A 72,089-nucleotide genomic window follows, 5' to 3' on the forward strand; every position below is an offset into this window, starting at 1 on the left:
AGCCACTCCTCCTGATGATCATTCATTGTCTTCCACACCCCTAGCAAGGAAGAGATCAAGGGTGGTGTCTACATCTTCTTCAAGCACACCTCCTTCTGATGATACGGATCATAATTGGGAACCAGCACCACTGCCGTCTGAGAGTGAGGCACACCATGATCTGACAAAGGTAGTTAAGCGTAAAAGGAAGCTCGTCCAAAGTCTCATAGTTATTGAGTGTGATGAGGCTCAACAAGAAGTGGCGGATACTGCTGCTGATGAAGACTCTCACGACGACGACCCAGTCATCATAAAGGTCACTGCAGCTCCAGCGGGCATGCAGCAAACAGACATTTTGACCCTAGCCCGAGAAGCTGCTGAGCGTGATGATGTTGTCGACGAGGAGGCAATGGAAACACCACAATCATTGGAGTTAACTAGTACACCAACACGTACCGCTTCCATATTTCTTCCTCGCCAGAAGGGACCTCCATCCACCTCGACCTCAATTAGTGGTGGTGAAAGTGCACAACGTACTAAAGTTCGGCAATCCACATCCTCCACTTCTTCTGGCATTAGCAGCATGACCACCACCACCAGTATCGCCGCCTCCTCCGGCCCCCACAGACATTTCAAGTCCACAGTTTGGGACTTCTTTAGTGTTTGCCCAAAAAAGGAAAACTTCGCCATTTGTAGCATTTGTAAGCATGCAGTTAGTCGTGGTAAGTTTGGTACCAACTATAGTACCGGAGGCCAGAGAGGTCATCTTAAAAGACAGCACGTTGTCCAATGGTTTGCGCACCTAAAGGAGATCTAGGAAGCCCGAATTGCAAGTCAAGAAAACGCTGATGTTTCATCTGATGATGACGAGGAGGAAGAAGACGTGTTAAGCACTTCACTTACACCCAGTACCCCTGTCAGTGGCACACCCCATGTGAGCCACACTAAGAGCGTGGGAGAGAGTGAGACACCAATGCGAAAAAGTTCATCAGCGAGCGTAACTGGGTCGAAGAAATCATCATCGTCTTGTAAATGCTTGGTCCAGGGCAACATTAGAACCATGTTGTTTTCAGACGCGTCATATGATCGTAACCACCCACTGACGCGTCTGTATAACACTAAGCTGGCTAAAATGCTAGCTCTGGACCTTCTTCCTTTTTCTTTTGTAGAAGGGGTTGGTTTTATAGAATTAGTGGCAGCGCTCTGCCCTAAATGGAAGGTTCCTAGCCGGTTCTATTTTTCCAGAGTTGCGGTTCCAGCACTACATGAAGATGTGCTGGAGGTGATTGTTGCAGCTTTCCAGAAGAGTGCTGTTCACACTATACATCTGACAACAGACATGTGGACCAGTGGCGCAGGTGCTGATTACATGTGCATCACTGCACACTGGGTCTCTTTTTCAGGGGTTAAAGCAAAGCTAAACGCAGGTGTTGACCCGGACCAAGTTTTTAAAGCTGCTCGGAAACATGCAACACTAGCCATGTTTGGCTTGGAGAAACGTCATACAGCAGAAAACATTTTGAATGAGTTTAACACAAAGGTCTTTCACTGGCTGTCCCCCAAAAAACGCCAGATTGATTATGTTTCCACGGATAATGGCGCCAATGTAGTTAAGGCCATGGAGCTGGGTCAATATTTCAGAGTGCCGTGTTTGGCGCACTGTATAAACCTGGTTGTTAAAAAATTCTTGAGTGATGAAGACAGTCCAGCGTGTGAGTTAGTGGCCACCTGCCGAAGAATGTGCAGCCATTTCAGCCATTGTTTTAAGGCCCGGAAGCATCTGAGGAGCCTGCTACATGAACGTCGAATGCCAGTGAAAGCATTCATCCAGGAGGTGGCAACACGTTGGAACTCAACCTTCTACATGCTTTAGCGTCTGTATGAGCAGTGTACGGTACTCGATCACTATTTCTTAACACTGGGTACAGCTCAGAAGGACCTGAGGCTAGATGCGGCGCAATGGAACCTAGCTAAAAGCCTGACAGACATGCTTCGTCCTTTTGAGGTCTTCACGCGTGCAGTCAGCAAGGAAGACTGTAATTTGGGAAAAGCAATCCCATTGTTGCGCATGCTGGAGCACCAACTGAAGGCGGTGTCTTCTATGTTTCAAAAAGATGAAAAAAAGCAAGACGCTTTTGTTTCGGCTGAGAAATTATCAGAGCGCGTACTTGGTTTTGAACGTATTAAAATGATCCACTCAGAACAGCATTACATTTGTGCTACTATTCTGGATCCACGCTACAAAAAGGCGCTGGCAGGCAGAGCATTCTTTCCTTTTGGTGATGAAGATGTTACAAAGTACAAACGTTGGCTAGCCTTGTCAGCCGAGAGGTTTGAAAGAGAAAGGCAGCAAATTGAAGGAAAAGGCAGTACATCAGCATCAGCAGGCCATCCCCAGTCAAAAGAATCCACTTCTGCACCTGTGGCTGTGGCACAAGTGACCTCTCAGCCGTTAAAGACGCCGGCAACCGGATCATCTGCACCAGACACAACAGTAACATTGGATGCAGAAGAGGATTGGCTAACTCGGCTTGGGTTTGGTTCTCAAAAGGTCACAGCAAAAAGTAAGCAAAGTGGAGGAACATTAGAGAACCTTGAGTCGATGGTGCAGGACTATCTGAATGACTCAACAGAGGTCTATGTTAATGCTGATCCATTGGCGTATTGGCATGGGAAAAAAGAATTGTGGGCACAGATCTCCAACCTGGCTATAAACTACTTATCTTGCCTACTTGCAAGCGTGTCTTCTGAACGTGTTTTCAGTGCTGCTGGTGGCATTGTAACTTCCAAACAGTCCCGCCTCTCGCCCAAAAATGTGGAGAGGTTAACAATGATCAAGATGGATCAGCACCTCATACCACCAGATTACAACGTACGAGAACAAACGCCGGATAAAGACGAGGAGGACAGCAACTTAGATGAGGGAATTTGTTCTCTGTTAGGTGACACTGACCTACTCCTGCCTAAATTCGCAGAGTATGAGGACGAATTCTTATTCTTATTCCGTGTCACCGAACCCTAAAAATGAGCCAATGAATCAATAACTTTCTTTTTCGTCCTTTTTCACTTTTATTCCTGTGTGTCTGTCTTTCTTTGTTTTGCACAGTTAATATAATTAAAACTTTAATTGTCAGGTCCCACTCTGCAGGATCCGGTTGCAGAAATAGGGCTCCACCTCCCGACCTCACCAACACACTGTTGTGTATAACACTGTGCGTTCGAGTGATAGGGTGAGGGAAAATAAAGAAACCAGGGAGGGGACGGAAAGGGACTGCAGGGAAGGGATAGCTGCAAGAGAAAACACACCAGGTTAAAAACATCCACAGTATAATGCTACACTCATTTTATTCTTGCTAAATAGAACCTTAAGAATCACCTTTCTTAAGTGTGTGTGTTCCACCTCTGCCCTGTCGCAAGATATAGAAGATATCAGAACCTCTGGTCCCTAAATAATACAAAAGTCAGGTTATACTCTTGAAACACATTATAAACACAAATATGTAATAAACCTATCTAATGTAACGCACCCCTCCTTGTTTATGGTAGTAATCAAAACAGGATAGCAGAAACTCTCTCTCTGCAAATAGAGTTCCAAAGTGAATCCAAAAGAAATGAAAAGTGCACCGTGTTTCCTTTACCCTAAAGAAACTAAATTGTCACAATCCAGAAACGGCAAGACGTAGCTTCCTACTACTGTCTTCCACTCTTAAGGCAATAACCAAAGTTCCAATATATAAAACTCCAAACACGGCAAGATGTAGAGCCCCACAACCTTCCGCTTTGGCACTTGACTATCCTGGGTTAATAATAACCTTCGTAACGATAACCTGTAGGAGTTCCCCCACTACGCTCCGCTCTCTATGGAACAAAACACGATATCCCCAAGCAAAGTTTCTCACATACAAAGTTATACTGTCACGTAATATTGGAAAGAAATGCAGTACACTGAGTCAGCGCGATTACTCACGCACTAACTAAACTCACAGATACGCAGAAAGGTCCCGGTTGAGTCAGCTCTCATGTGAAGCCACATGAGCTTCTTCTCTGGATAAACAGCCGGCCGCTCTGCCTAGCCGCTTCAGAATAGACACGCTGCAAGAGCCGCGACCCGGAAGCACCCGAGGTCGCGTGCACAATTGTCCTAGCAACCAAATGCGCTTCGGAAAAGCGCTGCTCCCTCCGGACCTCAGACACGCCGGAAACTCAACTAGCACCAGTCAGCGCTTAGCCTTGAATCACCATTTCACAGCGCTTCGGCAAACAAAGTGAAGAAGTTCATAAATCCCTGAAGTTTTCAAAATCACGAACAGGGAAATTAAGCCCCACCCTTCTTTTATAGTATCACTCCCCCAGCCCTGGAATTCTGGGAGATGTAGTTTATTTACAGTTTAGGTAGGCACCCAGATGTAAATCCTGACATTAATCACCTAATCACTAAAACAAGCCCATCAGCAGAACTGTCTTCACTTGTTTGCTTATTGATTTGAAGGTGCCGCAGTCTGCATTCCTCAGGTTCACAAGTTCACAAGAACATGCTCCTCTATCCTCCTCCTCCAGTCTCCTATTTCCTTCAAAGCAGAGGGCTGGATTACGCCCAATGAAGAAAGACTCTGCACTTGTGGGGGTGTTCTACTTCTTTGCGGGTGAGTTGGTGGGTCTTGGGGCATTGCTGGGAAGGTCTAATACCGGATAGAAGTGGTTTGGACAAAATCCATGCTGAATTTTTTTTTGCTATTTCTGACATTTTGCTCATTGTAGCGTTTTCGGGGGCCTGTTTGGGGGGCTTCCTGGTGTTTGTGGGTGGGTTTTGGGGTCTGGGAGCACTGCTGGGTATGGATAGTTTTGATTGCAAGAGGTTTGAAGCAAATCCATGGTGGCAGAGGGGAGTTAGGGCCTAGCTGCAGAGCGCGCGCGGAGTGATTTTGGAAATTGCCAGGAAAATGACTAAGTCCCCATTTTTGTACTTTTGCTTTTTGGCTGTTTGGGGGTCTTCTACTAGTTTTCGCCTGGGTTGACGGCTCTGGGGCCATTGCTGGGAAGCTCTAATACTGGATAAAAGTGGTTTGGACCAAATCGGAGGTGACATATTATTTTTGCGTTTTTGCTGACTTGCTTGCCTTTGAGGTGCTCTTTGGGGGGGTTCTGGGTGTTTGTGGGTGAGTTTTGGGGTCTGGGAGCACTACTGGGACAGTCTAATCTTGATTGCATTTGCTTTTCAGGAAATCCGTAGTGGAAAACGGGAGTTATGACCTAGCTGCACAGCGCGTTTGGTCCGAAGGCCGATAAATATTGTAAGTATGAGATTTTCCTTTTTGGCTGTTTGGGGGTGTTGTGCTTTCTTGCGGGTGGGTTGGCGGGTCTCGGGGCATTGCTGGGAAGGTCTAATACCGGATAGAAGTGGTTTGGACAAAATCCATGCTGATTTTTTTTTGCTATTTCTGACATTTTGCTCAATGTAGCGTTTTCGGGGGCCTGTTTGGGAGGCTTCCTGGTGTTTGTGGGTGGGTTTCGGGGTCTGGGAGCACTGCTGGGTATGGTGGCAGAGGGGAGTTAGGGCCTAGCTGCAGAGCGCGCACTGAGTGATTTTGGAAATTGCCAGGAAAATTACTAAGTCCCCATTTTTTAACTTTTGCTTTTTGGCTGTTTGGGGGTCTTCTACTAGTTTTCGCCTGGGTTGACGGCTCTGGGGCCATTGCTGGGAAGCTCTAATACCAGATAAAAGTGGTTTGGACCAAATCGGAGGTGAACATTTTTTTGCGTTTTTGCTGACTTGCTTGCCTTTGAGGTGCTCCTTGGGGGGGTTCCGGGTGTTTGTGGGTGAGTTTTGGGGTCTGGGAGCACTGCTGGGACAGTCTAATCTTGATTGCATTTGCTTTTCAGGAAATCCGTGGTGGAAAACGGGAGTTATGACCTAGCTGCACAGCGCGTTTGGACCGAAGGCCGATAAATATTGTAAGAATGAGATTTTCCTTTTTGGCTGTTTGGGGGTGTTGTGCTTTCTTGCGGGTGGGTTGGCGGGTCTCGGGGCATTGCTGGGAAGGTCTAATACCGGATAGAAGTGGTTTGGACAAAATCCATGCTGATTTTTTTTTGCTATTTCTGACATTTTGCTCAATGTAGCGTTTTCGGGGGCCTGTTTGGGAGGCTTCCTGGTGTTTGTGGGTGGGTTTCGTGGTCTGGGAGCAATGCTGGGTATGGTGGTAGAGGGGAGTAAGGGCCTAGCTGCAGAGCGCGCACGGAGTGATTTTGGAAATTGCCAGGAAAATTACTAAGTCCCCATTTTTTAACTTTTGCTTTTTGGCTGTTTGGGGGTCTTCTACTAGTTTTCGCCTGGGTTGATGCCTCTGGGGCCATTGCTGGGAAGCTCTAATACCGGATAAAAGTGGTTTGGACCAAATCGGAGGTGAACATTTTTTTGCGTTTTTGCTGACTTGCTTGCCTTTGAGGTGCTCTTTGGGGGGGTTCCGGGTGTTTGTGGGTGAGTTTTGGGGTCTGGGAGCACTGCTGGGACAGTCTAATCTTGATTGCATTTGCTTTTCAGGAAATCCGTGGTGGAAAACGGTAGTTATGACCTAGCTGCACAGCGCGCTTGGACCGAAGGCCGATAAATATTGTAAGTATGAGATTTTCCTGTTTTGGCTGTTTGGGGGTGTTTTGCTTTTTTGCGGGTGGGTTGGCAGGTCTTGGGGCATTGCTGGGAAGGTCTAATACCGGATAGAAGTTGTTTGGACAAAATCCATGCTGAATTTTTTTTTGCTATTTCTGACATTTTGCTCAATGTAGCGTTTTCGGGGGCCTGTTTGGGGGGCTTCCTGGTGTTTGTGGGTGGGTTTCGGGGTCTGGGAGCACTGCTGGGTATGGATAGTTTTGATTACAAGAGGTTTGAAGCAAATCCATGGTGGCAGAGGGGAGTTAGGGCCTAGCTGCAGAGCGCGCGCAGAGTGATTTTAGAAATTGCCAGGAAAATGACTAAGTCCCCATTTTTGTACTTTTGCTTTTTGGCTGTTTGGGGGTCTTCTACTAGTTTTCGCCTGGGTTGACGGCTCTGGGGCCATTGCTGGGAAGCTCTAATACTGGATAAAAGTGGTTTGGACCAAATCGGAGGTGACATATTATTTTTGCGTTTTTGCTGACTTGCTTGCCTTTGAGGTGCTCTTTGGGGGGGTTCTGGGTGTTTGTGGGTGAGTTTTGGGGTCTGGGAGCACTACTGGGACAGTCTAATCTTGATTGCATTTGCTTTTCAGGAAATCCGTAGTGGAAAACGGGAGTTATGACCTAGCTGCACAGCGCGTTTGGTCCGAAGGCCGATAAATATTGTAAGTATGAGATTTTCCTTTTTGGCTGTTTGGGGGTGTTGTGCTTTTTTGCGGGTGTGTTGGCGGGATTTGGGGCATTACTGGGAAGGTCTAATACCGGATAGAAGTGGTTTGGACAAAATCCATGCCGAAAAGCCTTTTGGCACTTTTTGTAACTTAGGGTTCGTTAGGGTTAGCCCTAGCAGCAGGATTGTATGTGTTTCGGGGTGTTCTAGATTTTTGCAACTGAGTTCTGGGGTTTTCTTAGAGCACTCGTGGGAATGTGTAATTTTGGTTGCAAGTGATTTGAAGAAAGTCCATGGTGGGAAAGGGGGGATTTGGCATAGTTAAAGAAAGCGTTTTCCACTATTCTTAACTTAGGGTTCATTAGGGTTAGCAGTATTTGTATTGCATGTGTTTGGGTGGGTGGCTGTTTCTGGGGGGGTTTGCGAGTCTTGGAGCGATGCTGGGTATGGATACTTTTGCTTGCTTGCAAGTGGTTTGAATACAATCCACGGTGGGTAAGGGGGTATTTGGGCCTACTTTTACTTTCAAAGTACGTTTTCTCACCAGTTTTCTACTAGGCCTTGTTTATTGAGATCTGATTGGGGGTCTTCTACATTTTTGCGACTGGCTTTAGTAAGGGTCTGTGTGGGAGCACTGCTGGGAAGGTCTAATTTTGTTCTAAACACAGTTTACACTACACCTAGCTTGAGGGGAAAGATCCGCTAAATTAATTTGCCCATACTTATTTATCCTTCAAAAGGAGACTTAGACAGAGTACGCACTTTCAAAAATATTTCACTGCCTATTAGGAAACTCAAGGTGTGACTTTTTGCACTATACAGCGTACATACCTTATATTTATTTGTCAGTGGTGTTCTAATATCACTTCCTGTCTTTCCATCAAATATTACAGGCCAGGTTTCAGTCTGTGCAATGGGAAAAAAAGGATGAAGTCAGGCTTCACATTAGCGAGCCGCAATTCAGCATCCGCCAGGCAGGCAGTGAACAGGTTGTCTTCGGGTCACCAACATTGATGGACGGAGCGTCAGCTGGAATGGAGGAGTGCCGCTAATAAGAGGAATGGTTTGATGCATGCAACTTACTTACCAAATTCAACAGGACAACTACAACAACATACAGATACAGTATCCATTCTTTTGTAATGTTTTTTTAAGTAATGTTATTGCTGTGAACTTCTATGAGTGTGACTCTGCATTTCTTGGATCTCTCTCTGCTTCAAAATTGATCCCTACAACCATTTTATAGGTTTTACTTCGGCTATGTTTTAAACCTAATTTAATGTAACAAGTGTTTCTCTGAGTGCAGAGATAGGCAAGTAAAAACGCTGCAGCCCTGTACTGTCGCATTCTGTCATTCACGGTTGTCGAAAGTACTACTTACTTTTCAGTAACAATGCATGCAGTAGTGCATGCACTTCCTTTATGTCACTTAAAAGATTTATGGTTAGCTTTGTACCCAAAGATTTCCTTATCTTCAATTATTGTTTGTCCATGCTGTGCTTTTTTTTTCTTCTCTCAACAAAATCTACCCAAAAAGAAACCCCCATTCCCATCCATTTTCCAAACCCTAACCCTCTTCCTGTGTGGTTTTGATTGATGTGTGACTAAATGACACCAATAATTCCACACACTTGCTGGGGAGGATAAGGTCATAGCAACAGGCTGGTGAAGGAATCCAAGGATATATTCTAGACTTACTCAGCTTCAGTACTATTTCTTGTAGTAGTAGCCAATGTCAAAGAAATTCAACGCAAGTACTAGTTATACTTTCAATACTTTACCATTTGTTAGGCTACATTGTGGCACTGTTCTAGTGTACTGTCACCTGCTATATTCTCTATCGTACCGCTGTAATGCTCCAGTAAAGAGACAAACCAGGTTTCATTTTCTTTTTTTCCATAGGCATGCAACTGCCACTGTGTCACACCACTAGTACCACCGCAATGAGGACATTTCATCCACCCAGGATTGCCAACCTTAATCACCATTTCCCGTGGAGCCAGCCCTGGGCCTAGCCCTACTTTCAAACACAAATTACAGGTAAGATAAGCGTTTGGTGGGAGGTAGTATAATGGAGTATTAGGAGGGACGAGAGATTGACGGTAGTACTACTAAAGTCCTAGGACTCTTGAATGCACTTACTCTGTGAGAGGCACTTAGTGTTGAAAACATTTAGCCATTTACACTTAACCTCTTGGCTGCTAATGACAAGGGTAACTCGTCATGCACTTTTCATTGATTTCAATGGAAATTAAATGAGCAGTAAAATATTGCCTTAGCAGTAAAGGGGTTAAAGGAAGAAAATGACACAGACTTAAGTTTCAGGAAAACAAACTTACTGTTAGACCCCCACCCACCAGACTCAAAAGCAGTAAAAAACAGGTATGCTCAGATAAAGTTTCAAAAAGTATATCTGTGTAGCCCTAACAAAATAATTTCCCGCTAGACCCTCCCTAACCCCAACGATTGTCCTTCAAAAGTCCCCAAAACAACCCAACTCCCAATTCCCACCCCCCAAAAGTCTCTAAAAAGGGGCAAGGGACACTAAGGCAGGCTGCTGTTCACTTTAGCGGCCAGGGCATCATACTCCTTGCGGAGGGTGGCATGGTCGGAGCAGAGGCCCTCCACCAAGGTCTTATAAGTTAGGACCTCCTGCTCCAGGTAGGACACTCTGAGGCATAAGCAGTGCTGGCGTGCCTTGCAACTCCTGTGGGGGGCAGCTGCTGTCTTTGCTGTTCAGCAGTGGCGGTTGGCTTTGGTAGCCCGGCTCCATACCGCTGGAGCACTGCGCTGGCTGGCAGCCCGTAGGGGCCCGGAGGAGGATGCAGCTGTCCCAGTGGATGTTGTACCAGTAGACTGCGTGTCCTCCTCCTCCAGGGCCACCAGCCGCCGATATTCGGTGACAGTGGCATCCAGCCTCCGTTGCCGAGCCATTCGAGCCCGCTCCTTCCTTGTTGGTGTTGTTTATTTGGAAGGAGCAACTATATGAAGAAAGAAAGACATAGTCTGTAACCAATGCTCCTTAAGATTAACACAAAATGATTGAGAAGAAAGTTGTGTCACAGTACAACTAGCAACTTGAAAGCACAGTACATAACTATTGAGGACAGTATGTATCTAACCTCCCACTTTTTCATCCTTGCTCTAACATTAGTGGGAGTTTAAGGAATAAATTCTACGAGCACTATGGACTTCCATTACAGTCAACTATGACAGTACACCAGTCTTATTCTTCTTCTTCTCTCTTGTTTAGGAAAATTGGTACGTTATCTTATGCAAGCCGGCATAATGCCAGCGCAGTGAACTTGCACCCAAGAAAAACAGACGCACGCCATGATGAGTGAGACAGACTTGCGTTACTGTACCGGTCCAGTACATGCAGGTGGTGAAGCTCTTACTTTTCTATTATGGGTGGCACTGAGAATACTCTGTTAAAAGGGCTACTGCTTAATTAATTTAACTTTCACCCTACAGTGCAAATGAGTACTAGAAAAGGAAAATGAAGAAGCTAAATAATATGATTATCTATCACTTCACATGGGATGTAATTGATTACATATGGGATGACTTTAGGTGCTTTGCTTTTTATTGAGTGAACAGTGATACACCCACACATGAATGACGAACTACTACTAAACTAAAGTTATTAAGAGAGGTAGGGAGTGTCCACCGTAATAACCGGATATATGCTGTGCTTGCAGTTGCAATACAAACTACTGCTACTATTCATGGTAGTATTTAGACAAAATTACAACTTCTTTTCCTTGCCTTTCCTACACTGGAATGGACGTGCGGGTGCGGTGTTACATGCTCTTCAAAGTAACACTTAGTTCATCCAATGACAATCTACTCTCTCTAAATACACATATGCTATCTAAGAGTCAGATAGTACCATGATCCAGGTATCCATCCATTCAAAGTATATGCACACATACAGTTTCTGTTTCACCCACCCGGGCTGTTCTCCTTCCACCCAACCTTGCTTCATCATTCACCCAGCCATGCACCATACCATATTCTTTCCTTCCCAGCCACCTCGGAGACCAAGCAAACACATATCATTCTTCTTTGCCAGTCATCATTACATTTCTCGTCCTTCCACACTTACTTACACCCTTCTTTCACTTTTCGTTCATCCCATCCATCAAATTCATCTCAGATCTGATTGGGATTCTTCTCGCCAAAAACTTCACAGCTAAGTCGAAGTACATTTAGAGGAGGCTACTACCTGGTTGATTTATAATACACCCGTGCAGATAGCGGGCGCAGGCTCCTTGCACTTGCTGGTGCGCCCCCTCCCCCTCCCCCTCCCAGAGCCCCAGATAGCACACTCTGCAGTCTTCAATCTCAATAAGTAAGGAATATATAGCTTACCTCTGCCCGCCACCACCGTGTGAACCCTCACAGGCACATTGGTGTCATCCGGCCCTTGCACTGCATCCTCCCCAGAAGTGTTCCCCTCATCCACCAGCACCACCACCTCCGCGCTTTCCCCGCCACCAGATGTTACACCTACAAAGTACATTTAAGAATGTTAGAATACACCACTCACTACTATCTAATATTTGGTCTAGGAATAAAGAAATGTGAAAAAAACAGAAAACAATGTAATAATTTGTGACTGTCTACTCTAAAGTAAAAATGTCCCTTTTTCCAGGGAAGGCTGTTGTCTTGCTGCACTTTTTGGCACAACTGATGAATGATTGCTTTTTATTTTTAACACGCACCACTTTTTCTCCTAACAGACAGAAGCTTGACTTCTAAGAACACGAGCAAGATCAAGTTCAAACCAGGTGAGAGCTCGGCTCGACCACAAGAAATGTGTTCAATTAATCGTCAGCACTAAGCACTTTTCCATTTTTAGTTAAACATTTAGTTTTATGACAAACTTGATTTTAATAAATGTGTTTACTTTTAATAAAGCTTTTACATTTAAACAGACTCTGTGGTTTTTTGTCCTCAAGACTAGAGTGGCTGAGCTAAAGGATTTGCAATTCTTGCAAGCATGAGTCCGTGCCTCTGACACTTCTTGACTCTGACTCCGTACTCTTGTCCTGCATTGGATAATCATCATTGGGGATCAATCATTGGTGACTGTGGGAGCTAAATGACTCTGCCACACTATCTAGTCAGTAAAGAGATTGGGGGTTCAACTACAAAGTCTGTTATCACTGAGGTATGTGGAAAGTCTAACAGCGCCTATTATAATTGATAAGCTAAGCAATGCATTATTTAGTGTCCATAGTTCTGTTTGTGCAGATTTGTCCTAGTAGAATGGATTGTCCTCCTATCCAAACCAAAAGTAAAGTAGTATCCTATTCTTTCTTGATGGTCATTCTCCTTTTTAGGGCTCGGGCCTCCCCTACACGTAGTGTAGGCGGAGCTTGCGAGCTCTTTAGTATTTAGAAAAAAAAGTTTCAGAAAGGACTCCAGCTGGGACATTCCTTAGATTTTTATGGCATCTGCCTAGTGATTCGTCTTCGCTGTGCTGTGTATTCAGTAGCGTTGACGTGATAGGCTGTATGCAATGTACGCGTGCCCGAGTTGGCATTTTCTGTGCGCGAACGAGCACGGGAGAGTGATTAATCGTAATTAGGAGCTGTCAGAGTGCCCGTGTAATGCAATCCAGATGATGCGAGCGCACAGCGGTGAGCGCGTTCAATGTAAAATGACGAGAGGCAGCAGGCGAGGCTCACAGAAAATGACTCATACATGCTCGTCCACACTGTAGTTAAATAAAACAATCACCTTTGAGCACGTCGTGGGCACTGCCAGTGAGACGGGCACAGCGGCGACTACTGAAGTTAAAACAAGCGGTTGTTGCATGAGTACAAGGAACGGACGCCAAGGTTCACGCCCCGGTCACTAGCATCTCCCCGGGCGCTGCCCTCCCTCACTGCCGTCTTCTAAGCACAGAGTGATGTGGCCTGTGCATTGCACTTCGTGGGGCCCAGCTTAATCTATAAATAGAAGAATACCAGAAAGGCAACCCGTGCCAAAGCGCTTTGTCGTAGCGGGTTCCTGTAAGGTCAAACATTGATATGTCACTTTGTCTCTGCCTGGTTTGCAGGGCCACGAGATAGTGAGGACTACATAAAGCACTATAAAAACACATTGACACATAAACGTTATTTTGCTACTGTCCAACGGTGATTGACTATTCCGATAATGAGGAGTTGCTTTAAGAAAATCATCGGGGTTTTGGAGAGCCAGTATACGTATAAGGTTAGTTCTGCTGGAAGGCTGTTCGAAAGGGGTAGAGTCAGTCACTATTTGTACGAGGCCCTCTGAACAGCTCAGGGGACTGGGGACACGTCAGCCAGTTGTTAATGTAGTGCCTCAAAACGTCTGACAAGATATGGAAGACACATGCGGCTTTGGTAGAGTCGGTCGCGTGCTTGGCAGTGACTTAAATGCCAGTGAACCCGGGGCAGTAGCACGTGAGACCGTCTCTGGGAAAAGTGGTGACTTTGGGTAGTTGAGTAGTCAGTCCCATGCCAAGAGAATGCGTCTGGGTAAGATTCAGTCACATGTCAGACAAGTACCTCTGTAAATAATGTCGGAAGGGTTGGAGCAGAGAACGTCACATGGCAGATACGTTATTCAACAGGGCTTTCAGGGCTGGGGAGAGCCAGTCACACACGGAGCACCACGTGGCTGACACTTCCAAGCACATCATGTTTTAAGAGACAGGGGCACCCCCAGTTTTAATCCTATGCTATTTACAGGCACTAATCAGTGTTGAATTAGCGCCTCGGCGTTAGGCGAATCCTTCGGAAATGAGAGGCCTTGTGATCAATGCAAGTGTCTGAGTTTGGAGAACAGCAGGGGTTGAGGGCGTAACTGGAGAATTTAATTATTTAATTAGACACAAGCTTCTAAAGACCAGGATAATGCACATAGATTAGGGGTCGGCGCCCCCGACGAGAACACGTGTATTGCGAAGACCCTGCGCCCCTCCTCCGCGTGCATCCTTAATACCTCTCTAATTGCACTATCTACACTATCTACCCGTCCCTCTCTGTTAGAGGAATCACAGATCAGCACCCAGCTGCAAAAGGGTTGCATTACAACATCCTTGCAGCAGAGGGCGCAGAGGCGACGCCCTTTTGTGGCTTGCGTAACGTTCCATACATGCTCATGTCACTGTATTTGAGTGTTAGCACTCGACTAACAGACTGCCCCAACTCACACTCAAACACTATACCAAGGAACCCCTGCACAACGATTATGTGGGAGTTACCCAGTTCTAGTCAGACGGGGGCTCGCGAGCACTATGTTCTCCTTGGCCGGAAACAGCCACCCCCCACAGGCCTTCGCCCACCGCACCGAATGCCATCATCGGACTATCGAACACCTCGACTTCCCTCGATCAGAGAACAATAGCGGCCCAATACACACTCGAGAAGCCCACCCAGGGGAGACTGAGCCGAGTCACCCACCCGCAGGGCCCTGTAGGCTGGTCGAGTGCGAACAATGCTAACCTCCACCTGCTCTCTGTCAGAGATGTCTGAAAACTGCACAGCAAATACGAGAAGCTTGACAGCAATGGAAAGTCTGCTACTGATGATTTTTCACATTCTTTGTGGGGAAATGCGTTGATTGCTAAGGCCCATAGTGCCTGATAAAGTCAGCTGCCAGGGCAACAAGTATTGGCAAAGCCAATAGGGCTCGCATAGGTGAGAGCTATTGGCTTTGCTGGTGACGGAACCACTACGTCACCAGCCACGAGTGCAGAGTGAGTGTGAGTGCAGAGTTACTGTGAGTGCAGAGTGAGTGCAGAGTGAGAGTGAGAGTGAGTGCAGTGTGAATGCAGTGTGAGTGTGAGTGCAGAGTGAGTGTGAGTGCAGTGTGAGTGCAGAGTGAGTGCAGAGTGCAGAGTGAGTGCAGAGTGCAGAGTGAGTGCAGAGTGAGAGTGAGTGCAGAGAGTGAGAGTGAGTGCAGAGTGAGTGCAGAGTGAGTGCGGAGTGAGTGCAGAGTGAGTGCAGAGTGAGAGCGAGTGCAGAGTGAGAGCGAGTGCAGAGTGAGAGTGAGTGTGAGTGCAGAGTGAGTGTGAGTGCAGAGTGAGTGCAGAGTGCAGAGTGAGAGTGAGTGCAGAGAGTGAGAGTGAGTGCAGAGTGGTAGTGCAGAGTGCAGAGTGGTAGTGCAGAGTGGTAGTGCAGAGTGCGGAGTGGTAGTGCAGAGTGGTAGTGCAGAGTGCAGAGTGCAGATTGAGAGTGCGAGTGGTAGTGCAGAGTGGTAGTGCAGAGTGCAGATTGTGAGTGCGGAGTGCAGAGTGGTAGTGCAGAGTGGTAGTGCAGAGTGCAGAGTGGTAGTGCAGAGTGGTAGTGCAGAGTGCAGAGTGGTAGTGCAGAGTGCAGTTTGGTAGTGCAGAGTGCAGATTGGTAGTGCAGAGTGCAGATTGGTAGTGCAGAGTGCAGAGTGGTAGTGCAGAGTGCAGAGTGGTAGTGCAGAGTGCAGAGTGGTAGTGCAGAGTGCAGAGTGGTAGTGCAGAGTGGTAGTGCAGAGTGCAGAGTGCAGATTGAGAGTGCGAGTGGTAGTGCAGAGTGGTAGTGCAGAGTGCAGATTGTGAGTGCAGAGTGGTAGTGCAGAGTGGTAGTGCAGAGTGCAGAGTGGTAGTGCAGAGTGGTAGTGCAGAGTGCAGAGTGGTAGTGCAGAGTGCAGAGTGGTAGTGCAGAGTGGTAGTGCAGAGTGCAGAGTGGTATTGCAGAGTGCAGAGTGGTAGTGCAGAGTGCAGAGTGGTAGTGCAGAGTGGTAGTGCAGAGTGCAGATTGGTAGTGCAGAGTGCAGAGTGGTAGTGCAGAGTGCAGAGTGGTAGTGCAGAGTGCAGAGTGGTAGTGCAGAGTGCAGATTGAGAGTGCAGAGTGCAGATTGAGAGTACAGAGTGCAGATTAAGAGTGCAGAGTGCAGAGTGGTAATGCAGAGTGCAGAGTGGTAGTGCAGAGTGGTAGTGCAGAGTAGTGCAATTTGCAGAGTGAGAGTGAGTGCAAGTGCAGAGTGAGTGCAGAGTGAGAGTGAGTGCAGAGTGAGTGCATAGTGAGAGTGAGTGCAGAGTGAGAGTGGGTGCAGAGTGCAGAGTGCAGAGTGAGTGCAGAGTGAGTGTGAGTGCAGAGTGAGTGTGAGTGCAGAGTGAGAGTGAGTGCAGAGTGAGAGTGCAGAGTGGTAGTGCAGAGTGGTAGTGCAGAGTGCAGAGTGGTAGTGCAGAGTGCAGAGTGGTAGTGCAGAGTGCAGAGTGGTAGTGCAGAGTGCAGTTTGGTAGTGCAGAGTGCAGAGTGGTAAAGAAATAGCTACTACTACTCACCAAGCCCGGGGATCTCAAGGCCGAGCAGGTTGAGCAGATCTCGTTCCCGGTCCAGGAGATCCGTCCAACGGTGGGTGGCCTGGTTGTAGGTGCGCCGGACCCGAGAGTGTTGGTACATGGCCCGGCACACCTTCTCCCACCGCTTCCGGTGCTCCTGGATCCCGTACCCTCGAGCGATCTTGCCGCCTGCCATGATGCTCCTGGGGAGGCGGCGCTGAACATAATAAACTAGTGAGGCCACCTCCTCCGGGCTGCGACCTGGTCCCCCCTCAAACGCCTGCACGGGAGCTGGGCACGGGGTGCGGGACCCTTCCCCTTCTCGGGATGCTTCCCGGCTCCCTTTACCATGGTCTGGGCAGAAAGGAAGCTAAATAATATTGAAAATAGAATAGGGAAGAAGAAAAGAGTTTAAAAAAGTAGTTTAAAATTAACCAAAAGTAGCAGAAAACACAAAAATATAGAGCTAGAAAAATAGAGGGATAGATAATAAGTAAAATAGATCAAAAAAAACTTCAAACAAGCAAAGGATGGCAGAGATTCAGAGAGGATAGAAGCAGCATGCCCAGAACCATAGAAATGAATGAGAAACAAGATGGCCGCACCCGTTCACGACCGCGTGGGTAAGTTCGCGCGAGATTTTCCTCGCGAACACACGCAAAATTGTACTAGCGAGCCGCACACTTTGCGAGATTACACATCGGGCTCGGAAATGGAAATACGTCATGCAAACAAGATGGCCGCGCCCGTGAATGACCGTGAGGGTAACTTTGCGCCATTGCGCTACAAGCGGCTCGCTAAAACGCACAAAACCTTGCGAACTAACACGCCACAAAAAACAAATCGCATACTCACATGAATTTGCGGCTTCCGAATTCGATCTCGCGCACGTTTGCGCGCCGCGAATCCCGCGAAATTGCAGAAAAACGAGTTTTGCATAACTGAAAGCACTCAGCAGGTGCAAAAGTTCAAACTCATCATTAGTACCCATTCCCTGTAGTGCTTCCTGACTGGGGCCCCTCCAGAGTTCAGTTGCTAGTTGCAACAATTGTATGACCCTGCTCTGACCCTCACAGCAGGCTCATAGAATAGCTACAAGTAGGCTACAACGGTCCTGGAGAAAAAAAATTGCACTGCAACAGAAAGCAAATTACAGATAAGGAAGCAGGTGCCAGACTGGAATTTTAAAACAGTGACACATTAATAAATCAACCCCAAATTAATTCATGTCAGTTGAAGCAGGGCAGGTGTGCTTGCTTCCCCCCCCCCCATAATCTACAGTGATGATGAACCAGAGGGTGGCATTGATGTACCAGAGGGTGGCATGGGTGAAACAGAGGGTGGCAGTGGTGAAACAGAGGGTGCTGGGAACCTGTGATGATGAACCAGACGTAGAAACAACATAGTCGCGACCGTTGCGAGCCGACAAGTAAGTTCGCAATTGTGAACTCGTACAAAACCCTCGCGAACTGGCAGAAACCCTTGTGAACACAAAAAAAAAATCTGCAAATTCGTGAGAATTCGCGGATTTTGCGGATTGCGAGTTCGCAAATACGCAAATTCGCGAACGCCAGATTCGCAAAATTCGCCCATGCTTATTCATGGTTCTAGGCCTTCCAAACAGGGGCTTATAAGAAATTGGATTATAATTTGTGGTGGTGAACTACGCACCACAAGGAATAATCACAACCCTTGACTGAACTCTCAGAGTCACTATATTAGTCTAAGCTCAACAACCTGCTAGTTATAGCCAAGAGCAGACAGGCCTAACTTAGTGAAGTTTGTAAACTATTTATGCAGTACCAAAACAGATATAAGGTTAAAATACAAATCAACATAAATCCCAAACTAAATTAGAACTATAGTGTGAAATGTAATAAACAAACTTACACCAACAAACTTACACCAGAATGACAAACATCCCATAAAGGGAACCAGAAACCGTAATGTTTAAAGTTTAAGTAAGGATGGCACCAAGATGCTCAAAGAGCCAAAGGCGGGGATGCCTACGGGTCACCAGGCGCTCTATAAATTTATAAATAATAATAATAATAATAATGATCATGGTAGACCAGTACCATGGTGCAATTTGAGAGTGGCTGCCATGGAGCGAGGGGCGGATACACCAGCCAATGGTGTCATGGTCAAATATTTTACCTTCTGACTTAGTCCTTTAAGCCCCAATCCACCTCAAGAGTACACTTCTAAAAAACCCTAGGAACTCAGGAGAGGTACTTAGCAACTCACAGGTTGAAAGAGGGAGGCCAACAGCAGGATCCAGCCCAGGTCGAGTTTCCACTGGCCAGATGGGTAGGTGCAGGAAAGGCACTTATAATTTGTCGTATTCCAGTAGCTTGAACAGGAAATCAGTCTTAAGACCCTTGGCATTCCCACTTTGTCCAGGAACCAAAAGGGAGCAGGTCCAACATCCTGCCTTGTGGGATACAAGGCCTACAAAGTGTTGAATTATTATTATTGAAAAGTGAGGGTTTATTTTGGCAGGTCAAATTGCAGTTTTTACACTGCTACCATCAGGCTATGCATGGTGGGCCTGAAGCTGTGGCTGCATTTCAACTGCAGTGGATGGCGAAATAGGTGCGGTAATCTATTGGTAGCATTGGACTGTAAGGCCATTGGTACACTTTATATAATATACAAAGGAATATGCCAACTAGGAGTATAACAATTGGACATTCTTTGAGGGAGATCACAAGCATGTTACTACTGGTTAGCAGGGGTAAAGTGTACAGAGTTGTAAAGCAAGCAAAGATAAAGAGTTCTGCAAAAGGCAAACACTTTTGGTGACCACACCAAAAAGGCAGATTTTCAAGAGGCTCAAAGGGACACAGCTTACCACCTTCATGGCTAATAGGATTATGAAAATACTGAAGTCTGGTAGAAAAAGCAATCACTAATGTGTGAAAAAATATCATAGACCTAAACCAAGTAACACATGTTCCTGGAGATGGGACTGTGGCCTAATATTGCTGTTCAAGTAACTGAGTTAAGGGACAGTTAACATATCCAGGCAGCTGCCAGGAACAAAGAAATGATCAGTATGAAGGACACAGTGTTTTAATTTTCATGGAATTAGCCCCAGACAACATAATGAGAGTCATTAATCAAGGTAAGAAGAGATTTCTAGCACAAAGGATAAGCACTGTCTTGCATCAAACAGCAAGATTGTGGGTTTCTTAAGGAAGTCATGATTATTTTTGGGGGGATGGAAAGAAAGACCTGTGTGACAATGAGCAGAAAGCAAACAAGTATAAATGAGGATACAGCTGGCAATACTATGAGGTGGTCAACCTATGGGTGCTCATTATCTAATGTAAATCTATGATACATATTGTTGTAAGGGATTCATCTACTGTTATTAAAAAGATTAATTATTTGGTGAGGAGCTTTATATATTTCACCACAAAGAGACACTAGTGACCCTGTGAATTCATGAAATTATTTTTTAGTGGTTTGTTGTTTCTGCTCAAGATGTTATTGTAGATTCTCTACATCAGGATTGTGTTTTCATCCTATTTTCTTTTGTGAGTGATTTAGGTTGTGGGTATTGAAAAAAACACGAAATAAAGCAGTTATAGCCTGGGACACTTGCGTATATATTTGAGAGGATCCACATTTAAACAATAATTTAGAATAAAAAACACTTCATTGATGATTATGCTGATTGAAAAGGAATGTTCTGGGAAAAAAAGGCAACACTGACCACTTGGGTGTGTTTTAGTGCCTTTATTATCATTAACACTATCTGGTGCTATTGGGAACAGCTATTACACTGTATAGTGAGCTATTTTATGTTTTTAATGATATGGATATGTGCATTCAAAGGAAACTATATGATCTGTATCAACTATATGTTGTATTATTAGAGGGCTAACATTACATAAACGTTTGCGCTCAGAGGAAAGTAAATGAAGACAAAAAATACCTTAATACTGATTAGTGGTGATTCTTGGCCCCAGCAGATTTGATACTCAGAAACTCTTTCCAGCAGAAGCCAATGTGGGCCTATAACAGCGTTGACATCTCAGAGATGGCATAGTGATGGCATATAAGTAAGAGTGTACAGACATATTCATCATATTCGTCCTTTGGGAATGCAGCTAGTATGTTACATGTGGAAATGCCATTTTTAGGCACAAGGTATCAGCACTTGCACTTTAATTTTGACTCATTATGAATTATATATTTCTTAATAATATTCAATAGATTGAGGATCGTCCAGCAAGTATATATTTTTTTTCCTTGCATATGATAATGTAGTAGTTTTAAATGTTGTTTTATGTGCAATTCTAATGTATATGTGTAAATTGAAACAATAAAGTTGACTTGGCCTGACTTCACATATTCATCATAGCAACAACAATCTCACAGAGGCATGGTGGTTACTAGCGTTCAACGTCTTTCCTAAATCAAGAAATTTACGCATGGCAATTTTACACACTACATCCTTGGACTTTCCAACTGTAATTAAGATATTGTAATTTATGCTATTCAGTGGCTTGGCAGATTGATTATTAGATGTAGAAAGACAAGGCAGTATGTCACATGAAGGAAGTGGAGGACAATGGTGTAATTATTTAATGTTGTCAAGCATAAATTACCCTTCTTTACTACGTAATGGTGACAAAGAAAACAACATCTCTTGACCAGTCTTCAGAGAATTACAATAGACCACTGCATTAGGCCATAATGTGTCGTAGGTAATCAACCCTTATCCTGCATTTTTTATCCCTCATACCATTAGCCCGCATACTAAAATCCCGCAATTGCTTTCAGCCCGCATACCATTATACCGCATTTTTTCATAACGCATGTGCTTTTATCACGCATGCCTTTACAACAAATTACGTTGTAAAGGCATGTATGGTAAATGTACTTGCGTTGTAAACCACGTCGATGAGAGAGGTCAGTGGGTTTGGGTTAATTTTTAAGGGTGGGGGTCGTGCTGGGGTAGTGATTGTGTAGTGTAGTGTTGTGTTAGTGTAGTGTTGAGTTGTGGTGGTTGTTTAGTGTAGGGTCATGCTGGGGAAAGTGTAATAGGGGTTGGTTGTAGTGTTTTAGGGGGTAGGGTAGTGTTGTAGTGTTTGCGTAGTGTAGGGTCATGCTGGGGGTAGTGTTTTAGGGTTTAGGGTAGTGTTGTAGTGTTTGCGTAGTGTAAGGTCATGCTGGGGGTAGTGTTTTAGTGTTTAGGGTTGTGTTGTAGTGTTTGAGTAGTGTAGGGTCATGCTGGGGTAGTGTTTTAGGGTTTCGGGTAGTGTTGTAGTGTTTGCGTAATGTAGGGTCATGCTGGGGGTAGAGTTTTATGGTTTAGGGTAGTGTTGTAGTGTTTGCGTAGTGTAGGGTCATGCTGGGGGTAGTGTTTTAGGGTTTAGGGTAGTGTTGTAGTGTTTGCGTAGTGTAGGGTCATGCTGAGGGTAGTGTTTTAGGGTTTAGGGTAGTGTTGTAGTGTTTGCATAGTGTAGGGTCATGCTGGGGGTTGTGTTTTAGGGTTTAGGGTAGTGGTGTAGTGTTTGTGTAGTGTAGGGTAATGCTGGGGTGTAGTGGTTTAGAGTAGTATTGTAGTGTTGTGTAGGGTCATGCTGGGGGTAGTGTATTAAGGTACTGTTGTAGTGTTTGTGTAGGGAAGTAAAGTGCTTAATGGTAGTGTTGGGGGTCGTGCTGGGTAGTGTAAATGTAGTAAAAGGACTGTAGTGTAGGGTAGTGTAGGGTAGTGTATGGTAGGGTAGTGTACTTTCACTTACCTTTAAAACTTTTACAATGAGTATACCTTTAACATGCATGCTTTTACGTTGTAAAGGCATGCGTGCTAAAGGCATATTCGTTCTAAAAGTTTTAGTTCTTTTAGTTTACGGCCTTATAGTACATGCAGGATGAAAAATGCGGGATGATGGTATGCGGGATGATTGTATGCAGGATTTCGACATATATTCTGTGTCGTAGAGTATGTATAAAAGATTGATGGTATGATATGTGAATGTATGTTTAGGAATGCTAGGATTTACTAAAAAGTTCAAACTTGCAGGACAGCTAAAGTTTGTTTAATATAAATGTGGCCTCTGCAAAGTAAGCACAAGAGAATTTTGCATTTTTAATGTGCACTGTAATTTTCGGTTGAGAGGTACCTATGCATGACTGTTTTGGCACTCTTAAGTATTCAACAGTAATCATTTAAAATGAATTGCCATCTCACACATGTTTTTGACCAATCAAAGGAAAAATATATATGCACAGTATATTACTTACATTGATTTGGGTGTACTAGGATAACTGTTAGATTGAATGCAGGACACTATTCATTTTTTATATTATAGGCAGTTCATTCTTGATCCTTCATATTTTTGTGCAAAAGATTTTCAGGCCAAACTGGCATTTTTTCCCCACATTTTGGGAATTTCACAAGTAACAAGGTTCTGTGGTTTCTGCTGGATTGACCTGAAAAAAAAGTATGAATGTTGCAACATGTTGTGTTTTTTCAATGTAAGGGGAATGAGCTGTTCAAGAAACTTAGTTTTGTTTCTAAAATGAACACCAAAAATAAGAGGTATCGTTTAATATTTAGTTAGAATGGGGTGGGGCAACTAGTAAAACATAAACACATAACGCATGCCTTTGGGCACTGATAGTAACAATCAGGCCCTAATGCAATGCATGTAGTGGGTCCACTGATCCTACCAGACACACAAAATATATTGAAACAAGTTAATGGAGAAAAACTTTTTTTTTTTTAAACAGATAGGAAATATATATTGAATTAAAACAGAATGATCTTTGTTTTCTTTTCTTGCAATTCAAAACCCCCCAATCTATACAGAACCCCACCTATCAACGCCTACATATAAAAACAACCATTACTTATAAGGACATACAAATATCAAACTTTGGCTAAAATAACAGAAATTTCCTACATTTTCCTAAGGGAACGTACTGGAATCTGTAAGAACAAACTTCAATTCAGCCACTTACTGCCTGGTTACGAGAGGGTTGGTAATTTCCTCCAGTGCAGAAACACCTGTTTACGCACTTTTTAAAAATTATGAGTTTGGCTGTATTTAACTCATTCCGATAATTTTCTGATGCGTTAAATACCACAACTGTCATTAAATTTCATCAGGCCAACCCTGCTGAAATGAATATGGTATATACTGTACCATGCAGATTCTGATGATTTAAACACCAAAATCCACGTTATTCCCCTCAAACTTGTAATAGGTGTTATTGATTGCACCCTATAAATAACATAACCCAGGTACAACAAACAACATCTACGCTATTTTGGCAGCTGTACCATTTAGGTCCAGGTCAGCCAGCGCCCAAACAAACCTACCAGTCCCAGATATTTTTGAAAACTACACACCTGTGGAAATCCAGGGTGGTGTGGCTTGTATGTATTCCATGAACCTGTCTTACCCAAGTGCCTTGCAAACATCACAGTTATCCCTAAAATACTCAAATTCCCTTCACAGTCCATAGGGATTGATTTTAGTATGTGGGCCCAGGGACAGCCTGTAATCATGAAACCCTACCAACCATGAGTTATTCTCAAAACTAGAGTCCAAGCGGAATCCCATATGTTTTCCTACCGAGCATGACCTGGGAGTATCATTGAAATGTCTAAACAACTCCATTTTCTCATTCATTACACCAGCAATGCTGCAGTATTGAGCCCATGGCTGGACGACTACCAGAGAAACCTACCATACCCAGTTATAAGAGAAAGTTAGACTCCCAGGATGATCTAGGATGCGAGGCTTGTGTGGTTCTCCCTAATTTTTCATAGCAAGAATTCCCACTAAATATCAAGGTATGGGTGATAAAAAACAATTTTTTCCACAATTTTTAGCATTATGTGACTGTACATTCTGCAGCATGCAGACAACAACAAAAGCCCAACTTGCAATCTCACGTTTTACTGATTGAAGGCAGCACTAACTTCAGTTAGTAGACCTATTGTACAGGACAACAATTGATCAAATCCTGTACCATGTGAGATTAAGGAATATTTCAATGTGGACTTCATCTGCATATATGTGTGTTAAGACTTTGCACAGATGTTGAGTACTGATTTTCTCAAATGATGTGGGACTGCAGGATGGCAAGACTTTTGTCATTTGATGGAAGTGCCTAAGGTTTCTGTCCCTTAACTTGTTTTTAGAGTCAAATGTGTTCACCTATACTTTGAAGACAATTAATTTCTCTGGGTTTATATTTTTCAGAAGTACCATGGGTTGGTAGGATTCCATAGCTAGCCAAATGTTGCAGCCACACCAAATGAGTAGAGAACAGACATATCATAATTCTAACCTTATATTCTGCATTCATAGAGCATTGGTGGCAAGCTAATTTGCTGGAAACCATGAAACCCACACCATTTATGATTTCTTTACACATTTAGCTTTCAGAATTGCCAAGGGTTAGTAGGGTTTCCTGGCTGTTGACCTACCCCAATCCTGAACGCTGCATCCATAACATGTTAGAGAAGTTTACATATACTTTGATACACTGTGGTGGATATGCTCTAGACGATCTGCACATCAAGGTGTCTCCTTAGTAGTACAAAAAAAAAGTCCTTTTATACAGTCTTGGGTGGTCCCTTGGTGCCAAACACTCATCCACCTAGAGTGTCAACTCCTGAATACACCAAGGTGATTCAGGTACCAATTTAGATTAAAGACACCCGAGTACACCACACAATAGTTACTTTCATCCTGCACCATCGAGAGCAGTGTCATCACACACGAAAGAGTCGCACAAAATTAAGTGTCACCGTAGGTGTAGATCAGTTTCAAATTCAAATGTTATTTCTTTACATAATGCAGCAGCCAACATGGGTTTCGCCCTCCAGGCCTTCCTCAAGGCTGCAAATTACATATAAAAACATGAATTGTTACATGTATACCCTAAAAACTTTAAAAACACAGCATCAAAACTGTTTTTTTTTTACGTGTAAAAGTAGTCCATTAATCAGTTAATGCTAATTTCACTATTAAGGCCACCAATCACCAAAAGTGAAAAAAAGACGAGGACAATGCATTCCCTCTCAGTGTGTCTAAATCTTTCAAAATCAGAACGTGCAAATTCAATGCACCCAAAGGATACATTTTAAAGCCACCACATCCTCCAACACACCATGTGTATGGTTATATCCAGAGAAACTAGATACCATTTAACTCCATTGTAAACAGTAAGGGAAAAAGGAAAAGATAAAATTAAACTCCTAATCTTCTCACATCACTACTGTAGTAGTTTTAACGTTATGCCTCCAATTAACACAGAACGTTGTTAAAATTTCAAATTACAGTCACACGGATCAGAAGTGCTGAAAAAGATCTTTAAAGGTAGAAATCCTGATGTGATATCCAATCACAAAGCTAGCCAGCGTAGTTGAACACACATTCACAAAATGAGAACACGCATTAACAAGGGAAATCACCTCTTACCTAAAATCTCATAGTTAAGCATGGGCGGAAAATCCGTTCCGCTCGTGGATTTTCCGGATTTTCCGGATTTTCGGTGAATTCGCAATCCGCGAACTCTCGCAAATTTACTGAAAATTCGCACGCAGCGGATTTTTTTTCTTGGTGATACAATATTGCAGCGTGCGGCGTTCACTTACCGTCATTCAGCGTTTGCCGAGTTGTTTTTCTCGATATTTTGGGAGTGCTGCGCCATTTTAAATCTTGCTGCGGGATCCCGCGGGAGTTTGGCGACGCGAGAGTTTCGCAATTGCGAACATGTAGGTGCGGCGGGCAGCAACAATCTTGCACTCGCGAAATTACAAAATTTGCAATTCTGCACAAGAAATCCACTAGCAAGCAGCATAGACCTTCTGAAAATGATGATTTTTATCAGAATAACTCCTCAGGTTGACATTTGCCTGCACTTTTTGGGATTTGAGGCCTTTTGACTTTCTTTGGATCACTTTTGGATTAGAAATCAACTTTCACAAGTAAGTTTGTTTGGGGCATTACAGTTGCTTTTCTGCAGAAAAACGAGTTTTGCAAAACTGAAAGCACTCAGCAGGTGCAAAAGTTCAACTTCAAACTCATCATTAGTAACCATTCCCTGTAGTGCTTCCTGACTGGGGCCCCTCCAGAGTTCAGTTGCTAGTTGCAACAATTCTATGACCCTGCTCTGACCCTCGCAGCAGGCTCATCGATTAGCTACAAGTAGGCCACAAAGGTCCTGGAAAAAAAAATTGCACTGCAACAGAAAGAAAATTACAGATAAGGAAGCAGGTGCCACACTGGAATTTTAAAACAGTGACACATTAATAAATTAACCCCAAATTAATTCATGTCAGTTGAAGCAGGGCAGGTGTGCTTGCTTTCCCCTCCCATAATCTACAGTGATGAACCAGAGGGTGGCATTGATGTACCAGAGGGTGGCATTGCTGTACCAGAGGGTGGCATGGGTGAAACAGAGGGTGGCAGTGGTGAAACAGAGTGTGCTGGGAACCTGTGATGATGAACCAGATGTAGAAACAACATAGTCGCGACCGTTGCGAGCCGACAAGTAAGTTCGCAATTGCGAACTGGTACAAAACCCTCGCGAACTGGCAGAAACCCTTGCGAACACACAAAAAAAAAAATCCGCAAATTCGCGAGAATTCGCGGATTTTGCGGATTGCGAGTTCGCAAATACGCAAATTCGCAAACGCCAGATTCGCAAAATTCGCCCATGCTTACTCATAGTCCTCTTTTTAACGCCTTTCTTGCCAAAGTTAAAACCCATGTACTCCGTGTGTAATATGCATCCTCCTGTCCAAGTCTATTGTATTAATAGAACCATGATACTTTCCATCTATCAAAAAAGATATGTATATGGGCGGGTTTAAGTTTTCAATTCTAACTATGATCTACACAGATCCCATTTAAACCACCTCCTCTGCCAGAATGTTTTAAAACATCTTAAAACAGCTAGTACCGCGTTCATTCTTACCGGGAGTTCCTGTACGTTCGAAACAGCGTGTCCACACCACCACTATCCGTGTTGCACACGTATACGTCATCCAGCTCAAAGGCGGACGCCATATCCTAGAACTCCCGGTTTAAAGATTTTTGTGGCGGCCATCTTAGAGTTGCCACGTATTTCATTAAAAATTGTCAATATTTGTGTATTTCCCTTGGGTTAAATTAATGTTTTGGTACACTACTATTCCACCACTATGTCTTCAAAGCCACTTCCTATGTGATATGCGCCCACGCCAACTATTTGACGTTTGTCCACCTCACGACCGAAGTATACATCGAAGGTGGATACCATACTCTGAAGCTGCCCGGTTAGTAGTTAGAAGACAGTTATATTCCTTTTTAGCAACCCTATTGAATTCTATGCTTTTTATGTGATGGTGCTTGTTAGTATGCATCCCAATTCATATCAATAGAAGTGCATCAATTCAAGCATACATATATCCCAATTGAAAACCACACACAGAGTGAAGAAGTTGAAAAGACATATGTGAAGAATTGCCCCAGATCTTAATTTCAGCAAGGGCATTAGCATTTCTAACCTAATACATATAATCAAAAATCGTTATTCCCTAAGAGTAAGCATGAAAATGTGTGGTTAATAAATCACATTGTATTTTCCTCACCTAATTATTACGCAATTCTGTAAATTTTCATATAAATAAAATACCGTACTTTATGATGAGGCAACCAAGCTCCGCATTAATCTGTATCTCAGCATCATTTCCAATAGGTTTGTTTGTAACCAAAAGCTTGAACAACACATTATTATTTATCACACAGTGGTACCACACTACAATGAAACAGTTATAGAAACAGTTCCTTATCTACATTTATTCCCTGTTCCACAGCTCGTAAGGCAATGATCCGTTTACTTTCTATCTGTCACAGTCTTGATGCTCTATTACCACCACCCTGACCCAAATGTGCGACATCTATACCATGAAAGCCTATAATATGATCTCTGTGTTTTTATGTACGGTGTTAAAATGCACTGCAAGTGGGTATTGTGTGTTGTTGTTACATATGGCCCTTACATGTTCTTGTAAACTCTCCTCGAGAGGCCTCACTGTGCTCCCAATATATATTTTGTTGCAGATACATCTGATACAACTGATACAATATACTGTAAATGTTGTATTGAATATTGCAGTTAATAAAATGATTCACAATGCACGTTTTTGCAGTACTCTATTTGAACTTGATTGTTTTGTTCATTGCGAAACAGCATACATTGCACATTCCGCATTTTTTAAATCCTTTTAGAGCAAAGGGCAACCACGTATTCTTTTTCATCTGTGGTATGTAGCTTGAACACAATGATTGTCTTAATGTCTTTCCCTTTAAACATAATAGGTGGTTTTAACCCTATCTTTTCATGCAAATTTAAACCATCCATCAGCAGATGCCAATGTTTATTCATTATGTTATACACATCCGTACTCACGGACGAATAAGGTGTAATTAATCAGATTTTCTTGTTTCTTTGTGTATTCTTCCTACGTTTGACGTTCAGTAGAGTCTTTCTATCTCTTTTGTTGCTTTTATGACATGCTTTGGTTATGATATCATTGTTGTATCGCCTGGCAATAAATCTTTTCTCCAGTTGATGCAGTTCATCATCCAATTTTGATACATCACTACAGTTTCTATTAGTTCTCACCATTTCTCCAATTGAGATTAATCTTATATGTGAGGGTGGATGTGAGCTATCGGCATGCAGCAAAGTATTGCATGCTGTAGGTTTCCTAAAGAGTACTGATAATAGGTTATCATTATTTACCACAATGGTGATATCCCGAAAATTGATATCCGTAATTCTTTGTTCCTTCGTAAAGCTCAAATTAAAGGGATTGTCATTCATATATAAATACAGTTCTTCTAGCCCCTCCGTTAGCTGGGCCTTTACGCTACAGATGTATTTGTTCGAAATACCCCATATAGAGGTTGGGAAATGATGGCGAAAATGTTGCCTCCATAGCCACTCCTCTAACCTGGCGGAACTAACTGCTGTTGTGTAGTAATATGTTGTTGTTTAAAACAAGTTCTATCATATCCAACAACATCATAGAATGTAAGTATCTACTGGCCTTGTATCCAGAAAGTGTTGTACTGCATAGATCCCCAGTTTTCCTGGAATACTAGTATACAATGAACAGACATCCATTGTTACTAGATAGTGTCCATGCAGCCAATCTACATTTCAAATTTTTCTCAGGACATCGCATGTATTCTTGATGTATGAAGGGAGGTTAACCACCAAGGGCTGTAAGAATAGATTGATGTATTCTGAGATTTTCTCCGTGTGAGACCCAATACCTGAAATAATGGGCCTCCCCGGAGGAAACTCTCCTCCTTTATGTATTTTGGGTAATTAAATATATACATGGACATGTTGAAATATCATTAAATAAATATTTGACCTCCAAATCGGAGATCAAGCCCAGATAACTCCAATTTTTCAGTTTGCTGTATATGAGCTCTTTTGTATGTTATATCAGATTTGCACTGAGCCCCAGATATGTCATCGTATCTCCTAGCTGTCTATCTATTTCAGCTATGTTGTCCAAATGGTCTATTAGCACTATATTTCCTCCCTTGTCAGCCTCTTGGATGACAAGAGAGTCTTTTTTCTTTAGATTGTCCAGTGCATTTCTTTCCTCTACAGTGATGTTCTGTATGTAATGATGGCGTTTGAAGTAGCTCTTATCCTCCATTTTACATAAGTCAAGCATAACATTCTGGTGAAATTTATCAATGTAATATGCAGCCATGAGGAAGCCCGGAAGGGCGAAATGTGCATCAGCTGCTGCGTTATGTAAGGAAATAACATTTGAATTTGAAATTGATCTACAGCTATGGTGACACTTAATTTTGGGGGACTTTTTCATGTGTGATGACACTGCTCTAAAAGGTGCATAATGCACGCAGTATGAAAGTAACTATTGTGTGGTGTGCTCGGGTGTCTTTAATCTAAATGTGAGAGATGTTTGTAGGATTAGCAGAGAGGGAGTTAATCACCATTTTACCTTGTTCCATTGGCGGAAAGACCGTTGCCTGAGGGTGGAGTCCAATATCAAGATAGAGGTGGGCCGATTGGGGGTTAAGACCCTACTCTGTCATGTCATGAATAGGGCAGCCAGCTTTCTCATAATACCTTTTTCTTTTTCCACCTAATGATCTGAAGGGCTTCCTGCACTCCTTGGTGGGGAGATTACAGTGATTACGCAACCCTATGCCCAACACCTGAGTGCAGCAAGACCTCTGAGGAAAACATTGAGAAAAGGAACGGGATGAAGGGCTTCCTGTCCTGGCAATGGAATACAGCCCCATTACCCGAGGAACCAAAAAGACTTTCTGTCCCCTTAAAGGATTGAAAATATCAACCTACATGTGTTCACCCCTTTCAACCACAATTGGTAGACATTACCCAAAATGGGTGTCTGATATGTCAGTGTGGGCCCCTTGCGCTTCTGGTAGGGCTTCAAACAGAGCCTATTCTACAACTGTCTGCACCTGAAATATGCTGTGACAGGTGCAAATGTTGTCTAACCTTCAATAAGAGCAGAAAGACACAAGTCCTAATCTTCCTATGCTATACTCTAAAATGTTTCAAGCACAGCCAGTTTCTCACCCAAACAGGAGCATATTGACATCTCAGGAATGCCTGAGAAAAAGAGTTAAAGGTTTTATGCAATTGTTCTTAATGTCAGACTATTCATAAATGAAAGATGGTTGCTAGGAGAAATGTCACATCCTAAGGTCCTCAAACATTTTTAGATCTAGTTTTCGATAATATCCCTCTCTTTCATCACCTCCGTTGCCATAGGCTACCCTTGCTTTGTTTGGAAATTATTTCTAGCCTCACCTAGCACATCATGGTACATTTGGTTAGCCATCTTTATTCTGCCACCCCAAAAAGTTCTGCTCTGAGATCTCTTCATTGGCTGCCTGTCAGAAAGTGTGCATTTCTAAGCTTCTTTGCCTCTCTTATAGACCCTTGTATCGTGAGGTACCAGACTACCTTCAGACAGGAATCAGTTTTTACCAGCCAGTCAGGAAACCTAGATCATTAACACTGCTCTAGTCTCCCCCATTGCATATGAACTACTCAAAATTGGAGACACTGTTTTTTAACCCTGCACCTTACCACTGGAATAAGTTGTCCTTTCATATTTGTTGCTGTGACAGTTTCATTGTTTTCAAAAAGTTGGTAAAAACGTTGCTATTTTAGCCATTTGTCCTCTTTTCTGATTTACCACCCTCTATATTAGGGTATAGCCAGGATACATACTCCTGTTGGAGTGAGCTGTTTGCGCTATATCAAAAGTTGATTACATAACATAATTTCATCATCACTCTCTAGTGTAATTCCTTTTCACGCTTTAATCTCTACTCAGTTTAATTGCCCTGGAACAAATGCAACTGTCACAGTCTTCATTTCACTCTCTTGTGTGAGAAGAACTTGCAGCTCAAAGTGGCTCTAATCTCTTTTAGCAATGATGTTTTCACATTCTGTACTACCTTTTCATTGCGAGGCTGAAGCTGCCTACTACCAGATCAAATTGCATCCTGATTCTACACTTCCAACATTCAATAATATAAAAGTGTCCTGATCTTCTGTGGGTGTTTATTGACGGGCATATGCACTGCGTCTTGCAAGAGAGGAGCCTATTGGGAGTTTTATAATGCCTGGAGCAGAAAAACAGTCCAAGGTTCTTCTCAAATAGTCTGTATAACAGAAGGAACAAGCATTTGCAATGCAATAGGTCTCGCATTTGCGAGCGTTTAAGCTATTGGCATTGTAAATGACAATGCCTTTTATTTATCTGTTTTGCTTATTAACACATAAATAAACGGCATTGTCATTACAATGCCAATAGCTCAAACTCTTGTAGATGTGAGACCGATTCAAAGAAGCAGCTGCCATTGTCCCGGGTTGCCCAGAAAGTGAAAGCACGCATGGCATGCTGAATGGTGCAGGAAAGAATGTTGTGCCTGCAGTAGAAGAAACTCATTAAAGAAATAATGCTAACAGACTAAACAAGCATTGGAAATGCAATAGGTTTCAGATTTTTTGAGTTAGAGGTAATGGCATTGTAAATGGCAATGTATTTTATCCATGTGTTCCCCCTGCACACTCATACACTGCAGTCACTCTGCACTCCCTAGCACTCTGCAGTTACTCAGCACTCCCTAGCACTCCCTAGCACTCCCTAGCACTCTGCAGTCACTCTGCACTCCCTAGCACTTCATATCACTCCCTAGCACTCTGCAGTCACTCTGCACTCCCTAGCACTCTGCACTCTGCACTCCCTAGCACTCTGCACTCTGAACTCACTACTCTGCACTCTGCACTCACCACTCTGCACTCACCACTCTGCACTCACCACTCACTACTCTGCACTCACTGCTCTGCATTCACTACTCTGCACTCACTACTCTGCACTCTCTACTCTGCACTCTCTACTCTGCACTCAAACTCTGCACTCACACTCTGCACTCACTACTCTGCACACTCACTCTGCACTCCCTAGCACTCCCTAGTCACTCTGCACTCCCTATCACTCTGCATTCTCTAGCACTCCATAGTCACTCTGCACTCCCTAGTCACTCTGCACTCCCTACCACTCCCTAGCACTCTGCAGTCACTCTGCACTCCCTAGCACCCCCTAGCACTCACTAGTCACTCTGCACTCCCTAGCACTCCCTAGTCACTCTGCACTCACTAGCACTCCCTAGTCAATTTGCACTCCCTAGCACTCTGCAGTCACTCTGCACTCCCTAGCACTCCCTAGCACTCTGCAGTCACTCTGCACTCCCTAGCACTCCCTAGCACTCTGCAGTCACTCTGCAGTCACTCTGCACTCCCTAGCACTCCCTAGCACCCCCTAGTCACTCCCTAGTCACTCCGCACCACCTAGCACTCCCTAGCACTCTACAGTCACTCGGCACTCCCTAGCACTCCCTAGCACTCTGCAGTCACTCTGCACTCCATAGCACTCTGCAGTCACTCTGCACTCCCTAGCACTCCCTAGCACCCCCTAGCACTCTGCAGTCACTCTGCACTCCCTAGTACTCCCTAGCACTCCCGAGCACTCCCTAGTCACTCTGCACTCCCTAGCACTCCCTAGTCACTCTGCACTCCGTAGCACTCCCTTGCACTCTCTAGCACTCTGCAATCCCCAGCACTCTGCACTCCTTAGCACTCTGCACTCTGCACTCCCTAGCACTCCCTAGCACTCCCTAGTCACTCTGCACTCCCTAGCGCTCTGCACTCTGCACTCCCTAGTACTCCCTAGCACTCCCTAGTCACTTTGCACACCCTAGCACTCCCTAGTCACTCTGCACTCCCTAGCACTCCCTAGCACTCTGCAGTCACTCTGCACTCCCTAGCACTCCCTAGCACTCTGCAGTCACTCTCTACTCCCTAGCACTCCCTAGTCACTGTGCACTCCCTAGCACTTCCTATTCACTCTGCACTCCCTAGTCACTCGGCATTCCCTAGCACTCCCTAGCACTCCCTAGCACTCTGGCACTACCTTGCATTCTGAACTCTGCACTCCCTAGCACTCCCTAGTCACTCTGCACTCCCTAGCACCTTGCAGTCACTCTGCACTCCCTAGCACTCCCTAGTCACTCTGTCCTCCCTAGCATCCCTATCACTCCCTAGCACTCTGCAGTCACTCTGCACTCCCTAGCACTCCCTAGCACTCTGCAGTCACTCTGCACTCCCTAGCACTCCCTAGCACTCTGCAGTCACTATGCAGTCACTCTGCACTCACTGGCACTCCCTAGCACTCCCTAGTCACTCTGCACTCCCTAGCACGCCCTTGCACTCCCTAGCACTCTGCACTCCCTAGCAATCTGCACTCCTTAGCACTCGGCACTCTGCACTCCCTAGCACTCCCTAGTCACTCTGCACTCCCTAGTCACTCTGCACTCCCTAGCACTCCCTAGCACGCTGCACTCTGCACTCCCTAGCACTCCCTAGCACTCCCTAGTCACTCTTCACTCCCTAGCACTCCCTAGTCACTTTGCACTCCCTAGGACTCCCTAGTCACTCTGCACTCCCTAGCACTCCCTAGCACTCTGCACTCCCTAGCACTCCCTAGCACTCTGCAGTCACTCTGCACTCCCTGGCACTCTCTAGTACTCTGCAGTCACTCTCTACTCCCTAGCACTCCCTAGTCACTGTGCACTCCCTAGTCACTCTGCACTCCCTAGTCACTCTGCATTCCCCAGCACTCCCTAGCACTCCCTAGCACTCTGGCACTACCTTGCATTCTGAACTCTGCACTCCCTAGCACTCCCTAGTCACTCTGCACTCCCTGGCACTCCCTAGTCACTCTGCACTCCCTAGCACTCCCTAGTCACGCTGCACTCCCTAGCACTCCCTAGCACTCTGCAGTCACTCTGCACTCCCTAGCACTCCCTAGTCACTCTGCAGTCCCTAGCACTCCCTATCACTCTCTAGCACTCTGCGGTCACTCTGCACTCCCTAGCAATCCCTAGCACTCCCTAGCACTCCCTAGCACTCTGCACTCCCTAGTCACTCTGCACTTCCTAGCACTCCCTAGCATTCCCTAACATTCTGCAGTCACTATGCACTCCCTAGCACTCCCCAGCACTCCATAGCACTCCCTAGCACTCCCTAGTCACTCTGCACTCCCTAGCACTCCCTAGTCACTCTGCACTCCCTAGCACTCCCTAGTCACTCTGCACTCCCTAGCACTCCCTAGTCACTCTGCACTCCTGAGCACTCCCTAGCACACCCTAGCACTCTGCAGTCACTCTGCACTCCCTAGCACTCCCTAGCACTCACTAGCACTCAGCAGTCACTCTGCACTCCCTAGCACTCCCTAGCAATCTGCAGTCACTCTACACTCCCTAGCACTCCCTAGCACTCTGCAGTCACTCTGCACTCCCTTGTCACTCTGCACTCCCTAACACACCATAGTCACTCTGCACTCCCTAGCAATCCCTAGCACTCCCTAGTCACTTTGCACTCCCTAGTCACTCTGTACTCCCTAGTCACTCCCTAGCTCTCCCTAGCACTCTGCAGTCACTCTGCACTCCCTAGCACTCCCCAGTCACTCTGCACTCCCTAGCACTCCCTAGTCACTCTGCATTCCCTAGCACCCCCTAGCACCCCCTAGTCACTCTGCACTCTGCACTCTGCACTAACTTCTCTGCACTCTGCACTCACCACTCTGCACTCACCACTCTGCACTCTGCACTCTGCACTCTCTACTCTGCACTCTCTACTCTGCACTCTGCACTCACCACTCTGCACTCACAACTCTGCACTCACTACTCTGCACTCACTACTCTGCACTCTCTACTCTGCACTCACATTCTGTACTCACTACTCTGCACACTCTCTCTGCACTCACTACTCTGCACACTCACTCTGCACTCACTACTCTGCACACTCACTTTGCACTCTGCACTCACACTCTGCACTCACTAGTCTGCACATTCATTACTCTGCACTCACTACTCTGCACTCTGCACTCACTACTCTGCACTCTGCATTCTCACTCTGCACTCACTACTCTGCACACTCACTCTACACACTCACTCTGCACTCTGCACACTCACTCTGCACACTCACTCTGCACTCTGCACTCACACTCTGCACACTCACTCTGCACTCACTACTTCACAATCTGCACTCTGCGCACTCAGCACTCTGCACTCACACTATAATAATCCTTATGTCCTGTAACCAAGGGTTTGCGTGTTTAATACACCCCAGCAATGCCAGTTACCAGCGGTTCAGTGCCCCTTTCGACGCCGCACAACAACGTGAACACAGTGTACTCCGAGGGCAGGGGCTTGTCCCGGCTGAAGAGGGAGGGGGCATTGAAACTACAAAGAATTGTTGATCCTGTACAAATCCGGGCTGACGTTCTTTACAGAACCTAAAACAAATCAAGAGCGGCTTTGTGTGTACCTGTGTTAGCCTTTTACATGTACTTTACTAATAACCGGCATGTTAATAAATAAATAAATAAATACGTGCGACGGCAATAAAGCAGCATTTAAAGCGATCACTTTCGCGATCGCTATTGTTAAAAAAATGCACGGTGAAGGAGCACACAGCACAGAATGGGGCACGCGCGCCGGCATCTGCCTTCAATTAGCACGGGCCCACAAGCTTTGCCAGGGAGCCAGCATGCGCGCACACACAGCTGAAAAAAACTTAACTGGAGAGTGCTGAATGCGCGCACAACATCTGGCTTCAATTACGGCAGCCCCTGACAGATAGTAATTAATGAAATATAGCCTTCTGGTGCGCGTCTCCGAACGCAATATGCAGGAAGTGGAGAAACTCCACAGACTATGGCCTATTGCGTGCTGGCTAGTAAAAATACATCCATGCGAGGGCCAATTGCCATGCAGCTGCCATATATAATGAACACAATTCACGCGCTTCTCTGGAATCTCTAGGTTACCTTGCCGAAGTCCATCTCAAGAGGGCTCTGAAGCCACACCCACTTCGTGGGATGTAGGCCGAGCCCTAAAGACATACAGTGTAACAACAGAAGTAAAAGGGCCAGTCCTCATGATAGGATACAAATGAAGACAAGGTGTTACTAAGGAGGGACTAACAATCCTGTTAAGGAATCAGAAGCAAGCATTTACAAAGGGCAATGACAAAAAGCTTTGGGCAGAGAGTGGGCAGGGATTCTATTCCATACTCCAATACAGCATGCTGCAGAACAGTGCATGGGCTACCAAGGCTCGACCTAATAAATCAATGACCATTGTACCAATTGCTGAATATCAATTCCCTCTACCTCCAGAAGATTCCACTGTGACAGACACTTTTGGTCGTTGAAATCAGGCATCAACTGGATTTGTGACCGGTCAACACATCTAAGAACCGCAAGTGAGTTGTGGTCAGATTTTTCAATTCTAATGTCAACTGTAGGCATGCTAACTCGCTTCTGAAAAAATCCTGAACATAAACGTCAGTAGAGCACTACCAGAATTCTCTCTTTGCACCTGCCTGGAGCACAGCTTTGTCTGTTATGTATTGGTGGGGGCAGGAGGGGGAGTGGATGGGGTGAGTCTCGTTTTATTGATAAACAGTTCAGGTATGTTTCTTCGTTTTTCTTTTACATATTTAAAGCCAGTCTAACAAAGTGCGTGCATTTCGGACCATATGGAGAGTGAAAAGCCTCAGTTTGCATTTTAAAATGTATCTTCTAATGCGGGTTAGACTTTCCTTTCAGAAGGGTGAAGAGTATTTCAGGCCTAGAAGGGCATCTGTCTCACTGAGAATTATTTTCAAAAGATCGAGCAGATACTTTTATATTCCACCTGTGTCGCCTATTAACCAGGCTTTCATAGCTCTTCCCTGGCTCTAAGATCTAAATGGAAATATATGTTTTTGATTTACTAAAGAATGAAAAACTGAAAATGTAAGGAAACCGTTCAGGGCTCACGCACCAGTATTGCAATTTCCGATTTGTAAAAAAGGCAACAGTAATGTAAGTAGTCTTGCACTCCGTTATAAATAGATGCTAACAAATTTGATAGCCAACGTGTTCTCTAGGCTTGAAGCTTAAGCAATATAAATTGGTGCTGTGAAACATAAGGCACCTCCTATTAGAGCAAATCAGGGTACTCGCATAAGTAAAAGTGCACTAGCCACCTCCCATTTTGAGTAGATTTTACTTCATGGAAGCATGTGGCCTACTCTTTAAAGAATCAGTGTCAGTAATAGAAACACAATAATAGAAAAAGAGTGATCACTTGAATATTTAATTTGCCGTTCACCCAAGCGCAAGACCAAAAGTACAGAAATTGCACCAATGAGATGCTGAAAATTGTTAAAATAACTTTAAACAGGGAAAAATGAAACAAAGTCGTGAATATCTTAACATTTTGAGTGCATGATCATTTTTACAAACCTTTAACGAAGTGATCACTTAAATATGAACCTTTTATGGATGATATAGTCCTCTTAATATGTTATTTTTGTTGTTGTGAAAATGGATTATAGGCTCATAGGACTCCGCCTGTTGCCATTTATGCGCAAACTTGCCCGAAGTGGAGGGGCACATTCCGTTCTTCTGCCCTACATACCTATTGCTTAGAAGGATTTGGATTCCACCACTATGCCAGATCTTGGGTGTGAGGCACCACCAAGTAGCATTAAGGATTCTTAGGGAGGGGAACCCAAGGGTATATCCTTGCATTAAGCAGATTCTTGCATTCGGCTTGCTGCCTAAGGAAAGCAAAGTATTGATTACATTTGCATGTTGGAGTCGATCAAACATTTCCTAGATTGAAGTTTTAATATTATTTATGATAGTTTTTTTTGTTTTTATAGGGATATCCCCGAAATAAACTAAAAGTGAGTATTCACTTGAAATCATCTACAATGAGAATAAATGTTCTGGTCTCAAACCTTTCTGAAAAATGACAACGTCTCACCGTCTGAAACAAATGTTGCTCTTGCTATGAGTAAGTACTGTGTTTGCATGTGGTTTTGGTTTGGTGTTGCTGAACAAACAGGAAATGAGTAACAGTGTTTAAGTGTTGTGAGAACACAAAGTAAAACTAGAGACCAAATAAGCTATGGTGTGTTAATAATGGGAAACAGAACAGGAGCACAGGCAATGCGTCTATCATATTCAATGTGCCATCTTAACTGGAATTATGAACGTTAAATGTGTAAAAATTAATACATTTGTCAATATGCCTTTACAACTTTCCAACAGATCATGGGCCATATCACATTAAATCAGCAATGCAGGTACGAGTTAATACACATGCACATATCACATGAAGTGAGCACTGAAAGTGGTCATTTAAGATGTCTCGCATTTGGTTCTTAAATAGTTGAAGAACTAGAAAAGCATTATTTTCTGTCCTAGGACAGTGATGAATGGTCGTTTGCCGCACGAACTTTAAAGGTATGTGCTTTTTTCTGGAAATATAATAGAATTTGTAAACATATATAATGTAAACTACATTACATTTCATAATAGCTTACACAAAGCAGTATAAAAACACATATAAAGCCTAACAGGGCCCAACAAAACAAAACAGCCAAAACAGAATGCATCACAACAACCACTACACAACACAACAACATTTCAGTGTAGTAATGAACCACAAAAACACTGCAGCACAAAAAGCAAAATAGCACATCACCAGTACAATAAAATACCAAACAACAAATATTCACAGACTCTCTTGTCACACACTAACCAAAATCTGGTGTTCCCAAACACTGCTTTAAGTTCCCATCAAGAAAAACAAATAGAGGGCCATTAGCACGACGGGTGTATCGCCATCGCTGGGCCGGCGGTGGTTACCAGCGGGCCGGGGGTGCCGATCCGCCCGCCAGATGGTCCCGTATCACCCGCCATATTTGTATGTACAGGAAGACCGTCTGCCGCATTGTCGCCGGTCGGATTCCTGACTGGGGGGAAAAGGCCCTTAACACCGCCATCCCTGTTAGTATGTGGCTTTTTCCATGCCTTTCATTGGCGGAGACTCTGCCATGGAAAGGCATGTGGATTTCGCTTTGGGGGCCCACTGTGGGCCCCCAGAGCGGTGGCGAGCCTGCACTTGGGGGTCACCTATGGTACCCCCCAAAATTGCCATGGACTAGGTGGCACGCACCGCGCTGTGCCTGTCACATTGAGTATGCCAATGCACAACATGCATATATTGCATCGTGGCGGGTTCTGCTTACAGCACCGCATGCCACAATGAAATATATACGAGGGATGCCACTGACACCGTGGCGGTGGCATCCTGATTGCAATGGCGGGACCACTGCACCTCTGGCGGTCGGTCCTGGTACGGTTACAGTCCTAATGGACCCCATAGTGTCAGTCAAAAATATTTTGTGATGCTTCTCATACAAACAACAAAACTTCAAATTAACTCATCCCATCCCCCACCTAAAGAAACTGGCAATTATCAGTGTAACTTCAGTTAGTGGGCACACAAAGCACAACTGCATCAATTTCTGGATACTCAACTGAGTCCCGATAGGCCCACCAAGATAATGTTACCTTACACTGTGAAGTTGAAGTGAGGGTAAATATGTATCATTAATATTAACACTGAATAATGCAGAATTTAGTTGATCATTTGAAATGAATGACCAACTAGGTAGACTGGCAGTCATTTACCCGTACATATATTAGTAGGGTGGAGTGAAATAGCAACCACAGGCCCTTGCTGAGTCGTCCTAAAGAAATCTTCTAGAATGTTGCTAGAACATAAAGCCTGTTTGATCCCATAAAAAAGAGTGCACTGATTCCACTCTTGAAGAGTGTAATACAGAAGATCGGAAATATCACAAATCATTCATCAGCTCCAAATATGTTGTGGAATCTTGCTTGCAAATTTTCAAAACTCGCTAGATAACCATAACATCATGAAAACTGCAAAGGTTAGTTTCAGGACTGACAATTCAATGGTGGGCTAGGCTTTCATGCTCTAATCAACTGGCAACAGTAATTCTCCTGAATTAGAATGCTCCTCATTTCCACTTTCCACAGGTTCTCCTTTGTTTTTTATCTGGTGATCACTACATGCTGTGTAAGAAGCAGGGGAAAACAGACTAGGATTCTCATCTGATGAAATTTCACTACTGACTGACAGTAATCTCATGGCATCGGCAGGTTTCAGCTCCATATACTCATTAATGAAGCCAGCAGTGGAGCGATATTTTTTATTTATCAGGAATTGGCCCTATTAAATCTTTACACCGATGACTTTGATGGAGCAAGGTTTCACATATACCGAAACTTGCTTGTATTCAACCCTCTCTAAATAACTCATAATATATTAACCCCTTGGGCGCGGCCGCGATTTTGCGCCTGTGCGGCACAATCCGATCGTGGGTGCGGTCATGACGGCCGGGAGCCGTCATCAGCACACGAGGTCTGTGTGCCATGATGGCTCCCGGCCGTCATCAGCATGGAAGGGGTTAACCAACATGTTTTGTTTACTTATATTTACATTTCACTGCATTTTTTGTATCTAGGGGAAGCTTGACAATGTGCTTTTACTAACAGCAACTCTAATGCATCAAAATGGCCGCCGAAAATGCGGGAAACCTTCTGCGCATGCATTTGTCACATCTAGGTGGCATGACGTACCTCTCTGCATGGTGGTAAATCTGTGCTTCTGCGCACTAGTCCCAGAAATGGCTGCTTAAAATCTCACATGCCAATGCTTATGCTGCAGCTTGTACTAAGCGTGTTTGTTCTGCTTAATCATTAACGCACAAGTTAAAATAAAGTAATGGGAATAGAGTAGAGATAAGGGGTATATATTGCATTCATTTATTTCTGTATTCTAAAATGTTTCTTTTGACTTTGCTTCTAGCTCATACTTTTGGCCTGACCACTGACACATCTTCCATCTTTGGCGATTCTGCACACGCTCACTCTGACTCTGAAATTGCTGAAGCATTGGCATTGAATATCTGTCAAAACCCTTCTAACCCACGATGTTCCCGGGAACCTGCTCTAATGACCACTAAAGAGAAAGCAAGAAGACTCAAATAAATACAATGTATATGGCTTGTATGCCAATATTGTTTGGCGGAATAAAGTAATCGGAAAGTAAATTGTAGGTAGGGATTCAATCAATATTATTCAAATTCAAATGACATCATCTTAGTATGGTGTGATGACCTGTCCTCGTCTTTCCAACCAATCACTGAAGGGGAACACATAAATCTGCAACATTTAGGGGTGGCAAATTGCCCTGGAAATGGTAAAACTAAGGTAGGCACAGATAGAGAAATTGTCTGACTTGTCTGAATAGCTGACCAGTCACTGACCCAATGCACTCAATAGGCGATCGAGAGCAGAGGTGCTGGCGGAGCACTCTGTCAGAAGAATCGATTACCCAATCAGGGTACTAATTGGCTTTCCTAGAGAGAGGGGTGTGACGCTGGCGTTGCAGTTAGCTGAGGTCACCTGTCCTGATCAGCACCTGTCTTGTCCCGTGGGCACCTGATTAGTCGGGAGCTTGGTCTTGGTCCGTATTTTGCCCCAGCTCATGACCAGGATTGGTCATTGCACCATTTTAGGTAAATATATTCTATTTTGTATGTCCATGTGCTATTTCCTTTTCTCACCCTTCCCAGGCACCAATGTCTAAAGGAGTTACTATGATTTCTTACCAACTTTATGTCCTACTAGTTATATATTTGCTTGTAAAATTTATGGTCACAAGATTGTGGCTTTTAAATTTTGACTCTTAAAATCTGTCATAGATAAAGGTTTTAAAACTTTCCCAGAGTCTGTGGTTATTATGTGAAAGTAAATGTGTTTAAATACTACCTTACTACCTGTTTATTTTAACCCTCTGATTCACAGGAGTTATAATAAGGTGACAAGTATTGGTAAGTCTTGGTTTACAGGTATGAGTCCTAAATCAGACCGCTGGGAAAACTGAAAGGGCGACTAAATTAGTAATTCGTTAGGCAGGACTACTAGTTCAAGTGTGAATGTTATATGGGCCCAAGGTGAGTTTGGTAAATTGAGCTAGTTGGTCCCTGCACACTCTATCAGTATACTTTTCTTGGTAGCAGTAGTATGGTTAGGGATTAGTTAATAATAGGTAGTTAGTTGTGTATTGATTGTTAAATTATTGATTATTGATTGTTTATTTTCATGTGCTAACCAAAACTGTTTTCGTGTTTTTAAATGATGTTTGGAATATCTCGAGATAAAGAAAACAGTTGGTAAATCGAAGCCATGCTGTTGTGAGGTTACTTGCCTTGAGGAAAAGGTGCGTAAAGTTAGTTAAAACTTGAAGCACTAGTTAGGGTTTATTTTTCCTAAGTATAATTATGGGAGTGATTGGTAGCATGGAGTTTGCTGGTGAAACTTTAGTCTTATATCACCTAGAAAGGGTAATTCTGAAGGAGTAGCATGTTCTTTTGGCGTAAGTGAAGAGTAAACAGAAGGTTGTTTTACTCGCAGTTTATGAAGAGTAGGCGGAATTAGGTTTACTCATTGTGAAAGAAATTGTTTTTTCTTTTAACTCAATCAGGCATAGTAGCAAATGTTTCATGTTGTCAATTGATGAAATGTATAATTGAATATTGAAAGAAATTGAATTGTCGTAGGGAGTCAGTCGCGGGTGCTGCACTAACGTCATAAAGAGCCAAGCTGGGATTGGTAGGAACAACGGGTGTGTAGCCGTGAGAAAATTGTAAAGGAGTGGTGAGTGCAGAGAGTAAGATTCACGCCACAGAAAAGCAACACAATTATTGGTTAAACACAGTTTGCAAGTTTAAACTGCACTGGTCACTAAAATAAGAAACGCGCTGGTATTGGGAGAATTATTTCTGCAAAGTTAACAAACTGAGATAATTGAATTCATTGGCATTTTGTACCAAATTTAATAGCGGTATATATGGAATTTAGATCCAGCAGTTATAGGAAACTGTTGTGATAGAAAATATTTAGGATTTGCAAGAGAACAACAAATTAGAGGAAAACTTTATATCATGTACGGAGAGAAAAGAAAGATGTTGCTTTTCGACAGAATAAAGAATTATTTAAAAAAAATAAAGGTATTAAAACCAGAGAAGGGATTATTACTCCACCACCTAATACGCATACATGATGGTAGAAAGGGGCTATCATACATGTGTGTGGTTAGAGAACTGGATAGAATAAACCAAGGAATAATTTGGCAATTCCAGAACATGCCACCTTTAATTGTCGAATTTTGTGCAACTTCAGGAATCATATGACTCTTGCCTGGCCTCTGCTGCTAGACAATAGCGCAGTCAATAGTGCAGGCTCCAATCAGCTTAGCTTAGGTTTCATTTGATGAAAACATCTCACGACAGAGCAAGATAGAAAGTGCCTGCTCCCAGTGGAGGAAATATTTCACCAAAGTTCCAGCAAACAGGCTCGGGGCCACTGCTGCCCTGACTGAGGCAGAGATGCAGCATAAAAAGACCGAAACACCGTCAAGAGGCATTAAACATACATCACGGCTACAGAGAGAAAATACTTAGTGCCCTGCCTCCACCTTGCAGCTGCACTCTTTGGTGGTGCGGCCATAATGCCCCGCCGGCACTCACACTGCCATGACGGGGACAAGCCTGGATCCAGAATTGCCATTGACACTACCATCTCCACCTCAAAAGAGACCAGCAGTACAGCATCCCTATACAGCATAGGGAAAGATTCTCGGACCATGTTCGAGTTGAAGGAGGGAAAGTGGAGCTGGGAGTCTCAGCAGTGCATGACAGGAGTGCACTTCTATCTAATACACATGACCTGTCTCATTACCGGTTACAGGCATAGCTCCCAGCTATCAACCTTAGTGAAATGGACAAGCTTCATCACTGTAAAGAAGGGCAATTAAAAATGGCAATGTATACTAACCTGAGCACAATCATGTTGCGCCACATCACAATCAAACCGTAACAACATATAAATGCTGCATCTTTTGTTACATATTTACATATAAAACCTCAAAATAAAATATGTATATCTTTTACTAGAAAATTGAAATGTTGGGAGCTCCATTGAAAACATTGGAGTGCTCTGGACATCTGATGGCCGGTAGAAGCCCGGAGCTCCAACATTCCAATGGTTGTTCACAGCTGTTTCTGTGAAAAAAGACCTCACGGACCCAAGGGGATTTCGATTGCCTCGGGCTCCGTCAGACTTTTGTTTTACAAATTAGAACATTCTGCCGTCTAGGGGTGAAATATTCTAATAGCCTTAGAACCTTCTGTAGCAGACTCTACCAGCCAATAAAGGCTCACAACCTTGTTAAAGGCCCTCGCCTTCAGCTCTGGCTTTTAACGCTGGAGCATTCCTTTAATGGCCTGTAGACCATGCTACAGTGGGCTCCAAGGCTATAATAGAGTAAGGGCTAGATGTAGGTAAATCAGATTTACCGATTCATAAATACCGAATTTTACCGATTCAGTATTCATGAATCGGTAAATCTGATGTAGGTAATTATTCGGTAACAAATACCGAATCGGTAGGATTCGGTATTTACCGATTCGGTAGTTATCAAATCGGTATTTGCCATTGATTCCTATGGGCCTTGAAGCCCATAGGAATCAATGTCAAATACCGATTCGGTAATTACCGAATCGGTAAAAATACCGAATTGCCAAGGGGGACAGGGTGTCACTTTGACACCCTGTTGCACCCCTGTTCCTGGCTTGTGTGCCATGTGACACACAGACATGCCCTTAGGGCATGTCTGTGTGCCACATGGCACAGGTGTACATGCACAGATGTGCATGTACACAGGAATTCGTTATTTACCATGCAATAGTATTACATGGTAAATAACGAATGCTTAGGGGCCTGTGGCACTGTTTGCAGTGCCACCTACATATAGATTTACCGAATCGGTAAATTTTCCAATTTCGGTATTTTACAGATTTGGTACATTTACTGAATCGGTATATTTACCGATTCTGTAAAATTCAGGCACCCTACATCTCAATCACCAAATACCGGTCAGTAACGGCCGAAATCGGCCGTTACCGACCGGTATTTGGTGACCTACATCTGGCCCATAGTGCTGTTCTGTTCTCTGTCTTTGATGCAATGTAGCACAGCAACGTTGGTTGCTGCGCTGCATCAAATTAAGTATGATGGAGAAGAAATGACATTTATACTTTCGTGCCATTGAGAAAACAGATTCCAACACTTCTGAGAGAAAATTATTAAATGTGCATCAACTACCCGTTATAGAAAAGATGATAAAAACAAGAGAATTTAGTTACAGCATCTTAAAAGCATGCAGACAATGTGTAGTTCAGATGATATTGCTTGCATAAATAATATAGATTGTGATTTACTAAACGAAAGCAGCTATATTCTATAAACATGTTCTAGGAACCGTGTAAATATTGATCTCTACCATTATTGAGCTTATCTCTAATCATACTTTATTATCATTCATATATGTGTACAACTAATGTAAACTAGTTAATCATTACGATTTTACCCTGAATATGATGATGACTTCAATTAAATGTATCTTTTGTGTGTAAACGTGAGCACTGAAATGACAAAAGAGAAGTAGGTGGCACACATTTTTAATTAATGATGCCTTCATGAAACTTTGATGGATTGCATTTCATATCTATATTAACAGCATACAGATGGAAGGGTCCAATTTATTAGGATCTTAAATGTATTTAGAAGTTGTTTCTTCAAAAAATAAAAGTCTGTCATACTGACACATATTCTTTGTGAACCATACTATATGATTTCAAGTGCATCAAAGTCATACTAGAATCATGACATCTTTATATTTCTTATGAATATATTCTTAATAATTCCATGCATTTCATGTTATATTAGCATGATTTAAAGTAGGCGAAACTGAATATGTGATGTTTCTTGACTTTCTGAATGTACTGTTTGTGAGAGAAATCCTCAGTAGACAAAAACCATGAAACACTGTTTTCTTTCCAGAGTTCTCATGTACTGTATGAGATACTTTGCTCCAATATTTGCTACAATCCTAACTAGCTGCCTGAGAAACTGCCCTCTTGAACTCGCCTATGTGTTTTTGCTAAAGGAGAATTATTTTAACATTTCATACACTGGATTGCTTAAGTACTGTGTAATTATCCCACCTATTTATTCACATTATGTGTCTTCTTTATGTCTCCTGATACCCATCCTATAAAACTGACCAATGGACTGAGTGGTCTGATCAGATGAGGTGATCCTAGGAGGTGTCACTTCCAGAACCTAAAGAATATAATATTGCTTTATTTAATGGGCAGTTAGCGGGCAGAGAGAGCAGTTGTTGGAACTGGATGGTCATGGATTGGCTCTTTGCAGAACTTTCTTTGGCAAAACTTGGTTTGTCTGATGCAGAATCACCTGCGTTCCTTTCTGAACTGGCACATATGCTGTGTGTACTTAATGGTCTCTTCATTCTGTATGAACTGTCATATTTTATGTTCATTCCAGAACTCCTGAGCTTTAGTATCTGATTTCAGTTATCCTATTAGATTTTAAACAAACTTGACTATAACCCGAGTTGTTGATGCTCTTATTTACCTTAATTTGATAAACTAAAGTAAATTAACTTATTGACTGAGTTATGACTTTTTTCTCTTCAATTGAATGCGCATTCCTAATTTGTGACAAATGACCAAAGGAGATTATACTAGAGAGATCACAGAACATCAAATACTAAGGCTATTATTCTGCATTGCTTTAATAGAGCTCCTAGTATGTATGATTTTGGCTCGTCTCAGTTTCTTCAGGAGATTTGGGCTTGCCGTGAAAATCTTTTCCCGTAATAAGTCCTCGTTGGATGACGTTTGGAACCCCTTTTATCCAACCCCTCTCTGCACAGATCAAGATCCACTGGAGGACCAAGAGGGAGAAAACTAATCATTGACAGAGAATAGAGACAAATGTTATTTGGATATATATATAAGAAAACAATAACTTATAATGTCATAGTAACTCTACACAAGTACCTCTGGCCCTTAAGATACATAGTGCACGGATTACATGCAGTTAGTTTTACAATATAAAGACCCAGAGTAAGGTACTTGGAGACTCCAAGTGGTTCACACATTAATGAAAAGAGAATACAAAGACGGAGTGTCAACTTAAAAATAAGGTTCTTTAAGCATGACCATATTGCATTATACTTTGAAGAGAAGGCTTGAAGCTGAAGTGTTCAATCAGAAGTATACAATATCAGCAAGTAGCAATGATGAGGGACAAACTTGTTAAAGCACTGACAAATCAGAACAATCTGAATCCAGTCTCTTCGAGAGCACACAGACGTTGCTGTATAAAGTCTAATCAAAGAGCAGGTGCTCCTGTTCCCTACGTTCTCTTCCTGAAACACTCTTTTGCAAGATGACTACAACATATGTGATTGTCTCTAAAAATCCAGCATTACTTGCAAAGTACTTATATGATTTATTTCATTTTGGTCTTGATGTGTTTATAATATAGTCATCTATTTTCATAAACCCTGTGTGGAGTGTATTTTTGTGGTTTATTCATTGTGTTACTGTGTGAGTGTGTTGCGCAAATGCTTTACACATTGCCTCTGTTGATATGCCTGCCTGCTTTGCACCAAGCTACCAGAGGGTTCACACAGGTTATCTTTGGTGTGTATCTGACTTCCCCTGACATGAGTGGTGGGTTCTGCTTGGCAGGGGTGCATACCTTACCAACCAGTTACCCCAATTTCTAACGGAGAATATGAACAATTAATTGATTCATGTCTAATTTGTGATTTTTATACAGGAGTATACTTGGAAAGAAGCAAAGGTTCCATGGTCCCAACGTGCTTGTATTGCTGCCAATAAAGTAAAAATAAGACACAGAGGTATGTTATTCCCTCTCCATGCACTGCCTATCAAATTAGAGCACTCATGACATTTTGTATTACAACACTGATATCATCACTGCAACATCTGAAATTATATCATTGAGGACAATACTGTGCATGGTGGGGCATGAGATATAGTTACTTAGGGTACTAGTTGAAGTCATTTGAGATAACTATAACTGGTGAATTTTAGTGGTATTGTTTGTTTAAAATGCTATGTTGAAGTAACATGCTCAACTAGCTATAACATTCCTTCAACATTAATGAATTTATGTAAGGTTTTTTTAATGTAATGTAAAATATTGCAATTTCTAACTATAACGTTACTTTAACCTGTTTTTTTCAGTGAATTGTATACTTTCATTTATGGTAAAGTAAAATGTAAATGCCCTTGGGTGGTGCTGGACACACGCACCCATCCCAAATCATTCGCGGCCAGGCTCTGAGCCCAACCCACAGTGGGTGCCGACACTGTCAGCTCATATGACCTTCAACAGTGCCCTCTGTGTGGTTGGGTGGAGGGGCTGTGGCAAGGCCCTGCTCCCAGAGACCTGTGGGCAGTCAACTCACTGCCATGTACAGCTAGCTCTGTCATGTAACTATATTCATTGTTTCATTTTAGGAAAGGGAGACCTACTGGCTTTGTCAAAGGGTCAGCACACCAACATATAAAATGGAGGCTATTGGCTTTATCAAAGGGTCAGCACATATCAAGCACACTTATTGGCTTTATCAAAACGTATTATTTTATTTTTTATTTTATTTAAAGAGTTTTCTATAGCGCGAACATGACGCTTGGGTATCAGAGCGCTTCACATTACATTAGGTAGGTCAGAGACAAGTCTTGTATAGTTTAACGAATTCACAGTGAAATTACATAGGTACGCATACAGCCATAGAGGGTTAACAAAAAATAAAGGGTTAACAAAAAATACATAATAGAGGTAGACTTAGGATACAACTAGATATCCAAGAAGTCCCCCCACTCCAGCTGAAGAACATGCAGCTCCAGCTCGGAGTGGTTTAAAAAAAACAAGGTATGCTTTCCTGGGGTCATTGATTCAATTACCCAGGAGACTCACTGTATTTTTTTATGTTGCTTGGAGGCTGCTGTGCTCCCTTCTTCCCTCCACAACATTAAAAACAAATGTTTGATGGTGCCCCTTTCCCTTCTTAGGGCACCACCAGGATCACACAAATGACACGAAAAATCCTCAAATGGGCTGTTCCTTGTTGTAGCAGTGAAAAATGAAATGATGGCCTCCTGCCACTTGTTTATTGTTTGTGTGTTTTCTTTATTTTTTGGTGTCCCAGTCCCACCCAGAACACACATACATGTAGGACAAACTGGGGCTCGTGGGGGATCCCAGGGCCTTTGCTGACCCTGTTGGCTCCCCATCTCCCACTCATATTGGGTGCGGGCACAAACCAGCCGGTATTTTTCTGTGGGTGCCCACCCAGGGCCCGCAAAAAATACCCAGTCACTGGAAGCCACCTCTCCAACCAGCAACCATACTCGGTTGCACGGGAGCTGGCTCTAATACTTTGATCTTGCCCAGGCAGGAGCAGCTTATTTCTCTGCCCCTGCCAGGAAAGAGCAATGTTGGTTTCCATACCTAGGAAAAAGCAGGGAGGGAATTGCATTCCAACACTCTCGGAAGTAGGGGACAGCAAAATATGCTGCTAGCAGGCCCTGTGGGATTGTGTGCTAGCAAACGTTTGCTAGAAAAGCGGACATTCAAGGTCAGCAGTTTTAGAGTGTTGGTGGCATTGCAGAGTGCCCTATATAGGAGCTGCTCTACACGAAAGGTTGGGAACTACCCACAGTTCCCTGCTTCCTTTTTTACATAATTTACGAAGTGTTTTAGGCCTGTTAGATGTATATTTTCATCAAAAAAACAAAGGTTAAAGTAATATTATGATTCACCAGTTCTGGTGCTTGAACTAATAATAACTAGTACCTTCCTCAATTCACTGCTTATAACCTCACGTATTGCATCACTCATGACATGTTAAATTACATCCTTGGTGATTTCACTGATGACCTCTCTAATTACTTCATTTTAAACATCATTGATGAGATCACTGAAAATACCACTGTCATATACAGCATACGCCTGCTATATGGACATGTGTGCATGCATAGCATTGTTGCAACTGTGATCCACCCATTCAGTATGTCTGAATTTTGCTTTTTGGGTCACCCGGTTTTTGACCTCTTTACTGTGAGTGAGTCTGACTACATGTGTCTCTCCCATGCTAATCACATGGCAAATGGACAGCGCATGTTTATCACCAGTGTAAATCTTTTAAGGTAAGGCTGCTGCAACACAGCTAGTGTAAGGGGCACTTGGATGGTTACACGTGAACACGTGCACACGCATGTGCATATGTGTGGAGGCTGGTGTATATAACTACTGTTGTGCACAGCCTGAAAGTTGCACACTGGTAGCCTGGCACAGAGCGGACTGCAGATGATTAAATACTGTCCTGGGGTAGGCTTTATAATGTAAGTGTACACTCATATGGAAAGACAGTGTGGTTTACTGTTTAGTCAGTAGTGGCACTTTATTATACACATAAGGGGAAAACTGCCCTAAAGTGCTGTTTCTTTTCCCTTTGGCCGCCAAAGTCCTGTGGCATATAGAATTGGGGTGGAAAATGTATGAGAAAAGCAAATCTGAGAGTTCCAATAGGATATCTGTACAACTCATGGGCCATCCACAATTGTCATATTTCTCTGGCTCAGCTCAGGATCAAAGCCTTGGCCTTTTGGAACCCTGCTGTGCCAAGTTATTATTTCTTTCCAGCAGCATCCAACAAAGGCTGCTCGCACAAAACGAATAATTAACAGTGCTTCCTGAGCAGGAAAGAGTGGCCATAACAATCTGCATTTGTTAATTGCAGGCCACACTGCACCAGGGATGGGGACAGCCTAGGCCAGACAAAAAAAGGAAGAAGTCCAGCTACATAGAGCAAACACAGGAGGGTTCCCAATCTTTGAACCTTTTATTGTAAAGATCTTGGCCATGATATCAGCGAGGGGTGAAGCTGAGACCCCAAGAGCAGATGTGACCAGTGACTCCTGGGTGATGCCTTTTTGAATTGTCCCAGAATGATTTGTAAGAAGGTTGGCACAAAGGTGGACAGGTGATGTGGCACCCCAGGATTCGCCAGAGGTGTCTGGCTTCTAGAACCTTCTACCCTCCTTTAAAAACTCTTGTGCAAGGGGAGACTCTCTCTTCACTGCTGGACACTGGGACTGCGACAGTCATGGACAACTGGAACGAAAAACTCCCTGACTCCCAAAAGGACTGAGGAATTATCCCCACTTGACCCCAGGACAAATAGGTCTCACTGAGGGTCATTGAGACTTGCAGCCTTGCACCCTCTGCGGATCAGTAGGTGGAAAGCCCAGGACTCCTGCTCCCAGATATAATTACAGGTGTAATACATAGACAAGGAGGAGAGCTGGTGCAGGTAGCTAGTGGAACCAGTCCCCTGAAAAGTGCACTGCCTTGGAGGTCAGGAGGATTGCTAAATCTGGTCCTGGTGGCTAGAGCAAGCCACCAGGAGTAAAATGAGCCCAAGATCGTCCGATGAGCATGAGTTATGGCATTTTTTTAGATTGGCAAACCTATACTGAAAACAGAGCATGTGGAACTCAGCCTCATTGCTTACAAATACCCCTGCGGTGGTGCAAGGACTGGGAGTCAGCACAGGATGTATTTATTAATTTGCTCCTGAGAGGGAATGTGCATGAAGCCCCCTCTCAGTATCAACTTTTACCCCTGGGGACTCCCATCGCCTCAGGGGCATGCAAAGAAAAGCTGAGTGCTGTTGTGCTCCCCCCATCTTACCTGCCTTCTCTCACGCCCTTTGCCCCAGTCTGAGGAGAGTGGGGTGGGACCCACAAGATGAACTCCCTGTCCTCAGGATTGGGCAGGGGAGAAGTGCTGCTGGCTCTCATGGCAGTTCAGAAGACTTATTGTCTAGTAGAGAGTGAGCAAGGGCAGCCAGAGCTTGGCTTCCTGAGCTACTCCCAGGAAATGGAGCCATGTGGGGGCAAGGGTGGGACCCAGCAGCCCCAACAAGTTCAGAAAGCATTGTGGGGGGCTGTAGGAATGACTGCACACCCCTAGGAGTAATGTTTGGACAACTGACCCTACATTTGTGGGGTTAATCAATCAATAATTTGTAAAGTGCACTACATACGGGCGAGGGTCTCAAGGCGCTGGGGGCACTACTGATTGAACAGCCAGGTATTTAGTATCCTCCTCCTGAAGGTCAGCAGGTCTTGGGTCTGTCTTAGGCTCAGTGGGAGGGTGTTCCATGTCTTGACGGCGAGTTGGGAGAAGGATCTCTCACTGGTGGTTGTACTACGGATGAGCAGGATGGTGGTGAGTGAGAGGTCGGTGGAGCGTAGCTGGCGGTTGGAGATGTAAAAGGAGAGCCGTCTGTTGAGGTAGGCTGGGCTGGTCTTGTGGAGTGCCTTGTGTGTGTGGGTGAGGAGTTTGAAGGATATCCTCTTGTTGATGGGGAGCCAGTGCAGGTTTCTCAGGTGGGGGTGATGTGGTTGTGGCGTGGTACGTCGAGGATCAGTCGTGATGAGGCATTTTGAATGCGTTGCAGTCGTTTGATGAGCTTGGTCAGGAATCCCACATAGAGGGAGTTTCCGTGGTCTAGTCAGCTGCTGATGAGGGCCTTGGTGACTGTCTTTCTTGTATCTGTCGGGATCCATCTGTAGATCTTGCGAAGCATGCAGAGGGTGTTGAAGCAGGAGGAGGAGACAGCGTTGACTTGCTTGGTCATTGAGAGCATTGAGTCGAGGATGATTCCCAGGTTGTCTTCGTGGTCAGTGGGTGTCGGGGCTGCCCCCAGTGCCGTCGGACACCAGGAGTTGTCCCAGGCTGAAGGGTTGGAGCCGAGGATGAGGACCTCCATCTTGTCCGAGTTCAAATGGCTGGTCTTCATCCAGTCGGCGACGGCCTTCATTCCTTCATGGAGGATGGCTTTGGCGGTGATGGGGTCCTTGGTGAGGGAGAGGATCATCTGAGTGTCGTCAGCGTAGGAAATTATGTTGAGGTCATGGTGTCGGGCTACGTGTGCGAGCGGGGCCATGAAATGTTGAACAGCGTCGGGCTGAGGGAGGATCCCTGGGGTACGCCACAGATGATCTTGGAGGCTTTGTAACGGAATGGGGGAAGGCGGATGCTCTGGGTTCTGCCGGAAAGGAAGGAGGTGGTCCAATCCAGAGCCTTGTCTCGGAACCCTGCAGTGTGGAGGCGTGCGCATAGTGTGCGGTGGCAGATGCTGTTGAAGGCAGCAGACAGGTCTAGGAGGATGAGTGCTGCGATCTAGCTGTTGTCCAGCAAAGTCCTGATGTCGTCGTTGGCGATGATGAGGGCAGTCTCAGTGGTGTGGTTGCTGCGAACCCTGACTGTGAAGGGTCCAGGATTCTGTTTTCTTCAAGGTATCGGGTTAGATGTCTGTTGACAGTTTTCTCGATGATAAGCATAAAGAACAGGACAACCTGACCAAGGTTAAGCACAACCAAAACAAAAGTGTTTATCAAAATTGTGATTGTTGTGCTGCACACTCTAGGTGCCTGTTGTCCTAAGGCACAAGTTCCGAACACTAGACAATAAACAAAAGGTAGGAGGCGCACTCAAAAGGATCAAGGAGGCAATGTTATTATTTAAAAAGTTCTCTTCTTTATTTCGGTAATTATGCCAGATAAAACAGCCAGCGCGTTTCGTTACAGTATGTAACTTCATCAGGGATGAAAATGATCATAAAGAAACACAAATTACATACATATAAAGATCACGAAGGACATAACAATCAATTTTACATAAAGTATTTACAACATAGGATGGAAGTTTTTTTAAAACACAAACAAAATTATTTTGTTAAAAAGGAAAATACAACATACAAGGGATGCATGCAATTTTACCAGCCTAGTCACACTAATCCATACAGATATATAACAATCATATGATATTTATTTACAATTTAAAAAACATATTAGACAAAGATCAGATACAAGAGTTAATAAGTTCGCTGTACCGGAGGGCTTTAAGATGGGGAGAGAAGGAGGAGAGGAAAAGTGAAAAATATGATGAAGGAGGAGAAACAATCTAAGCCAACACTGGGAGAAACAATTGTAAGTAGTACCACCATAGCAAAATATAATACCGGTGGCATAATTATGTTAAAAGAAACGGAAGCAAAGGAGGAATTATAATTCCTCCCTGACTGCAAAGTCTGAGCCTGGCCCAAAGAATAAGATCTATACAATATTTAAGACCTATACAGTTTTTGCCTGCGTCGCCTGATGGAAAAACTAATATCGCAAACCAAATCAAGTAAGCTGCACATAGGGGTTGCTACTGAGAAATAACTACTCACCATATATTCAAACACAGCCAATAGGGAACCAGTGTATAGAAGATCCTACAGGTAGGGTTTCAAATCCAAAATGCCATATGCAGATTAACAACGAGATGTATTGTAAACAAAATAATTGATAAGTTATAATCAAGTCTCTAATTGCATCAATCCATAGTAAAAAATTAGACTGACTGGATATCCAAATGATGAAATAAACGCACAAAAAACCTATGGTGCTACAAAAAATACCTCATGCAACACACATGTGTGTGGCAATTACGAGGTCAGTTATGGAATGTCTAGAAAGACTTCACAGCAGCTGAACACATCTTTGAGTCACAGGATTATATGAGGGGAGACCACACTAAGGTTGTGACACGACCTTAGTTAGCAATGTTCAATGTTGTATATTCATGTCTCACCTAATAATTTCACAGTCACCTGTCAAGTAGGGTGTATCACTCCATAAAGTACTTTACTGGTCTTGTACGTTGGAACCACCTGCAGGGTATAATGTAATTTATAGATTTTTTTTAAAAAGCCTCTGCTAGAACGAGTTGTCATTGCTGTAAATAGGCCTAATGCGCACATATATACCTTTGCCCAACAGTTGTTTCTCACAGTTAGAAGGTGTTATACAAGACCTCTGGGTCCTTTGAACTCACTCGCTACTTGGAGCAATAGCTATATGAGGTAAGAGTCAGTTATAATGCATATAGGGGCATAGTGCTTTTTACCTTATAGGAGCAAAATGCAGTGGTAGACATGTCTCTTGAGGCATAGACATTGGCCATCATCTCAAGCTACGGGCCATTAATACAATTTAGATTTAATTTAGTACTAAGATAGATTGTGCTTCTCTGTCTAGTTATACGTCCCAGCAATAACTCGATAATCAATGTTATAACTACTCTTTACAGATCATCAACATAGACAAACAGCACTTATAAACCGATACTGATGCCAAATCGCATTCTATCCTTCAGTGGACTAGGATTATTCTTAAGGTGAGATAAGAACTCTGACACTTGGGCATGTAGTTTAATGATTGTTATTCGCCCTGTAGAAAATGAGACACATATATTTTTTAACCACTTGTGTTTCGTAAAAATAGCCTATTTACAGGAATGACAACTCGTTCTAGCAGAGGCTTTTTAAAAAAATCTATACATTTTATTATACCCTGTAGGCGGTTCCAACGTTCAAGACCTGTAAAGTACTTTATGGAGTGATATGCCCTACTTGACAGGTGATTGTGAAATTATTAGGTGAGACATGAATTTACAACATTGAACATTGCTAACTAAGGTCATGTCACAACCTTAGTTTGGTCTCCCCTCATATACTCCTGTGATTCAATGACGTGTTCAGCTGCTCTGAAGTCTTTCTAGACATTCCATAACTGACCTCATAATCGCCACATACATGCTGTGTTGCATGAAGTATTTTTTGTAGCACCATAGGTTTTTTGTGCATTTATTTCATCATTTGGATATCCAGTCAGCCTAATTTTTGACTATGGATTAATGCAATTAGAGATTTGATTATAACTTATCAATTATTTTGTTTACAGTACGTCTCGTTGTTAATCTACATATGGCATTTTGGATTGAGGTCTCTTGGGTCTGCCTTAGGTTTTTTGAGTAGAGCATTGATCTCGGCGTGATTCCAGATCTCTAGGAAGGTTGTGGTCCCAAGGGGGAGATTGATGAAGTTGCGCTGGTGGGGTGCGATGGAGCTGCTTGCTCGGTTGAAGACGTGGTGCAGGAATGTGTCTAACAGAGAGCCGGAGTGGATTGTGCGCATGGTCTTGATGGTGTCATTGATGCTCATGCTGGCCCAGGCTAGCAGGGGTTGTGGTTGATTGTGTGCGAAGGGTCTGTTGTGTTGCTGTCTGTTGGGGCTGTCTGGATGTTGAAGCTGTTGTGGATGTCTGCTATCTTGTGGTAGAAGAAAGTGGCGAGGGAGTCACCTAGGGCTTGCGACGGCAGGATGCTGTTGGTGTTGGAGCTGGGGTTGGAAAGTTCCTTTACGATGTTGAGGAGCTCCTTGCTATTGTGTGCATTGTTGTTGATGCAGTCTTTGAAGGAGGTCGTCTTGGTTGCCCTGATGAGGTGGTAGCAGTTGCGGATGGTGTCCTTGTGTGCTGCGTGGCTGTCTGGATTTTGTTCACTGTGCCATTTCTTCTCTAGTTTCCGTCAGGCTTAATTGGAGGCTAGGAGCTCTGGGGTGAACCAGATGGCCCTCTTGCTGGTGTCTCTGTGGAGGGGTTTCTTCAGTGGGACGAGGGTGTTGGTGCAGTCCTCGATCAAGCGCCTGAGGCTGTGGACAGCTCCGTCTGTGTTGGAGGGTTTGGTGGGTGGGCTGAGAGCGAGGTTTGTGTGTAGTTGGTCTTCGGTGATTTTGCTCTAGCAGCAGCGGGGGATCTGTTGGGTGCAGTGGTGTGTGGTGTGGTTCTGGAATGCGAAGTGGATGCAGCAGTGGTCGGACCAGAGGAGTTTGGTGATGTGGCTGACGGAGATGTGCGGGCTTGAGGAAAAAATGGGGTAGAGCGTGTGGCTGGCCGACTGGGTGGGCGTTGTGACGAGTTGCTTCAGTCCGAGATTGGCGAGGTTATCAATCAGGGTTGTGGAGTTGTTGTTGTTCTCAAGGTCTCCGTGGAGGATGCAGTCGGTTGAGGTCAGGGCCTGCGTGCTGATCAAGTTGGCAATGGAGTTGCTGAACTGGGTGCAGGGTCTTTGGGGTCAGTAGACAAGGGTGCCTCTGATGGTGGAGTTAGGGTATGTGTGGATATGGAAATGCATGTGTTCGGCAGTGCTGAGCGCGTCGTCTGTGCTAGTTGAGACCCTGATGCTGTTCTTGTGGACTATGGTGATTCCTCCTCCGACTCTGTTGGTGGGGTCTCCGCGGGTGATCTTGTAACCGCCTGGGATGGTAATGCCGATGTCGGGTGCGGAGGAGTCATTAAACCAGGTCTCTGTCAGGAAGGCGACGTCTGGGGATGCTCTGTCGAGCAGGTCCCAGAGCTCGACGGCATGCTTGCGTGTGGAGCGGGTGTTCAGTAGTATGCATCGGAGGTGGTTGGGGTCTTTCTTGGCGGGTGGTTTGTCAGCTCTGAGGCTGGTGTAGTTACAGTTCTGGCAGGTGAAGGGCCATGTGTGCGTTTCGGGCGGCCTTGAAGCAGGTGAGGATCCATCCGGAGTTGAGAGCGTGCAGAGTGCTGGCATCATATTGGCTGCGGTCGTTGTGGGGGGTGCGGGGGCCAGGGGTTCTGGCGGTGGTGCGGTCCAGGCACGGACGGGCGCAGACATGCTTGCCTTAGGGGTGCCTTTGATTCACCAGTGACGCCGCCGCGCAGCAGCCAGCATATATGGGGAGGTGGGAGTGAGGAGCCGCCGGGAGGCGGGGGCAGCGAATGGGAAGTGGCCCTTCAGGGGGGCGGGGCCACAGGGGATGCAGCGGTGAGGGCGGTGAGGGACAACAAAGGTAACAGAAGGAAAATGGGGCACAAAATCGAGGGAGAGACGAGTGGCACAGAAGGCAAAAGGGCACAAAAAACGAGTGGAACAGAAGGCAAAATGGGAACAGAAATGCGAGAAAAACAAATGGCACAGAGGGCAGAAGGGCCAAAAAAAATGAGTGGAACAGAGGGCAGAAGGGCACAAAAAACAAGTGGGAGAGAAGGCAAAAGGGGCTCAAAAAGAAAGGGAAAAAAAGTGGCACAGATGACGTACCATAAAAATAACATAAGGGCTATACCTACTAATAGTCCCAATACCAATTACCAAATAACTAGTCAGTTGGCAGTGAAGAAAAATCAATTGTTTATTATACAAAATACTCTACAGAGAATCCTCTCCCATCCTCACCCATCAGGTGCGTGGAGAAGACTGCCGGTTCACAGTCAATACATTGCATATATACCTTCAAATCAACACATGAAGTCACCGTACATGGAAAAGTACTACTTGGCTCTAAGGTTGTAAGGAAAGACCATATATGGCACACAAGATTGGTTCGAAACTCTGCTTCTGCTATTATTGGGGAAGGTCGGGAGGGGTGACTCCCTTTCGTCCCGGTGCCTCAGAGTGCTGGCACAGCGCGTCCAGGAATGCACTTTTCACCCATGAAACCAGATACAACCTTGAGTCTCAGGACAGGGAAAGAATAGTATGTATTCAGCTGCTCGCTATAATTTAAATAAACAGTGGCCTACTGACTACTGAAGAATAACATGTGACCACTGCTCGGGTCTGACATGGACAAAGCAAAGATGGCGTCTGTGTGGTTTTTCGGTTTGCCCAGTCATAGCAGAATACATGAGTAGTAAATATCCTTACTAACTTAACTAAAACTAACCATTTTAACCATATTAAAAACTAATTGATAAGGATATATATAGATACATCATGCTAACAAAAGTTACGATATACTACTAACACTATAACTATAGACAGATTGACTTTTATCTCTCAGAACCACCCTTTTAGCATGATGTAGCTATCTAAAGGAAGTTAGTCTTCGAAAATGCCCTCATCAATTTGCCTAATATCTCTTATTTCTTGCTAAACCATTTGAGCTTTGGTTGCAGTTGGAGAAGAACTAGTCACAGAGGAAGTAATTTTGGCTGCACAGTAAGAGCAGCAAGCAGTCCCACAATGTATGCAAAGGCAACAGGAAAAAAGAACCCAGTATGCCTGCTCGAATCATTAGTATTTTCCATCCCCACGTGGACAACAGGCCCCAGAAACACTCAGATAAGGACCAGGTGCCCATATCTGCATGTAATTCGGAAGCCAGATGATGTAACCTTTGAATGGCCATATGGACAGAAGGGGCGGAGTCAGGGATATATGCACAACAGGAGCTGCCAATGACGCGGCATGCTCCTCCTTGATCTGCCAAGATAACATCTAGAACCATCCGGTTCTGAAGCGAAACGAGTCTCGTCACTTGAAGCTCCACAGTCAAGTTGGTCAATATACCAGCAGTGGTATTTATTACTCTCTCAACTACCCTAGACAGACCCCTTACTTCCTTACTAGTAATGATAGGGCCCAGATAGGAAATACCCCTTTTACGATATCAATAAAGTGCTGCTCAGGGGTATCAGTCTGATCTATTTCATCAGTGTCGATCTCTCTCTTGTCTTGAACTGCTGACGGACCCTGTTCATCTAATCGATGATCCTTATGATAGTTAAAGGGGGCTATATACACTGGTGGATACAGAAAAGACAAATAACACTGACCATCCCAGCCCCGGGGAAGCCATGTGTAAGTATTTTCTCCGCAAACAAAATATACATTTGGAGGTGTTAACAATGGTGGACTGCTAAAGGTACGCAGTCGATAGGTATAATTACAAACACTGTCTCCTACTGAGATGTGTCCTGCTCCCTGGACACAAAATGCTGAAGTACTATTCAATATAGGCACTGGGATGGCTTTATCGTCAGTAACATTTCTATCATGAAATTTCAGGAAATACTGAGTAAAGTTAAACTCTGTAAAGTCTAATATTTCATTACGCAAGCAAGTGACATTTTCATGTTCAGTATATAAGTTCATGCAGGCATTTGGATCTAATGACCACCCCCACTATTTCCCTGTGGGTCAAAATTATTCTCGGAATAACGAGCAGTATCTACTGTTTAATGCATATACATCATCGACAACAGTTTAAACCAGGCCTCACAACTTCCCAGATATGATAAAGGTAATGAAATTAATAAATCATGCCTATGCATTACTGAAGGTAAAAGACCACAAATCCAGCAATTTGTCGTATTAGTAGCAATATGCGTCTGTTGAAGCATTTCAACAAATAACATTTTAACATATGTCTGACGATGCCTTTCTTTATGTGGGGCTAAAGTGAAAAAGAAGTGTTCAGGTGGCGGAGTGGATGTTCACAAAAAAGTGTGCATAGGATGACGAAATTCTAAATACACAAATACACTCATTAATATAATCAATAAGATCACAATGGTGACTACAAAAGCTATTTTTACGCGCATGGTCCAAGAAGAAAACACAGGCACATATGTAGGCAAATAACAGGGTGCAAGGGGGTGTTCCTCTTCAGGAACCAAACGACTGAAAGGGTACATGCTAACTAAAAGTTCAAAACTAAACTAGGGCAATGCAGTCCAACCTGCCAGAGGGTGTTTCTTCCCTGTGTCCGTCTAGAGCCTCACAACCAGGCTCCTATTGTTCATCAAAAGAAAAATGAAACAGATCCTTGTGTCAAAGTTATACTTCCACACAACTCCGGAAGGAATCCACAACCTGGGCCCCTTTTTTCTTTTTACGTTTTAGTCTTTCTTTCTGAACTGAGCAATCCAATGTTCCAGGCTCTCAATGTGTTCAGTCCAAAGCCTCGCTTAGTACCCCAGATAGATTCTAGCAAATCCTATTGCTCAAGTCTTTTCCTATCTCCTTCCATCTTCACCTGGGGTACCGTGTCCTTTTCTAGGCCGCAGGTTGTATCGTTCATGGCCATGTATTTCCTGATCAGTAAAGAGAACAGAAGGGGAAGCATTTGCGGAAAAATTGGAGTACCTTGAACCTCTTGTACAACTGTGGGGGCAACAGAATCCAGAGCAATTGCTGGTGTAGATGACAAAGCCCTTTCTGTACCCAATGCTCCTTCTCCTTGCCCTTCTCCAACTTCCTGGGCATCAGAAAAAGGAATAAAACAAGGGGCTCGCTAGCTCTCCTGGATTAAATCTCCTTCTTGATTTTGTTGATCAAAAGGAAGCGGGAGAGGCAGGTGTTTCATGTGCGAAGCGTGGATCCAATACCGCTTGCCATCCACCTTTACCGCTGTCCGTGTTGCCAGAAGAATTTGGTATGGCTTTGACCACCTAGGGTCCAGGCTGGATTTTTGCTGATAATTATGACCAAGGACCCACTGTCCAGGTTCCAAACGATGTTCGGGACCCTCCCGCAGGGGCTGCAACACTGCTGATGCCTGCTGATGAATGGAACAGAGATCTTTAGTTAAAACATACAAGTAATCCGTCATCATGGGATAATCAATCTCTCGAAATGTCCTAGATCTTGGAACGCCCCAAAAATGAGCTGGTCGTCCGAAGATGACCTCATATGGTGACAAGCCTGATCGTGAATGTGGAGTAATACGTAAGGACATCAGAGCTAAGGGCAAGGCGTCGGGCCAATTCAGCCCGGTGCCCTCTTGGATTTTTTGCCAATTTCAACTTCAAGATTCCATTATTCCATTATACTTTTCTACCAACCCTGCTGATTGGGGGTGCCGGGCAGCATGGAATTTTTGTTTAATTTGTAGCCCACTGCAAACATGTCTGATAAGATCTGCATTAAAATGAAAATGTCGCCCGTTATCTATCCAGATCTGCCTAGGTAATCCACAGCGGGTAAAATACTCCTTAAACAAAGCTTTGGCAGTTGCTAGAGGAGGGTTTTCCTTGGTCGGGTAGGCTTCAACCCATTTACTAAAAGCACATACCACAACCAAGACATACTTCAGATTGTTCACACGTTCCAGTTGGATATAATCTCTCTGGAGCACTTCAAATGGTAAAGATGGGGGTGCAAAATTCCCACTAAGAACAGGTTCCCTGCCTCCAGGATTGTGTCACAGGCAGACCATGCAATACTGAACTAGATGGGCAGCAGTTTTCAGAATGTTAGGATTATTCCACACAGAGTCCAACAGTGCACAAATGTCGTTCGCCCCAACGTGTGCTCTACCATGTGCCATTGTTACTACAGCATTAACCAGTGCATTGGGTGCAACCATCTCTGTTTTTCACTCAAATCAGCCCAACAACCATTGTCATCTAATCTTCCCACCTCATTTTCCCAACGGGCGAAATCGGCAGGGGTAGCTTCTCTCTGTATCTCTCAGACACTTTCCATAGTGTTGTCAAACATTTCTGTCTCCTCAACCCATCTGGCAGAGCTCACATACATTTGAGACATTTTAGATCTAGCAGTTTTTTCGCTATTTGGTCAGCAAACGCATTCCCTTCTCCCACTGCATCTACCACTGCCTTATGCACGCTACATTTGACTACCGCCACCTTCTCTTGTAATGTCAATGCAGCCTGCCAAAACTATGAGCCACGCCGAAGGCGTATTGGCTATCTGTATAAATATTTACTTTAGGAGGTTATGCCGAAAAATGCACAAACATCACGCTGAGTACGAGGTACAGACATGTTAGAAATAGTAGCCACACGCTCGGGGGTTAGTCTCCTCCTGTCTTTCAACAGTAGATGACCAAGGTAGGTTACCTCCTGTCCACAATATTGAAATTCGTAAAGGGATACCTTATTACCATTAACTGCCAAATGGGACAATAATTTAACCGTCACTTCCTTACAACCTTCCTCAGTGTCGGAAGCCTCTAACAAGTCGTCTGAGTACTGGAGGAGCACGTTACCTGGTGGCAAAATCAATTCATCCAATACCGCTTTCAAAGCTTGACAATAAATGCTCGGACTCTCGGTGTACCCCTGAGGAGCGTGGCAAAATCTAAAGCTGCATTAAAGATAAAGAGAAGGCGAAAATATGACAGCTATCAGGGTAGATCGGAATGCTTAAGAAAGCATTCTTCAAATCAATCACTGAAAAATACCTAGCAGTGGGAGGAATCATTGTGAGGATAGTGGTGATATCAGAAACCACTGGGTATTGTGGAACCACTATTTTGTTAATTTCTCGCAGATCAAATAAAAAACAATACGTGTCAGCATAATCAGGATCGCTTCCAACAGGAGCCTTTTTCAAGATCAGTAATATGGGGCTGTTGCATATATTAGAAACTGTTTCCTCCACTACACCTTTGTCAATTAAGTCCTGTATAATGGCTAACAGAGCTTTCTCACCAGCCAGCAAAATATTGTACTGAGGGATGCGAGGTAAGCAAGCATTAGGCTTCAACTTAATAGAGACAGGCGGAATTTTTAGAAGACCAACATCGGTATCTCCAGCCGTCCACAATGTTGACGGGACGGCAGCTAGCTCTGGAGGGGTTCATTTTTTGTGAAACACTGCCGAGCACGCTTATCAGGCGATTGTATAGTCAAATACACACCATCAGGGGAACAATAAATCTTTGGATGCAGTTTATTTAGCACATCCAGTCCCAGTAGATTCTCTCCACAATGTGACTTCAACACAAATGGAGAATCCACTGTAACTGGACCTATAGTGATTGGAATAGGTTTAGAAATGGGGATAACTACCGGGATTCCAGAGAATCCTACTCAAACATTATTCTGCCCTGACAGAGCGGCCCCTGGGACCAGCGAAGGAGCAATCAAACTATTCATTGCACCCATGTCCACTAGGAAGTTTTCAGAAGTCCCCATTAATCGCCCCTTGACATAAGGCCCTCGCTGATCAATGGGTACTGACACCTGGCCCCCACTAGTGGAGTGGTGTGGCTCACTGGTTAGAGGCGGAAGACCCGCAAGCAGAGAACAGCCCGGGGCCAGGGTTCAATTCCCGACGCGGCAGGGTCGCGGACCAGGGTCAGCGGACTCGATAATTCTCGCCTCAGTGCCTACTCTAACCAGGGATCACACTCGGCAACTCTGGGCATTACCTTGCCTCATCTCTACAACGGCCCCCCACATTCGCTGGGGATGCCTGGTTTCACCTTGGAGATACCCAGTAGGGACCATCTCACAGGGATAGCCAGGACGGGTTCCCCAGCGGTCTACAGCGCCACGACGCCTCAGGGCAGCAGTGCGCTTTACAAGACACATTACATTATATTACTCTGTCCGTGGCTGTCCTATGTGTAAACATACCCATCGGTCACACAGTCATCATCATAATACTGCCTTCCTCTCTGATTATCAAAGCAATTTCTACCTGACTCACCGTGTGCTATCTCTTCTTTTCTCATATCACTCCGATCCACTCCACCTCGACCTCTTCTTCTTCCCCTCACCGCTCCATTCTGCACTAGTAACAAAGGACACTGAGCTCGCCAATGCCTTTCTTGTGTTCAGTAAGCACATTGGTTCACTCCCAATGAAACAGCTGGACCTCCGCCTCGTCCTGCCCCCATCCCCCTCGGGATGAACCCTCTACCGCCTCCATCTCGGCCTCATCCCCTAATGACTTGCTGCAATAACACTCGTGTCTTGAAATCCTTTGCTTTCCTTTCAGACTTGTCCTTACTATCGTTTTCCCTATGCTCACAATACTGAGCCATGCTTAGTATGACTGAAGGGGTAGAAGTGGTCCAAGTACTCTCCGCAGCTTGCAGCCTTGCAGAGATCTCAGGTAACCGATTAGTCACAAAAAGATTAACAAACAGTCGTATACCACCTTCCACTGACAAGTCTTGCCCACTTAAATCACGGAACACCCCTTCAAACCAAGTAAAGAAGTCGGAAACACTATCGTCCTTTTTCTGTTTACAAGCAGTCAAATTATCCCAGTCCACCTTTCAGGGTGGTATCAAAGAATGCATGTACGTGATAATCCGACCTGGCAAAGCCAGTATTTTAGGCTTAGGTTTATGGCCAGGCGTCCGGTCCCAATCCTAGTCTTTAAATTGCTCCCAAGTTCCCCCCAACTCGGCAGCATGATTCTGGTCATGCACCTGGTGCCACACATCCACAGGAACCAGTAAACCGAAAAATAACTCTATATCAGCCAAAGTCATTACAGCCAATGAAGCAGCCTTAGTGAGCTCTTTATTATAGGCAGTGGGATTCTTTCAGGGGTCAGGAAGTTGCGACTTCAAGGAAAGGACCTCACTCCTTTTCCAAGGAGTATAAACCCATTGCTCTTGAAATCAAGACTCCACACGAGGTCTAGAAACTTGATTATTGGCATCTCTTAACTCTGGTAGCTCAGGATGATAAATAGGATGGACTTCTCGCATAGGATGCGGAGAGTCCCAGTTTGGGTATTTCGAATGTAACCGTTCTCTGTATCTTATCATAATCTCAATGTTTCTGTACACATCTTCCTGTCCTAACTCAAACTTGTGTGCCCGATCCAAGATGTCATACAAGACCTGAGGTGCTGGGAAGCACTGTTCCCATAGGGAAATCAAACGGTTAGCCATACTCTCCAATGCGTACTGTTGCATAACCCGCTCGTAATCTCTAAGAGTACTCCATATATCTTTAATAGTATAAATGGAGTTCTGTATCCACTGACATGCCTGATCCACTACTAGTCGTTTTTCATCATACCCCACCGCTGACCGAGTATACAATCGCCACGCACTAATAGTGCCCGGGACATGAGAAGGGGTTGAATCAACCCCGGTAGGGGTCGAACTTGCAGACAGTGATGGCCAAACCCGAGTTGGGAAAGTCAGCACCACTGGGGACATGGCAGGGGACGACAATGCATCAGCTAATAAAGTAGCCATTCCAGGTGTCAAAGAGGATGAAACGTGAGGAGTTCCCAGAGGGGTGGGGGAAGTAGATGCGACAGGCACCGAGGCGGCTGGGGCTGAGGCTGTAGTTAGAGGAACCGCTGGGTATATGCGCTGGGGGGCATAAGGAGGCGGGGGCGCTCATCCAATAAATCCTCTATCTCATCCTCGGGTTCTGTTCGAGTTGCATAGCTTTATCCACCTGTAACCAAAATTTCCTATCTGTACAGTCAATGCTTTTCTCAGTCTGTTTTCATCATTTGCTATAGCTTTCTGTGTGATGGTCTGACCTCCCTTCATTTTGCATAGCTTCTCCTCTCTAATGCGCCTGCACGTGGCTTCTTTCTGCCACATATTTAAAGAGTCAAACATTGATTGCCGACTTCATTTCACATACAATCGATCCTGTAAATACTGTCTGTTTATCTCATCAATGACCCTGTTAAAGTCCATTGTAGTTCCATGTTATCCTTGGTATATTTATGCCACAGATTATTAAACAAAATAGATAAAATGCCATGATTAACATACATATCAAAACTCAGACTACCCTCTGGTGGGGCAGGCTGACTTTCATCCAATCGCGCGCCTTTCCGGCGCCAACAACACCCAAAACACAATTTACTAAAACACGGCATCCTTGTTCACTGACAATTCAATTTCATGCAAGAAAACAATCTTTCAAACATGGCCATGTTCATACATTCTCCATATTTCACCAAAATAACACACACGAAACAAAACAAACAAAAACATGCAATTTCATAATGACATGTCTTTTCCAAAACCAAGGAACGGAGCCCGTCGACTCCCGTTCATGGAGAACTCGTTGATTTAAAACACCAGACAAACAAATACCAAAATCAGGTAGTCCGGAGACTACCAAAAGGCCATCAGACAGGAATTAACCACAGACCGACCTACAGACCTTCCTCCGATCTTCCTGGTTCACCCACAGGATTATTCTGACTGAGCCTGCTGCCTTAGCGTCGCTTCAGATGTGTCCAAAAGTCTACCCAAGTACAACTCTGGGCTTTCCGAGAGCGGTCCGGCCGGGTGCGCACCACAAGTACCACACTTAGTAGTCCGATCAAAACCTCTATTATTCACCAAACATGTCCGAGGAGTATCTGCCCGTGCAGACACAAGGTCACCCCGTCAGATCTCCAAAGTTCTCCGTGGTACACCGACCACCAAATCCAATACAGTTAAATGTTTCCAAAACGCCGCTCAACAGCTTAATCCAAAAAACACCAAAATCAATACACTCACCTGGTGCACACAGGTATGATTGCGTGTTCTCCACTAACAACTCCTGAAGACCAACACAGTCAGCTCCTGGGTTTCGTTCGTAGGACTCCGGCGAAGGGTCACTAGCAGCTAGGGCTCTCTTAGTTCGAGAGCGGAGTAAGTCAGGATCATTAGTCAGTCCACCCCCTCGACCAAGCCTCCCCTTTTCTTTGTCCTTCGTTCCCCGGCTACGGGAGGATGACCCCAAACACAGAGTCCCACCAGAGTTGCCAACTGACGTACCATAAAAATAACATAAGGGCAATACCTACTAATAGCCCCAATACCAATTACCAAATAACCAGTCAGTTGGCAGTGAAGAAAAATCAATCCTTTATTATACGAAATACTCTATAGTGGAGCCTCTCCCATCCTCACCCATCAGGTGCATATATACCTTCAAATCAACACGTGAAGTCACCGTACATGGAAAAGTACTACCTGGCTCTAAGGTTGTAAGAAAGACTATATATGGCACACAGGATTGGTTCGAAACTCTGCTTCTGCTATTATTGGGGAAGGTCGGGAGAGGTGACTCCCTTTCGTCCCGGTGCCTGGGAGTGCAGGCACAGCGCCTCCAGGAATGCACTTATCACCTCTGAAACCAGATGCGAACTTAAGTCTCAGGACAGCGAAAGAATAGTATGCATTCAGCTGCTCTCTATAATTCAACTGAACAGGGGCCTACTGAATACTGAAGAATAGCATGTGACCAATGCTCGGGTCTGACGCGGACAAAGCAAAGATGGCGTCTGTGTGGTTTTTCGGTTTGCACAGTCATAGCAGAATACACGAACAGTAAATATCCTTACTATCTTAACAAAAACTAACCAATTTAAACCATATTAAAAACGAATCGATAGGGATTTATATATAGATACATCATGCTAACAAAAGACACTATATACTACTAACACTATAACTATAGAAAGATTGACTTTCATCTCACACAGAGGGTAGAAGGGCATAGAAAATGAGTGGAACAGAAGGCAAAAGGGGCACAAAAACAAGGGGAAAATGAGTGGCACAGAAGGCAGAAGGGCACAAAAAACGATTGGAACAGAAGGCAAAAGGGGCACAAAAACAAGGTAAATACGAGTGGTACAGAGGGCAGAAGGGCACAGAAGAATGAATGGAACAGAGGCCTGAAGGGCGCAAAAAACGAGTGGAACAGAAGGAAAAAGTGGCACCACAAAAATGAAGGGTAACAGAAGGAAAAAGGGGCACAAAACGAGGGAAAAGCGAGTGGCACAGAAGGCAAAAGGGCACAGAAATACCGGAAAAACGAGTAGCACATAGGCAAAATACAGAACACAGAATTACAGGGGCAGCTAAGAACAGATGGCAGAACGGGCAGAGACCCGGGAGCAGCGAGGGGAACAGAAGGGAAAACCGGGCAGAGACAAGGGGGCAGTGAGGAGTACAGAGGAAAGACCGGGCAGCGAGAGCACTGTGACAACGAGGGGAACAGATGGAAGAAAAAGGGGCACAGACCACTTACAGGCAGCGGGGAAAGACAGACAACAGCAGTCACAGACACAACAATGAAAATACAAGCAATACAATAAAAGCAATAAAGCGGAGGATGAGCAAACCTACCTACGGCCTACCACTGGCCACCAGGGATGAGGTGCAGGTGGTAGCCTGAGGGTGGTGGAGGGCCTCAAACTTCCTCAGCAGTGGCAGCTGGAGCAGGGAGACACAGGCGGTGCTGTGCGGAGGGGGAGCGACCTACCTGGTAGGGTCAAGGAATACTTAACATTCTAGGATTTTTCACATAATCTTTAAAACACTCCAAAGGCTGGAAATTCTGCTTTAAAGCTGAGGGGTTATTTTTATGATTGCATTTTCATGGCAGGAAAGAATATAAAAAACACACAGACACGTTATGTTCATTTTAAGATCCTTTATTGACATAATAATTAGGGGTGGGTGTAACACTGTAAAAACTCCACATGATTCTGCAGAGTTCCGCGAGGAGGTGGAATCGGTGCATCGCACTGATTTTTAGTTCCGGAAGCTGGTTCCAAGCATTTAAATCAGAACAAATGCATCATGGAGTGCACCACATGGTGCGACTTCTTTGTCGCATCATGAGTAGATTTTTTACTTGAGCAGACGCGTTCTCACTGCAAACGGTCGTGAATACCCACGACTGCCTGTGTTGAGAAAATCTCACTGGGTGTCGTCCTAGCACCTGAAATTCTCACTTGTGCTTGCCAACTTAATGAAAAACTCTGGTTATGTGGTGGTTGGTGGAGTTTTGCCAGAGCTCAGCATAACAAACATAACGCAGAGTGCGCAAAACTCTGCTAACTCTGCTGACTGAGTGAGTTTTATCCCCCAACCATAATAATAATGCTGACAATGAGCACTGATCGAGGTGACAATGCGTTATTACTATTAAGAGCATTTACACATGATTATTACTGATTATTACATTTATATACAGAATGATGGTGTTTATATCATGTGGTTTGTTGATATCTTCAACCTTTGACTAAGCAATTAGACTTATCTTATATGTATTAAGCATGGGCGGATTTTGCGGATCCATGATTCGCGAATTTGCGAATACGCGGATTTTGCGGATTTTTTAAATGGGGGGGTCTTCTGTGCGAGTTCAAGTGCCTCTTGTGTGTATAAATGGTCAGAGACTGATCAGAGCAGCAGATGAAGAGAAAGAAGCTCCTGGTCACAGGAACAGCACAAGGATTGCGCTCGTGAAAGTCAAGGATTCAAAGGCCTCTACCCAGCATCACAGCTGATTTTCGACAGTAGATTTGGGAAGAAGGCACACCTGCCCAGCCTCGACGACGCTCACGATTGTTTTTGGGCTGATGAATGAGTCACTGAATTTGAGCTTCAACTAGTTCCAGCGACCATGCGTGTGTTACTATGCAATCGCCCCGAAGGGCGCAGGGTTCCCTTGAGTGAGCTGTCCATCATAGTGGGTAAATGGCGGGAAGACGGTGCACACCGCGAGTGTGTGAGCGGGGCCAAACGAGCGAGGCTTCCATGCGAGTTCACATGCCTCTTGTGTGTATAAAAGGTCAGAGACCGATCAGAGCAGCAGATCAAGAGAAAGAAGCTCCTGGTCACAGGAACAGCACGAGGATTGCGCTCGTGAAAGTCAAGGATGCAAAAGCCTCTATCCAGCATCACAGCTGATTTTCAACTGTAGATTTGGGAAGAAGGCACACCTGCCCAGCCTCGACGACGCTCACGATTCTTTTTGGGCTGATGAATGAGTCACTGAATTTGAGCTTAAACTAGTTCCAGCGACCATGTGTGTGTTACTATGCAATCGCACCGATGTGCGCAGGGGTCCCTTGAGTGAGCTGTCCATCCATCATCCTGTAACTATTTTAGGATGGCGCAGGCAAGCTGCCAGCGCCATCCTAAAATAGTTACTAAATTAGCTTCACCAGGAAGCACTAATAGATAAAATAAAGCAGGTGCTCGAGCACCTGCTTTATTTTATCTATTAGTGCTTCCTGTTGAAGCTAACTTAGTAACTATTTCAGGAAGACGCTGGCAGCTTGCCGGCGCCATCTTAAAATAGTTACAACAACTTCAAGCTTGAAGGCTTGAAATTTTGCCCCCCGGATCCGCCGCTCGCGGATTTGCGGATTTTCGGTAAATTCACGGGAGTTCGTGGATTGCGAATTTACCGAAAATCCGCAAAATCCGCGAGCGGAACGGATTTTGCGCTCACGCTTAATATGTATGTATGGCCCTTTAGGGGGCCAAAGATGATCACGCAATGTCATCAATAGTATTTTCCATTTGCCTAATGTAAAAATGTGCTAACTATTGAGTAATCTTTGGTGTGTGTGTTATAAATGTATGTATTTTTTTTCTAAAGAAAATGCATTAACTAGACAATTCTTTACTGAGTGTTATTATTGCGTGCCAGCCAGTGGTGATTACTTGCCCATACCACATCCCCTGTGTAGGCCTTGGAATGCTCTGCTTCACAACTCTGAGAGAGTCAATCTCTACACTGGGCTACTTGGATCCCACTAAAGGGAAATGGTGAACCTTTTACTTGCTTAGG

This window comes from Lissotriton vulgaris, chromosome 1_1, assembly GCF_964263255.1.
Source record: "Lissotriton vulgaris chromosome 1_1, aLisVul1.2, whole genome shotgun sequence".
In the NCBI taxonomy this organism is placed as follows: domain Eukaryota; kingdom Metazoa; phylum Chordata; class Amphibia; order Caudata; family Salamandridae; genus Lissotriton; species Lissotriton vulgaris.